Consider the following 72,089-nt stretch of genomic DNA (forward strand, 5'->3'; position numbering starts at 1 on the left):
GTTTAATTTTGTAGTGTTCCGTGGTCTGGTGGTGTCTTGGGTACCGACAGGACCATGTTGCTACTGGCTCTCTCCATATTCGCTTCGAGTATACAAGTACTGCAAAAATGACATATAACAATGAGAAAAAATAAGATCTAACACCTAATCCAATCATATAAGGATGAGAAAATATAAATAAGATCAAGAACCTCACCTAAGCATATAACGCTTAATCTGAAGATCAAGCTTATCTTCTATTGTTTCTCGTTTTATTTAATAATATTATTATTTTATTTTTCAAGATTTTTTAGGTCACTGGAAACAGAAAATAGTGAAACTAGAGAACATAGGAAACCCAAAAAAGGGGGAAAAAGGGGTTGCCAAAAAACATTTTTGGCAATCCATAGAGCGTGGGTCGCATCACCTCGCACTGCGTGAGTCACGTCGACTCGCACTGCGTGAGCCAATGCAGCTCATGCTGGCTGTTGTGCGAGTCGTTATGACTTGCACACTAACAATGGGCACTGGATCCAATTTTTGCGAGTTTTTCTAGTGCTTTTTTTACTTCCAAACTTTACTTTTTTATTGGAAAATTGAAGTATGGTTTTAATTATCTAAATAGTAGAATGTACAGCTCGAGACCCCCATGGTGAGTGCGAAACTGTTTATGCACAAATTTTGTTGGGTCTCTGATTTGAGATCGAATCAAATTCTTATAAAACGAATTAAATTTGTAGAACATTAGAGAGAGTGGAGCTCACTCAAATTCAATCACACACTTAGAAACAAAGATATAACAAAAAAAATAAAATATAAAAATAATGAAATTAAAGTAAACCAAGAAAAAGGAAGATAACATACCTGAGAAACATATATTTCAGACTTGTATTAGGACCGTGAGATGATTTACACCTTTTGATGCATTCCCTTCCTTTCTTGAAACATGGCTTTGAAGGTCTGAGATTTTGGAGATCTTGTTCCTCGGATTTTGATTTCAGAGAAATTTGGGCTTAGTGTCTAGCCTAAGGTTTTTAAAGGATTTTCCCTAATTGTCCAAAGGTTTTCCCTAATCGTCCAGAGGCTTTTGGGCTTTTTCTATTTTTCTAGGGAACGTTTTGATGAATTTCCTAATTTTCCTAATTTTCTATGGATTTCTAGGCGTTTTCCTAATTTTCTAGGTATTTTCCTTACTTTAGGGGAATTTATGGGAATTTAAGTGAATTTTCATGTTTTTCAAATGATGTTTTTGGTATTTATGAGGAGTTATTTGTAGACCTAGCATAGGGGTATGGTTGAAATTTATGAATCTAATGTTTTAGTCCCAATCCAATTGGGATAAGGGCAAATTAATCATTTTTTGGGCTTATCCCATACTAAAATTTCCTCAAGGGAGCTTATAGAAGCTCTAACCCGATTCTGGATCCATTAGGCCAGTGCGAGTCACAATAACTTGTGCGGCCCATGCGCAAGTAGTGGATACTTGTGCAATACAAGTCACCGTGGCTCGTGCCACAGACCAATTTTTTAGTTTATCGAACAATTTTATTCAGGCTATAATGTTTTAACTGTAAGTTGGATTCAGACGATTATTGGACCATTGGAAAGCTGGTGACCTCCTCTATAATTTAGAACTAAATTTGGTCAAATTTGAGTTACTTTTTTGGGATCTATGGCTTAACGTTTTTAGGAGGGTGATTGGTGTTCGGGCCAGTTTTCTACGTTCATCAAGCTCATGGGTATCTAAGATGATAATATTGGGGTATCAAGAATAGGTTTTGTGTGACTTCCAAACGACTCTAAGAGCTCTAGTTTCACTATAGTTTACTAGGGTTATTGTTTTCTTTAGGACTAAGATTTGAGGTTTATAGGAATTCCCTTTTCCATAATTTTTGGGGGTTATCTACACTCCGATAGACCACAATGTAGATTTGAGCTTGTGGCAAAATACTTGGTGGTATTTATAGATTAAAATTCTTTTATACAATCTTTATTTACATTATGATCGATTTTACAATATTGATGATGATGTTTATTTGATCCTAAGTTCTTAAAGCCATATCTATCAAGGTAAAAACTAAGTTTAGGAAAAATCAAATTAAAATCCAATGTTTAATAGCATTGGGTGGTGGACCAGTCAGATTTTAGCAGTTTGACAAACTAAATGATGTTGAGCAAGTTTTTAATACATATTATATTGCTAAACTATTATATTTATTTTTTGTTCCATTTTTTTTAAATCTGGTCCAACTAATTCGACATGTGGTTGGGAGCGAGAATTCAGTGTCCATGACTGGGATGGATAATTAATTGTTGATAGTGCTTAGTGGATATGTGAAATTACTTCTACTCTGAAAACAAATGAATGATGTGAGCGAGAATTTAGTGCTGTTAGGCTGCTTTATTCAATTGTACCTCTTTGAAAAAAGAAGATTGCCATCCTAAATAGCCAAACAAGAAGACTAAAATGGCGAATTACGTTTTTACCAGAGGCTTCAAGGCACAGGTGGTGGTTGTACTGTGAGAAGAGGTCAAGAAAGGAAGGCAGGGAGTGATGAAGGTAATGGTTGAATATATGTTTATCCACTGTGGAAAGAGGATATGCTTTGAAAAATTTGCCTTTCATGTGAAGTTGACAGCCACTACTAAGTAGTAACCACCTATAAACACCCCTCCTCACTCACTCTACAAACAAGCTTCCATTTCTTTCTTGAGTGAGAAGGGCAGTGTATCCTACCGACTGACTGAGAGAGAAGAAGGTGGCAGCAAAGGCATTCCTCTTTATCACCCAATCGCTCCTTGTAGCCACCGTACTTGTTTATACAGCCGACTGCAAAGAGCAGATCGACGCGAAAGAACAGATTCAAGGTATCATGTCTTACCCTAATCACTTACTGCTACAATTTCTGCTCCTGCAACAACTACCAATGTGGAAATCAGAATTACTATTTGCTGGGACATCTATTATTCTCTTACCCCTACCACTTCGCTACTATTTTCTGAATCGCCTACTACTACTACTACAAAATTGTTTCATGTCGCCTCATTTTGAAACACATGACCAGTTCCAATTGACGCTATGTTGATGTTGATGATAGATTTGAGCTGAAAAGCTCAAGAAGTTGAGGTGATATGCAACCTATTGTTTTGAGTGTTGGACATGCATCATGTTTTACCAGTGTTTTAAAAATCTCCTAGCAGCCTTTTTACCAGTACTAGTAAAAGTGCTAGACCACCGAGCGAGTTTCCTTATTTTATGTTATCTTATGTATAAAAACTTTGGAAAATGGCAAGCCTAACAATCAGTTTCGAGCAGGCTAGAAGCTAGTGGGTGATCAGTTCAACCCATCTCTCATGGTTCAAAATAGTATGCTGCCCCGTGTCATTAGTAATTAATTACTAGGTCGGTAGTTGTGATAATGGTAATTTAGTTTTGTACCTGTTGTTGTTTTGCTGTATAAGGCAGAGCAAGCTCATGGGGGTGGACGCAAATACGGTTGCTGCAAGAAGAGCCCACACGGCTGCACGAACTAGAAGTAGTACTGGAGCCCGAAGCTTAGGGGGCCCACGGGCACTGCAAGCACGGGTGCTGCTACATGTATCACCATGAGTGCAGGCGCTGCTGCTCCCCCCCTAATGAGGCCAAGTTCGCCATTGACGATCACGATGTTGCAAACACACAGGCAGAACAAGGCCACGGACACTGCAAACATGGATGCTGCCACATGGATCACGGCCACTGCAAGAGCTGCTGCTCCCACGCTAATGAGGCCGTCGTCATCGAAGAACCCTAAGAAAATATCACCACCTTTATTAAATAAATCAGGAGGTCTACCTATCTATGTATGATTTAAGGTCTTAAAGAATGGTATTTGAGAATAAAAGAACCAGAAAAGGGAGTCTTAAGTGAGCCCATCGTTGCTGAATGCAACCGTGTGTCTGTCTCTACTAGTTGTAACGAAGGAAACAATCACGTTATGTGGCCTTAGTTCCATGGTGCTATTAACTATACTGTCTGTTGTCTTAACCACCTTTCTCTTTCACTTTCTCTCTCTCACATGGACCTTACGACGCAACTACATCAGTCTTAACCTTGTTTTCTTTGTGGAGCGAACGAAGCTACTAATGGAACATAAGAAAAAAAATTTATTTGATTTTTGTGGTATAGACTTTTGGAACAAGGTGGTCACAATTAATCCTGACCATTAAATGTGAAGTTTGGTGGCCGCATTTATTATATTGACCAAACTCAAGGTTCAAAAGAAGTTTTATCAAACACCCAAGCTTTTAGATTTCACATCGGATGGTTTTATGTAATTGTGACATTCTTTTACCAAAGGTGAATGGTATCGTCGTATACAATCCTTTTTTTAAATGTCTCCTTTTTTATTTTTTTTAAATGTTTTAAAATATAGATCAAAAGTTTCAATAAACCTTCGTTTGTATATACTTTTACTTTTGTAGTCATTGCATAGTTTCTAGTACTTTATTTATTTATTTGTGCTTTTCTTTCACTTATTTTAAACAAATTAGTTACCTTTTTTCTAGACTACTTTTAACCTATACAGGACTCAACCTACTGCATTAGGACTCCAGCGAGTTATTTCCCTTGGAGCAAGGCTGAGTCCAAGGCCCAAGGCATTTTGAAAACATTGGGTTCAAGTATCGATGTCGGTGGGAGGAATCACCAACCAAGATGGCTCCCAAGGATAACATGTAACGCAATGATTTAATGCAATAGTTGTATAGTAATATAATGCAACAATCTTCAAAATCATGTGAGGGCCATTTTTTTGATCCAAAATTTAAAATATGCACTCTTTTCATTCTAATGAACAATCACCAAAAAAAGACAAATTGAAAATGCAACCTCAAAAGTATTTTTTAGCCCAATTAACATAGGCCGTCCATTTTGATAAAATGCTCATATCTAAGCCTTTGAAGGAGTTTTCTTTTTAGATAGCTTTATTAACACTAAAAGAACAACATTAAAAAAGAAAAAAATAAATTTGATTTTGTAAATGCTAAGATCTTGAAATTCACCAAATGAATGGTCTAGATTCGTTATTTTAGATGACTAATTTTAACCAAATCTAGGGTTCAAATCTAACTTTTTTGCTTTTTTTTTTTTGGGGATTGATTATTGAGATGAAGAGAGTATGTATGCAAAATTTTGGGTCATACAAATACTACAAACATGATTTTCTGAAAGTGTGGTTCCATTATACTATGATACAATTGTTGCATTAGATCACCGCCGTAATATGTATTTATGTATAATGAATTAACAATTCACCAATTCTGATAAAAGAACCAAAATAGTCGAATGCTACTCCAATTCACAATTTTTTAAAATTTGAATCGACGCCAAAGCGTTGCACTTCCAATTTCCAATTTGGGGATTTAAAGGGAACATAAGGAAAACAAAACAATGAGGAAAATGTTTATATAGAGTCAAGGATCTAAAAATCAAATTAGAGCCCACCTCCAAACTTTTACTAGAAGAGGTTGTTGTGTTGCCCAAATATCATCAAATTGATTATCTCGACATCAAGATGCATGGACGTGGGAAAACAAATGGATTTCAAGTATTGAAAATAGTGCATCTTGTAACGGATTTTCAGACTGTCAATTTTCAAGATTTTCAAATTTTCATAAATTTGCTGGATCTACACTATTTCTGAAGCTACAACTTTTATCACTAAATATGGAAACATATTCTAAGGCTCTCACTATGATTTCCAGTATTGAAACCACATTAAACGACACTATTTAAAGGTGCTCTTCACTCTGATTGTTTAGAGCCTCGACCCTTTAGAGACTGCACGTAAATAATAATGATATCCTTTTTAGTTTCGACATAGTTACTGGGGATGGTTTAACCCATCATACTCATCAGGCGGCAGTTTGGATTGACTTGAACAATTGATGAATCCTTGATTTTTCTTCGGCAAGATCATGAGGTTCAAGTGTTTGAAATTCAAGACAAGCAACAATTAGATTAACAGCGTCAAAGGATAAACACATGAAGTAAACAACGTTATGAAGATAAAGATTACGCCCTACAAATTATGTGATTCAAATGAAAGGATAACTTCAAGATGAAGATGGAGGGTGAAGATTCAAAGATGGGAAATACATGGTTATCTTTTGAAAAACCATAACTTAACAACGTAAAAGGGGGATCTCTCGATTGAAGAGGGGTCGCACATTTTTTATAGACACAGTTTAGTAGATATAAGTGTTATTGCAGGGTTTTTTTTGCCTCAATAAGAATTAAGAGTGGAAAATAGAGTGAGATATTCAAGACACAAAGAAAGAGATAATCATTTCCTACGATTCACTTGGGCTTGTTATGTTTGGAAGACTAGATTTGAAGGATAATATCCCTGTATACACCCACAAGTATATGAGCCGATATACTCTTGATGTTATCTTTTCCGTCTTGATATGTTTGCATACTTTTTCCCTTATAAACAAATATATAGGTTTCAAGGCCAAAATTAATGATGTTCGGCTTATTTTTCTTTTTTTTAGTAGATGTAAATTCTATCAGGGGATTAAACTTCTGGAACTATTCAATGCCCAGTATAATATAAGGCATGTGTTTTTTATATAGAATGTACAGGCGAATTTGACCTCGAATGTGATGCCCTTTGGTTTTCTATTTGTAGTCTAATGTTTGTTTGTACATTCCCTTTTAAGCATTCACATTTGGGACGTCCAAATCTCTTGCGATTCCACTGGGGAGCACTTGACCTTTCATCTATGGTTGAATCTAGGAAGTCAATTCTCTCTCTAGGATATGGCCTGAATCACGATCTTTTCCACAGTTACTCTCATGTATTTTTTATTCACCCTAACGAGCAAACCCTTGCGTTAATCACAGGTCATCAGCAATAACAATGGCTTTAATAGTGATATCTCTCCAGGTAGGAACCATGGTGGTTCCGTGTGCTATGAAGACAATAATCGCAGGACAAGATTCCAAGCCACGAACTTCAAAGGCTAGGACAATGCGAATATCCCGGCCTCAGGTGGACTTGGTCCCAAGCAGCAGACCCTTGTGGGTAATCTTGACTTACCCCAACAAGGGTCGAGAAACAAAAACTGATAATGATGCTGTCATGACCTCGCCCCCTAACCCCTGCCGGAGGGCGACGAAGCATGTGATTGTGACCCGAGGTCGCAGACATCACTCAGGTGGGAGTGGCTCAAAGCATGAAAACACGGAATCAAGAGCAAACCATGAAAGAAAATTAGAATAAACCCATACAACAGACAAATATCCATCCAAAAGAACAACGATTAAGTATCAAAAGTCCTTACAATTCATTCAAGGCACTGTTGGCTTAAGATACACAAAATAGGGTATATATCATGTTGCTGAAACCACCAAAACATATTGTGAAAGTCTTTAGAAGACGGCTTTTCGAGCTTCTTAATTTGGGGCTTCAACTCCCAAACTGCCACCCACCTCAACACATATGCCACCACACTTCACACTATCGTTATGAAATTAGGACGAAATGAGCTAAAAGCTCAGTAAGAAGATCTACACCGCTGCATTTCTACCAGTATAATAGTGACATTAATATGCTATGTACATGTATTCACAAGGCATCAAGTGAAGTCTCTTAACAAGCTTTTCAATACTCAAATTGTAACATGATAAAAGCAATTCAATAAACAATACATAAACCATAATCACCTCGCTTAAAGTAGAACAGTAAGGACAACAGATCATAGCTACAAAACTAGTAAGGCTCTACTCCCAAAGTAGAAGTCCCATCGCACAGGTTAAGCCAATTTTGTTGCTTGGAACCTCTACCCTCATTCAAGAGGGAGGACAATGACAAGTGGATGTCCCACTTCATATGCCCTCACACACACACGCACATACACACATCCCAACGTGCTTTGGGGTTTTTGATAGGCAGTGACCTTGCAAGACATGACCCTCTCCTTTTGCCCTTCTTGCGAGAGAGCGTTACACCACCATTGGGTGACCCAATGTATAGTGCCCATATAAATCTGGGGGGCTGCGACCCACCCAATTACTCACATCCTAACTCTCGTCCTATCATGGAGAGTCAGGGGAAGATCGCAGCTGCCAGCAACATCATTCACACAGTAGGTGATCAGTCACATACCAGATAAACAGCATGGTACCATGATTCACATAGTAGGTATCCATTCACATATCACATAGATAGCATGATAGCATGATAGCATGATACCATCATTCAAATAGTAGGTATCCATTCACATATCACATAGATAGCATGATACCATAATTCCCACAGTAGGTATGCATTCATATATCACATAGATAGCATGATACCATCATTCACACAGTAGGTATCCATTCACATATCACATTTAACACTATCACAATGACAGTATCATTATTTCAATCAAACCTTACCGCTTAAATTCCTGCCATCAAGGACAATGACATGTGCTTACCATTAAGGTTGTAACCTTTGAACCAATTAGAGTTTGAAGATGGTTTCAAAGAAAATTATGTGTTAAACACACCTATCCTTCAAATGGGATTGGTTTGAAGATAATTGGACCCCGTTTGACATCTTAAAGGTTCAAAGAGGTGAGGGTTAACTAGCGACACCCTGCTGTGTACAGTGGACAGCAACGTAGCGTGCTTCATATCACTATAACTTTCAAACCGTGAGGCAACATGTGATGGTTTCAAATACAAAGTTTATGGCAAGATGTATCTTTCTAAGAAATAAAATTTAAAAGTATTTCGATTCCATTTGATGGTTCAAAGATTTGTAATAAGCAAGGTGATAGTTTTGAATTTAGTCAACACTGCCCCCAGTGACATACCCTCATAAAATGAAGTATAACTTTCAAACTAAAATGAATTTCAAAATAGTTTCTTCATGCAAATTTTAGCCCATTCAAAAATATTTCAAATGGCGGTGGCTTTACTGAAAATAAACTTCGTTTAGTTAAGTGACCATAGCAGGCTGTTCCAAAACCTCGAAGTAAATCTAGAATCTCTGTCGGACACAGTACTAATAGGCACCTCATGCAGTCTTAGTATTTATCCATGGTGTAAGTAGTATGGACGGACAAGAAATGAGCAGCTTTAGTGAATCAGTCTATAATAACACAAATACTATCATGTCCCAAACTTGATCTCCGCAGGCCATACACGAAACCCATAATTAGATGCTCCCACTTCCCTTCTGGCTCAGATAAGGGCTGTAACTTTCCAGCAGGTTTTCGATGTTCACCCTTCACGTGCTGACAAGTCAAGCACTTGGAAACAAATTATACTACTTCTCTCTTCATGTTATTTCACCAAAAGACTCTTTTTAGATCTTGATACATTTTCGTGCTGCCTGGATGCACTGTATAACAAGGGTGATGCCTCCTCTAAAATAACCTTTTTTATTTTTCCATTGTCATGGATGAAAAATCGACCTTTAAACCTTAACGTATCATCACTGCTCAGAATAAAATCCTCCTTACCTTTCGATCTTATTTCCTCAAAAAATTTCATGAATCAAGGATTTTCCTTTTGCATTACTCGGATTTGCTGAAAGAGATGGGTTTCTATTCTTATACATAATATTATTCCTTTTCCATTATCAAGGGGCAGAGTTGGGTGCCATTCTACTACATCTTCTAGCAACTTCATCTCTCGGACCGTCATGTGAGCCATTGACACCACAGGCTTCCTACCCTAAGCATTTGCCACGACATTGGTCTTACCCTGGTCATAATTGATGTTACAATCATAATCATTAAGCAAGTACATCCATCTTCTTTGTCTCATATTCAATTCTTTATGAGAAAACAAGTACCTGAGGTTCTTATGGTCGGTGAACACCTTTAATTGAGTTCCATACAAATAATGTCTCCAAATTTTTAAGGCAAAAACCACAGCTGCCAACTCCAAATCGTGAGTGGGATAGTTCTGTTCATATGGATTTAACTGCCTGGAGGCATATGTTATAACCTTTCCCCTTTGCATCAATACACACCCAAGCCCTCAATACACACCCAAGCCCTTTGTGTGAGGCATCTGTAAAAACCCTAAATCTTTATTCCCCTCATGCAAGGTCAATATCGAGGCTGTCGTTCATCTCTTTTTAGCTCCTGAAAACTTCTCTCACAATTATCAGACAACACAAACTTGACTTCCTTTTGGGTTACCTCGAGAATCCCTCTATAAAATGCCTATAATATTCCTCAATTCCTATGAAACTACGGACTTCAGATACATTCATTGGTCTTTCCCATTTAAGCAAAGCCTCAATCTTACAAGGATCAACAGCCACCCCGTCTTTGGAAACAATGTGCCCTAGAAAAGCTACACTTGGAATCCAAAACTCAGCCTTACTCAGCTTGACATACAACTTCTCAGTTCTTAGTGTCTGGAGGACCACTTTTAAATGTCGTTCATGTTATTCTTGATTCCTATAATACACCAAAATATCATCCATAAAGACCACCACAAATTCGTCCTTATAGGGTCTAAAAACTCTGTTCATCAGATCCATAAAGATAGCCAGGGCGTTTGTTTACCTAAAAGGCATGACTAAGAACTCGTAGTGGCCATAACGAGTCGTAAACATAGTCTTGGAGATATCATCTTTCTTAACACCCAATTAAATGGTGCCCATTTTAGAAAATACTTTTGCAGTTGATCAAATAAATCATCAATTCTAGGTAATGGGTATTTATTCTTTATTGTAATCTGATTCAACTGTCTATAGTCAATACATAGCCTCAAAGACCCATCTTTCTTTTTCACAATAAAACCGGTGTGCCCCATGGTGACACACTGGGTCGGCCCTTATCCAACAATTTCTGTAATTGCTTCTTCAATTCATTTAGCTTAGCTAGGGCATCCTATATGGCGCTTTAGAAATTAGAGTAGTACCAGGGGCCACCTCTATTTCAAATTCAATCTCTCTAACCAGGGGCAGAGAAATTAACTCTTCAGGGAAGACCCATGGGTATTGTCTCATCACCGGTAGCTCTTCTAATTTGGATTGGACATTCCCGTTTTCTACTGCATAGGCCAAGTATCCCACACATCGTTTGGCCAACAAGTGAGAGGCCTGAAGGGCTGAGATGATGTGTAAAGGAGAAACATCCTTAATGCCCATAAATGTAGTTCAGGTTGACCCAGGCATCTAAAAGTTACAATCTTATCAAAACAGTTCACTATAGCATGGTGGGTAAGCAACCAATCAATATTCAAAGTATTGAATATCTAAACGTATCAAATCTATAGGCAACAAATGCCCTTCAATCACAATCCCACATTGTTTATTCATTATATTAGTTTCTATTGATTCTCCCATAGGTGTACATACTACCAGAGTCCAATCAAGTTGTACAGGTTTAACATTCAAGTGGCATGCAAAGTGTGGTGAAACAGATGAATGGGATGATCCAGGATGAATTAAAACTTTTGCTTTGATTCCACATACAGAAGGCGTACCTCAAATCACAAAGGTTAACACCTTAGCCTCTTGGTTGGTCAGGGCCAACACCCGCCCTTGAGCCCTCGGTCGGTCCTCTGGTCTCCTGACGGAACAGTCTTTCATTTGATGGCCCAAATTGTTGCACCGAAAGCAAGTCCTGGTCTTTCTAAAGCATTCAGCCGCCGCATGATTTCCCAATCCATAGTGAGGGCAGAATAGGCATTGATTGCCCCTCACATCACTTGGAACAATCCTCGAGATTCTAACACTACCTTGATTGTTTCTCCCATTCAACTCTCTCCTTGGAGGGGGTCATACCTTCTTCTTAAAAAGTATTGAGAAAACTATTTCTATCATGGAAACTCAAGATAGTTTCCAACTCCTATCCTCAAAGATGGTTGAATAATATAAAAAAAAAAATTTCAACTATCCGCATATTGGTCTTGTCCAAATAGCTGTTAAACCTTTAACCATGACGGGGTTGAACAACTTTGTTTTGCTTTGCTTAAGGGATAACAGACATAGAAGGTTCACTGATTCTTTATTGGGAATCATCGAATCAACTCTTTATAATGGTTCTAGATATTTTAATTGCTTTCCAAACTTTTCAGTGGCCTTATCTGATACTGATATATGAAAACTTTGAATCTAAAAACTCAAGGTTTTGATATGGATCTTGGATCTTGGATCTCAAAACTTGGCTTTTGTTTATAGAATATGTTATAAAGTTATGAACACTCTATGTCCTGACGCTAGGCAAATGGATACTAAGGGTCAGATCATTTTCTTTCAGACTAATATGGATAAATCTAATTTGGTTATACAAAAATCTGTATCGTGGAAATAGATTAAATTATTAGAAAGATGGTCCATTGAGTCTGAAACTCAGACTAAGACTCCTAAAAATAGAGAACCTGAACAAATAATTGAATATCAGGATGGAGAGATAAAATACAATTTCCTTATCTAGAAAAACTAGGCTAAGTGTTTCCAATCTCTATTCCTCAATCTGATTACGAGAAAGCCCATAATGAGAAAATAGTCCTTGAAGAACTTAGAAATGCTTCAAATCAAGTCCAACATCCAATATATAAAGTTGACACTTCTAGTTCTTCCCAAACTAAACCAAAAGAGCCAACTCTATCTGAATTTGACTTTGAGATTCTTACAATCCAAAATCTAGACGAGTTTTTCATTGATAAAGAATGGATTAAAAAAGATTTCCTCTCTGACGAAAATAGATAAATAAGGGAATAATTTTTCCAATAATTTAAAGAAGAATTAAGGGATGTTTTTCATAAAAAAATTAATAAATTTATGATGCAACATGGAAGAAATGTGAAATTCTTCAAATGACTTAAGTACATCCTTAGAAAAGAGTTTAAAATAAATATGGCTCAAAAGTCCTTTCAAACCTTTCACACAATCAAAGGTGAAACAATAGAATCTATCCATCCCCCTGAAATAAGTTTACAATTAAGAGGAGAAAAACTTAAAATAAAAGCTTCCTTTTTAAGTTCGGGCCGAAAGAATCTGAAAATCAAATGGCTAAATTAAAAAAAATACTACACATTATAGAACAGAATAATTATACAAATCTCTTCTTACAAATTATAGGAAAACAAACCACTAGAATTGAAAGTGTCTTGACTAATTTGAAATCTATACGGCAAGAAAATAAAGAACAGAAGGTTAAGGAGGCAGTCTTATTTAAGCCACCACCAAGTATAGATACATTAAAATTTAGCCTGCAAGAAATCAAGAAAAAAGAAGATAATAAAGAATTGGTTGATGAGTTAGTCAAGAGACTTGCAAAACTAAATATTGATGATTAGGGGAAATTAGTGATCGTTGAACTATAAGTCCTCCAAAACGATCAAAATTATACAAACCAAGAAATATCTGAAATAGAAAATGCTTTTAAGTAGATCTCAACATAATAGATTATGGGAGAAAGACTAGGTCAGTCGTCCAAACTAGAATGTATGATCCTAGATCCACTCCTCTTGATCTCCAAATAGAAGAAGATCTTATTACTACTTCTGTGTCCTATTCAAGAAGGTCAATTGTAGATTAGAATATAGATGGCATGTCTAAAAATCAGATCCTTGACCTTATGAAACACATGACAATGTATGCCATCCCTTGTAAAGCAAGTTGGAATAAAGATCATGAAATTGCCAAAGCTATCATATGCAGCTTTACATAATGGCTTAGAGGATGGTAAGATTTTCATATGGATGAAACTGCAAAAGAACAAATCCTAAATGCTACTAAGCAATAGCTTATTAAAACAGAAATCAGACCTGGATAAGTCCAAGAAAATATAGTTGACGAAGGAGATGCAGTTAATACACTGATCTACACTATCACCCTTCACTTCGTTGGAAGTATGGCCCTCTTATCTGCTAGATCTGCTTTCAAACTTACGTTGTCCAACTATCTCTCACTTTAAATGATATAAAGATGTTTTTTACTCTAGATTATTATCTAGGGAAGATGGTAAGGCTGATCATTGAAAGGAAAAATTTATAGCGGGACTTCCCCATCTTTTTGCCGAAAAGGTTAAAACACGACTGAAAAATAAACACGGTGGAATTATTCCCTACCCCCTTTATGCCCATGGAGAATTATCAACAGAAATTTGCGCTAAAGGTCTTGCTTTATACACAGATCTGAAACTTTGAAGACAATTAGAAAAACAGAGAATGACAGCGAAGAAAGAACTAGGAGACTTTTGTGAACAATTTGGTTATAATACTTCACCCACTTCTAATCCCACTCACAAAGAAAAATATAAGACTTTACGAAAATCAAGATCAAAACATTCGCATGAATGAAAAAATACTTTTCCTAAATTTTCTTTATAAGATCACTCTTTCAAGAAAAGGGCAAAAAGAAAGATACCAGTTTGCTATAACTGCGGAAAGTTAGGTCATTATAAGAATAAATGCAGAGTTAAAAAGAAAATCAATGCACTCGAAATCGACCCAGATATCAAAAACCAATTATTTGATATTCTATTAATAAAAAGAGATGATTCTGATAGTTCTTCTAACTCTGATGAAGAAATGATAATTGGAGAAATAAATGATGATGATTTGATCCTCACTAGCTCTGACTCTAGTTCTTCTAACTCAATAACTCAGTTTTACACATAACAGAGTCAGAATACTCACTACCAATGGAGGACCCATTGTGTAGCAGTCAGATATCAGTATTCATATAACAAAATCAGAAAGTCCACTACTAATGGAGAACCCATTGCGTAGCATTCATGATGTTAACACTGTATTTATATAGCAGAATCAGACAGTATCAGTGTCACATATTGGTCGTGTTAATATCACATAATAGCAGCATCAGTATTACAAAATGATAGTATCAATATCACGGAATGACAATCGCAGTCTCACAGAATGCCAGTATCACCATCACATTTTAATAATATCAAATTCATAGAATAAAAGTGTCCATATCACAGAATAACAATATCAGATTCACAAAATAACGGTGTCCATATCACAGAATAGTAGTATCAGATTCACATAATCACGGTGTCCATATCACAAAAAGAATGTTACAGCTGCAATTTCAAGCCGTGACGTCTGATCATAAATAGGGTCATAACTTTTGATTCGTTTGGAATTTGAAGATGGTTCTAAAACCAATTTTACGCTAGACACACTTATCTTTCAAATCGAGGTGGTTTGAAAATAGTTGAACCTCCTTTAACTCCTCAAAAGTTCAAAAGAATGGAGATATTTTATCTGAAATCTGCTGTGCAGTGAAGGCAGTGACATGTCTTTAAAATTTACTTCATAACTCACAATAAAAAAGAAATTCAGAAAAGTGCTCAACATATGAATTTAGTCTTACTCTTGAAACATTTAAATGGCAATATTTTAAAAGAAAATGGACCCCTTTTTGTTAGTCAAAATCCATGGCAACAAAGGAATAAATTATGAGTTTTATAAAGGTTGTCTACAGTGACATATTATTACAATTTATCATATAACCCTCATATTACTGAGAATTTCAAAAAGTGCTAAACATGTGATCTCAAGCTTACTCAAAAGTATTTCAAATGGAAGTATTTTGGAAGAAAACAGACATCATTTGGATGGTCAAAACCCTTAACATATGTTTTTACCAAAATTGTCCATAGTGATCTACTGACATGTTTCAAAGTATAACTTTATATAAATAAAGAATCAGAGCACAATGTGTCATAAACATTAAAGTAGACTTAGAAATCTTTCAAATAGTGGTGATTTGCATCATTTGGACTTCAATTGCTTAGTCAAACTCTCAATACAACAAAAGTAATATTCCTGAAAATTATTTACAGTTTGCTAACAGTGACATACATACACAAATCCAAGCATGGCTTCCAAACTATTAAGAATCTCGGCCAAACTAAAACATCAAACGTAAAATAGACTCAAAGATATTTCCAATGGTGGTGATTTTAGGAAATTCAGATATCATTTACATAGTCAAAATCTCGTTACAAAGACATACAGATTCCTTGGAAAATGACAGTACAGCCATGGCATGCATCAAAGAACACTCCAATACTTCTAATCTATAATACATAACAACATGACCTTTTCTATCATAAACTAGACTCACATAAGTATCATTCCACAGAATTTTTGGGCCTACAAGAGTGATAACAATGACCAACTTGTGATACAAAAAGGGCCAATTTTCTGGAAAGCATAGTACAAAGCATACAAGTAATCGTATTCTCTTCTCACAATTTCTATACTCTCATGCCAAAACTCATGCTTCATTTATGCTCACAACCTGTATACATATTCATCCTTCACACTAAGAACACATAATAACATAATTTACTTACCTTGTGCTCCAATGGTGGTCCCAAATCCTCCACACAACTCACTCTTCAATCCTCTCAACTGTGGACACAAAGGGCTGGAATCTCTAGGGGTTCAAAGGGGGGGAAAAAAATGTAGGGTAGAGAGAGAGAGAGCTGGGAGAGATGGGTGATATATGGGTAAGGAGAACGGGGAGGTGAGGTGGCAGCAAGCCACCTCCAAGGGTCATATGGAGGGCAGCAAGTGGCACAAGAAGGAAGAGAAAAAGAAGAGGGAAAAGAAAAAGGGAAAAGGCAGGAAAAGAGGTAGTCCCTCTTGGACTATCATTTCCCAATAGTCCTAGTGGTCTAGTCACAACACTCATAGTGATACATGCACGACACCGGCATCTCTTTGTGCACAGTTTTGGCTCCCCTCTTCTTGCACGACGTTGGGCTCTGGGCTCTCTTAGCGCACAATGCTACCTCTGTTCCACGCACGATGTTACTTCTCTTTACCCTCTTCGTTAGTCCAGTTCGCGTGCAGCGTTACCTCTTGCATGCGTGACGACGCACAGATGGTGCTGCCCCAAGTTCACTCGTGGCGATGCCTCAGACGGTGTTGCCTCTTACTCTCACGGCGATGCTCCCTTACGCATGCGGTGTTAATCCTTAAATTCACGCACGACGTTATTCATCTTCACGCACGGCGATACTCAGTTTCATGCGCGGCGTTAGTCTCTTTTACGCATGACGCTAGCTCTGTTTCACTCGTGGCGATAGCCTTACGCACGCGGCACTAGCCTACTTCCTTAGCGCTAGGCATAAGCATCCTTCACTCATCCCCATTGTCGTAAGTGTCTTAAAACCAGGAAAAGTGGGGCCCTTACAAACCTGGTCCCACCAGTACCCAAGATACCGTCAGACCACAGGAACACTTTAGCAATAAGCTTAACTTTTGAAAAAGTTTCAGAATGGCCCCAAATTGCATGAGAGGGTTTTTTTTATATATCTTAAAGACACCCATAAAGTTTTGTCGCGTTCTCACAAGTTTTTATATGATCAGGATGAAACTTGGTTTTCAAATCCTGTTCCTTTCATGCTAAAAATGGACCCTATAATTGTAGCCCTATTTTCTGGGTGTCAAAACCATATAAGACTACCGCCATTGGATTCAGAACATCGAAACCCCCAAGTATCAAATTTTCACTCAATCAGACCCTCCGAAATCATTATGGGCCTAACTTACCATAAAAGTGTGTGTTTTACATTATTGCGGTGTAGCATCGGTGAACCAGTTTCCATAAATGGAAATTGTGTTTTGTCCTTTCGGAATGATTTCAAATGCTCATAAATCGCTCGTTTTGAGTCCAATTAAGCTCAAATTCGGACACAAGCTTGATCTCGACAACCCGCTCGTTTTGACATGTGGCACGCATCATGGAGTGTCCCAAAGCAAGAGAATTTATAGAGAGAAGATGGAGTCGGAATATGAAAAATTATATTTTATAAAGAAGAATCACAAAGTTTATGGGCTTGGCCGGATTTTGGGTTCTTCTTTTCAAGACGATCAAAGGCTATCAAAATCAATTCTATGACAATTAATCACCCAAATTACCACCGTAAGCTTCTAAAAAAGCTCCCGAGGCCTAGCAATTGCAAGAGGCCCCTCATGGAGGGAGAGTTTTGTCATTTGTTGAAAAGTGCTATGGGTATTTTAGTCATTTAATCTAAAAAGGGATTAATATTTTAATTCATAAAATGTGTATTTTTTGACAATTTTGGATGTTTTTTGGCATTCCACCCTGTTTTAGTGGTTGCTCTATATAAAGAATCCAAGTCATTTGTAATTCTCTTTCTTAGACTTTTGAATACGTGAGCATTTAGAGTGAAATTCTTGAAGTCTTAGCTTGTTCTTTTACTTTGATTTCAAGTTCAAGATTCAAGATGAAAGGAGAGAGAAACATTTTTAGAGATAGAAAATACCCATAGAACCCTACACTTCATAGAACCCTACACTTCATAGAACCCCAAAGTTCTAACTCGTCTAAGATTCTCAACTCCCAATCCCATAATCCCTAGAGCTACTGGCTTCCATACACCTTAGAATCCTTAGCTTCTAATGTTACTCCATACACCCTACACCCCACCTTGGCTTACCTACACCATAGCCCACACCAAACACTATAGTATATCATATACCCTAGCCTATCCTAGACCTTAACTATCTTACACCTTGCCGTATACCATACACATTAGCTCCAATACACCACACCTCAACATAACATACTTAAACTGTAAACCTAAGCTTTAGGCCCTAGTCTTGACCCGACCTCTCTCTTACATGTGCATGCAAAGGGCCCAATGAAGGGGCACCTAGGCTCAAGTCTTCTCTAGGTCCACTCTCTCTCCTCTCTCTATCTCTCTCCCTCTCTCTTCTTACTCCCTTTCTCTTCTTGTCCTCATTCTCTCTCCTCTCTTTTTTTCTCTCTCTTCCCTCCCTTTCTCTCTCCTCTTTCTTTCTCTCTCTCCCTCCCCCTCTCTCTTTCTCTCTCTCTGACCCAAGGCAGGTTCGAGCCCTCTCAACCTCTTTCTTTCTCTCTCTCTCTCTCTCTCTCTCTCTCTCTCTTCGTTCACTCTCTTTCTTTCTCATCCAAGAAGTCACGGACCCCCTCACCTAGGACGGGCCCAACTTCTCTTCCTCTCTTTCTCTGTTTCTTTTTGCTCTCTTCTCCTGCTCTCTCTCGTTCTCTCTCCATCCTCCCATAACCCTCTTATCTCCCCTATCCGCCCTATCTTCTCGTCTCTTCCATCCACCCCTAATCCTCTCATCTCTCCTATCTGTCATGCCCTCTCGTCTCTCATATCTCTCATAACCCTCTCATCTCCCATATTCGCCCTATCTTATCGTCTCCTCCATCCACCCCTAATCCTCTCATCTCCTCTATCCCGTCTCCCCTCTTATCTCCCCTATCTGCCCTATCTTTTGGTCTCCCCTATCAGCCCTATCTTCTCGTCTCCTCCATCCGCCCCTAATCCTCTCATCTCCCCTATCCTCCCTACGCTCTTGTCTCTCCTATCAGCCCTACCCTCTCATCTCGCCTATCCGCCCTATCCTCATGCACTCTTATCCACTCTACCCTCACACGCCCTTATCTACCCTATCCACCCTACCCTCTCATCGCCCCTATCCACCCCAAGCTCTATACAATTGTCACACCTCAAGTTTACTAATATTCCTGAGGTGTGACAGATTATTATTATACTATATATAGAAAGAATTTAGAAATTTTTTCTATATATTGCATTAAAACTGATATTTCTTTAAAATTTTCAAATTTGTACAAAGTCTACTCACAACTTATATTAACATGAAAGTCTAGATATATATATCCTTTTGATAAGATAAAAGTTACAATGGTGAATTTAAACAAAACCTACAAAGGTAAATTTAACCATGACTACAAACTTCTTCCAAGCTATTCGTGCTGTACATACGAATAATAAGGTTGCAACTATTCTGAAAAAGAATTCACAACAGTTTAATGAGTTTGACTACTCAGTAAGTGACCATCATAATCCATAAAAACTCATGGTTTGAAAAATGTAATATTTTCTAATATGAGGAAAGCATGCATGAAGGATAGTTTCAAATTCAGGAACACACAATTTAACATAATTCAGAAAATTTTAATGTATATTGAAACAGTATAAGGAAATATATGTAAATCCATAACCAAAATACAGAATTCAAAAGATTGTAAAAAGTACCCTACTGACGTCCCAGGTAGCTCACCTATATACCCCACCAGCGTCTTGGATGGGTCCACTTAATCCCTGCAGGTCCACTCATACCTCACTAGTGTACCAGATGAGTCTACTTAATCTCTACTGGTGTACCGGATAGGTTCACTTATACCTCACCGGCATACCAGATGAGTCCACTTAATCTCTACCATCGTACCAGATAGGTCCACTGATACCTCAACAGCGTACCGAATGAGTCAACTTGTATACTTAAAGTATCTCTGAAACTCTTAAACATCAGGAAACAATAATGTCATATATTCAAAATATCCTTGAAATCTTTAACATGAATTCACTTGGAGCAATTTATAGCAAGCACTTTCACTGATATTTCTATAGTAATCAGTCAAACAATTTGGGTAGTAATTTCATAAATGTAGTAGTTCTGAGAGTCATATTTGAAATATAACATGATAAACAGTTTCTTTATAAGAACTTTTATGGAATCCAGAGTTAAATACTGAATTTTTAACTATCTAATATCCTTAACAATAAATGGAAATATCACATGTTTACTGAAATACAAACAATCATTTTACAGGAATACGTAAAACTTATAGTGTCTAATATCCACAAATGAAAATATTGCAGAAATACAAATTTTATTTACAAGAAAATAGGGTCACTTGCACATAGCACTTACAATATTTAAACTTCAGATTGATAGATGGAAATACAAAAATAGCAGTTTTTAAATAACTAATATTATAGGAAAATGAGTTCAATATAAAAATGATGGACGAAATATCACAATTTTATCAATAGTGGACTATTTTTCAAAAGAATGAGGTCACTTACTTTTATATGTCACGAGATGGGTATATGGCTATTGTTGTCAGAGTACGACCGAGATTACTGGCGTTCAGTTAAAAGTATGAGACAAGAGACGGAATAATCTTATATGGGGAGGAGTATGAACATATGTTCATAAGCAAGAGAGAGAAATATTATAGAATTATTAAAATAATAATATCATTAAAATGAGAATATTATCATAATATAATTATGAGATAATAATACATGAGAACGATAAGATTATCATAGTATAAAATATCATTATGAGAGATGAGAGTATTATCATAATACCATTGTGACAGAATAGTATCCATGAGAATATGTTGAGGGGGAGAGAGAACTAAATTGAAATGAGAGAGAATGAGAAAATTATGAGTATCATTATGAGAGGATGAGAATGAGAGTATTATTAAAATCATAATATCATTATGATAGGATGATGATGAGAAAATTATTAAAATCATTATATCATTATGAGAGTATGATAATGATACTATTATTAATATTATAGTATCATCATGAGAGTATGATGAGCGAGAGAGAATAATTGAAATGAAAATAATTAAAATTATAATATATCATGAGAGTATGATGAAATGAGAATAATTAAAATTATAATATCATCATGAGAGAATGATGAGGGAGAGAGAGAATAATTAAAATGAGAATAATTAAATTTATAATATCATCATGAGAGGATAATGGGAGAGAGAATAATTGAAATGAGAATAATTAAAATTATAATATCATAATCAGAGTATGATGGGAGATATAAAATAATTGAAATGAGAGAGGGAAGAGAACTTATGTAGAAGAGAGAGAATTTCCCATTTGAGAGGAGAGAGGGTCACCAATTGATGGTTTAGTTTATGGGCCAATGTGATATTTATAGGTATAGGATTCAATCTATATTTAACACATGGCATCCATGTGTCATTTTTCTGATTTAAATAAGAGTTACCTTATGCCATTATGGGACACTTCATTCTAATCATTGCCACCTTATGCTATCATGAGACATCTCATTCTAATGATTGCCACCTCATTTTATATTTTTCTTTAATTTATAAATCTTTTGATACAAAAACGTGTAAATGAGAATGATGGTCCTATGGTGTTTTATAATCCAACGGACCATCATTTATTATTTTATATAGATTTATTTATTTATTTATTAGTATTTTATTATTATTATGATTATTATAATCACTATTATCGTTATTATTATGATTATTATTATTATTATTATTATTATTATTATTATTATTATATATATATATATATATATATATATATATATATATATATATATATATATATATATATATATATGTATATTCAAAGTTTTAGGGTCATTACAACAATACTCTATCTCCTCCATATTCTCATACTAGCCTCATCCGTTCTCCATTCTCTTACCTCCTCTACTTGCTCATCTCCCCTTAGAGTCTGGACCCGCACCATAGGCGGGTCCATCATCCTTTGACTCCATTCATCCCACTTTCTCTCACCTTAAACACTCATTTCTCCCTCTAAATCATACTTCAATTTCTTATCCACTTTACTTTGCTCCTTATTTCATCATTCTTTTCTTTCTTTCTTTACTTGCTATTTCTTTTACTTCTTGAGCACTCGATTTGGGGTCGTCTTGATATAGTGCCTTAGGATTCTAACTCTTGGATTGCTACTCTAACCATCAGCTTATACAATGAAGTCACATAAGAGACATTGATTCTCTTACACTCGGTTACTCCGGTTGGGGTCATCCTGAGTTTCTTTCTTTAGAGTTATGTTCCTTTCACTACTCTAACCACCGAGCCACACAGTCTTCGAGTTATGAGAGGCTTTCATCTCTCTCTCTTTCTTTAACTTTCTTTTCACCCTTGATCACTTTGAAGGGGCTCTTTGGTTTAGTGACAAAGTTATAAGCTCAGTCCTATAACTTCACTTTTCAAACCCTTCGGGTACCAAGGCTTCAAGCTTGGTACTTTTCCATATCTCCAGTAATACCTCTTAGGTGAGGTTACGCCCAGAGGCTGCCCAATTTTCTTTGGGTCATCTCTTCACTTCTTTTTACTTTGTCTTATTCATCTTCTTCTTCTCTCTACTTGTAAACCAAGGTTTCATTCACCCATTCTTATTCTCTTCTCTCTTTCCTCTCTTTCTTACTTCTTGAATCACTCTACCCCCAAAACTAGAACCATTCACCCATAAAGCCCATTAAAGAGGAGTATATTATATTTGAATTTCATTAGCAGTTTTCAAGTGAGAGTTCAGGTGAGGTGTTGAGTTTAGAGAGGGAGACCGAAATCAAACCACTTTGCTGGACAGCCGGAGGGCTTTCATTCATTGATCTAAGAGGGAAATAACATGGGCTTATCCCACGAATTCAAACCGCGGTGAGGTCGGTGCTCGATTCTGCTTCTTCATCGCTTTAAAATCCTCTCATAGTTGGACATACCTATCCACACGTGGCACACGAGTCGAATACGAGCTCGTGAGGCTGGGCGGTTGTTCAAGAGAGGATCAATCACACCCGAGTCCCTGAGGGAGCCCGGGTGAGGTAGATCCAGGCCTGACCACTAATGTCTATAGAACCGTCAAAATAATATTAAAAGTTTAAGTTCATTTAGAACTTCCTTGAAAGAAACATAGGTTATTAAAGATGCACCATTTTTATAAAAAAACATTTGTTGTATTAAGGCATTTGATATAGATAAATGTCAGAAAGTTTTTTAGCAGTAAGCATTCGACTTGAATTCTCAACTTCAGGGAAATTTTATGTCATCTTCTTTTAATACAAGAGACGTAGCAGCTCATTAAATAGGACTATAAAATGCATACTTTTTATTATCTATTGTTCTGGAAAAGTGTCTATGTGTCTGGTGAATTGATTGATGCTTGTAAATTAATTTTCTCAAAATTTGTTATCATGTTTTATATTTAATGATGGTTGTGGATAATATGAGGCCATGAGAAACTAGATTTGTGAATGGTATAAGTCATATGACTATGACATATCTCTTATAGGTGCAAATTCTGAGGTCAACAACCTCAACCTCAGTAGATGGGGTGTTGCTAAGGCCTCTTTGTGTGCGGAGTTCTCTTTGTTTGTCTGTCACGTTGGCTTGTTTTGATCCTTTGTCGTGTTTTTGTTCTCTTAATGTTTGTGTGTGATAGAGAGAGAGTCATTTCCATATTATTTTTGGGTAATTGAGCATCTTCTTGTTTGGAGACAAGAATATTAAAGATATTTCTTTGTCTTTAGGTATGCCTAGGATATCAGCATTTGTAGGATTTTTTGAGATTTGTTCCCTTAAGAACGGAGAATGTGTAAATGTCTCAGCAGTATCAGGAGCAGTCGGCCAACTTGTTGGCCAATTCGCTAAATCAATAGGCTGCTATGCTGTTGGTAGTACTAATTCCAAAGAAAAGGTAAGCTGCTATTAAGTTTTATCTTCTCTACCATTTAAGAAAGGCATAATTTTACTGTTAATCTTAAATGGGAGTGAGAATTAACTTACACAAGACCTGTGGCCTTCCTAGGTTGATCTATTGAAGTACAAGTTTGGGTTTGATGAAGCTTTCAATTATAAAAAGGAGCATGACTTGGCTGTTGCATTGAAAAGGTACGCCAACTTTTTCACAATTGACCTCATATTATATAATGCGCAAAGCCCTGTCTTTAGGCATGAAATGTAAACCATTCTAAGTTAGCAACCTAGGCTTATCAATTGACTAGGTTATTTTGTAGATGCATTTCTAATTATTTAGTTGTGTCTAAACAATTTTGAATACTCTTTCCCCTCACTACGTCACTTTTGGGGCAGTGTGTGTTTCTCATTTTCCAATGGCAAATGAAACATTATCTCATTGCATGGGAGTGATTTGTGTGGGTTTCCAATGGCAAATGAAACATTATCTCATTGTATGGGAGTGATTTGTATGGGTCAGTCACATTTATTATGTCAATAGCAGTTCTTCTATACAGTTAAATCTACATCAGCCCCAATGTTACCTTGACTCAATCGTCCGAATCTAATGCATGTCAAAGTGTCCAGTGCTTCTTCCTGAAAAGTAAATATAGCTAGACATGTCCACATGGATATTATTTTATAATAACTAATAAAATTTTAATGTATATATACATATTTATCACACTTGGATGTGGTTGGTGTGGCAACCGTCTACACAAACTTGGCATAGGACATCTTGAGTGCAAACTCCACCCTTGTGATCTATACATTTCTTTTTAAGATCCCTGTTTCTGACTGGAAATGTCAATACGGTGCCCAAGTATTGACATTTGTTGGCATGTGATACTTCAACAAGAATGAAGTGTATGGGGAACATAGCCTATACAACATGAAATGTATGGGGAACATAGCCTATACAAATCAACTCGGCCAATGTACTCGTCCATTGGTTAGGCAGGTTACTAGAGCGAGTCCGAATAACTCGCCTGAGCCCATCTCGAGTTAAAAAAATAAAAATAATGACATATATAATAATATATAATATATAACCTTTCCATTTTTACGTCAAACATAAAATGCTGTATTAGGTTTGGTACTCTTTGTATTCCCCTTGCACTCAGTCTTAGGTTTGATCCTTCTCATTGAACTTTTTCAATCGACCTTTATTTTTGAGTCTCCTCATTGAACTTTTTCAATCTACCTTTATATTTGAGTTTTATAAAAAAATAAATGAATGTTGTGTTTGTTTTGGGGGTGGGGGGTGGAACACCAATCACAATGGAAGCAAGCGGGTGCGCTACTAAGAAGCCATTTTTTCGCTTGTGGCTTAATAGGGACATGTTAATACATATAAACAATACTTGCAAGGTGCACAACTTAAGCAAAATTTGCCTTACCCATATGGCGAGGCTTAGTGGATCGGCTGACTCCTGGAACACTGATTTTGCCATTGCCAAATGACAAAATACCCCAAAATGATCCTGATTAGAGTTGTATTTATTGGAAAAGTAGGGATTCATATTTTATAAAACCACTCTCTTAATACCATGTAATCTCTAAAATGGCTGCAACCTTCTAATGAGTAGCACCATGCCATTCAAAGTCTCCCTGACTATAGAGTAAGTTTTGGAAAAGTTTTCTGCATAAATAACAATTTGTATGACTGAAGTGCTAAAGAGAATAAAACATACATTGCATTAACGCTTTTTTTTTTTGTTTGAATGATTATGTATATATTGCATTAACTTCAAGTACCATTTTAAATTTGATGGTAAGATACTAAAAAAAATACCTACCTAAGCCTTGAAATGGCACCCCAAAATCACTAGGACAGAGGATGGATTTTTGCCATTGGAGCTTTTATGTGTCCATGCTGAAAATGGCTTCCTTTATTTCCTCTCTCAATGTGAGGCCTTTCCGACCCCCTAAGCCAAACTACTTATGAAAAAGAAGAAGAAAATGAAGTGCTTGACAAAATTAAAAAGTAAACTCATCCACAAAAGGCTCCAACCCTAAAAAAGCCAATACAATTTTTTTCTGAAACTCAACTACTATCCTTTCCCTGTCTGTATCAAGGTAGAATGATGAGCTTTACTTTTTATTGATAAGCATCATATTTGAAACTATAACCTTGAGAATTAGATATCGGCCCTGATGAGAATCAAATAATCTCTCTCTCTCTCTCTCTCTCTCTCTGCACTAGAAGCAAAAAAAAAATCAAATCCCATTGACAAGTACTTTCCTGAAGGCGTCGACATCTACTTTGAGAATTTCGGTGGAGCCATGCTTGATGATGTGCTTTTAAACATGAGCGACCATGACTGAATCTCGTTTTGTGGATTGATCTCTCGATACAACAAAGACAAGCCAGAAAGTGTACGCAACCTCGTTTTCCTTGTATCGAAGCAAATTGAAATGAAAGGGTTCTTGGTATTTGATCATTGGCACCTGTACCCACAATTCCTACAGACCATTATTAAGCGCATCAAGGAAGGGAAGATAGTTTATGTTGAAGATATTGTAGAAGGTTTCAAGAACGCTCCCTCGGCTCTCATTGGACTCTTCACTGGCCTGAATGTCGGCAAACAAGTAGTCATCATTGGTCGTGAATAATGCATGTGGTTACTGTTATTACATAGCAAAAAGACAGTGGATACCATGTGTTCATGTAAAGGCTTGGTACATTGATATTGTCCATGCGTAGGTTGCGTTACCATGTGTTAAAGGCCTAGTATATGGGCTTCTATGTGTTCTGGCTTAGAGGTCAGGCCATGTTTTTTGTTTTTGAGTTAAAGTTTGAATTTGGCCTAAAAGTTGGTATAATTCCAAATTTTCTTCACATGGACTTCGTTTAGACCAATCAGTCTTATGTCTATGAATTGTTTTTAAACTAGGACTTGAAATTTTCCTAAATTTTCATTTTCTAATTTGGAGGTAATACTTTGATTGTGGCTTTCTACCCAATTTCAGGCTATAATCCAATGTTGCCATATTGCCATCAAGATCAAAATTTCAGTCTTCTATTGTGTTATTTTTCTTCACTTTGAGATCTTTTCTATCAATAAATTGTTTCAGGAAGGACAATATAACCATGATTTGCTGAATGGTTATTGGTGTTATAGTAAAATGTATTAAACTCAAATTATAGCATATCATATAGATGCTTAGCACTTGTTTAGAGTTGAAAGGAGTATTCTATGCTCGCTCATTTGACTCAAATGCACATGCAATGTCATGATGAAGTCTATTACTGCAATATCAAGCTCTCTCAAATATGTTTCTTCAACAAAGCAGTACAAATTACTTGCTAACTCTCTTTTTGCAACCATTAGTGCTCCATTTGAATTTTCAAATATCTATTTTTACTTGTAAATTTGAAACCTTGCTCAACAATTTTTCCCAAAGACAAGATACTCCTTTTGAGACTTGTAACATGTTTGATACTCAGAATTGTGCATGTGACTCTATTGAACATCTTGATTGTTACATCTCCAACTCCCACTATTTTACATAAGTCATTATTTCCTATATAAACAATACCTCTATCACATTGTTGATACTTATAGAACGAGTCCCTAAGTAGAGTCATGTGAAATGATACACCTGAATCAAGTAGCCAATACTGCAAAATTTTCTCTCCATCCACAGACAAAACTTCTCTATCTTCAGAAAATTCAGTTTCTTCTACTAGATTTTTTTAAGACTGACTTGAACTAGGCTTCTCATTAGAGCCAGATTAGGGGCTTTTTGGTTTCCTTTTTGTGTCTTACAATTTTTCTTCACATGGCCTAATTTTTCACAGCTCCAACACTTCACTTTCTTGCGGCCACTTGATTTGGATTTTGATTTATCTCTTTCTATAGTTCTTTTAATTGATCTTCTCATGCTACAAACATATTCTCAGAGGAGCCTTGATCAGATTTTCACCTAGACTCCTTTGTTAGAAGTGTTGAAACAATGAAATCAAATTCAAGCAATTTCGCACTAGTGAAATTGATAATCAATTCATCCTATGATTCTGGCATAAAACAAAATAATATAGCAACTTTATCTTCATCATCAATTTTTCTATCTAGTGACATCAACTTGCTAATTAGGCATAAAGCTCACTTAAGTGCCATTGCAAAGATGCACCACAGCTCATCTTGAGTTTTAAAAAATTTTGACGAAGAAAAATTTTATTAGGAAAAAACTTACCTTCATAAGTATTTTTCAGCCTGTCCTATAAATCTTTCACAATAGTTTCTGATGAGACATTGAATAAAATAGACTCATCAGGTGCCAAAAAAATATGTCATTGCCAAATCATTCTTCTCATCAAATTCCTCATCATCCATCTTTGTAAGTTTATTTTTTCTGCCATTTAAAGCCACTATACAATCATCTTTCACCAACATCGCATGCATATTTAATTTTCAAGTTGAGAACTTTGAAATTTTGGAATTTCATAGTTGATTGAACTTCCTCCAGCCATCTTCAAAGATCTGCGATTTGCCACAACCTCGTGTCCAGTAAGGATATTAAACTCTAAGGCTCTAATACCAATTATAAAGGATAAAAACTAAGGTTTGGGAAGATAATAGACATTATATGGCATAGAAAATTAAAAGAGAGATGCTAAGATTTATATGGTTCGGCAAATTGCATACATCCATAGGGCATGAAAGTTTTCTTCCACTAATAAAAAAACACCATGCAAGCATGTAGAATATAAAGGTTTTTCATGATCTCTTTCAAGCCCTTAAACATAGTCCTTTTCTCTCTAAAACACCCATCCATCCAACGAGACAAAAAAAAACTAACCCTTTATCTCTATTTTTTTTTTCTTGCATCTATTTTCTTTCTCTACAAACGTTTATTTTCAGAAAGAGGAACCCAAAGACCATCCACGTGGCCATATTGCTAATCCATTTCTTTTAGGAATGAGATCGTTTTTATCTCTCTACAAGCACAGGTAGATATCTCATAAAAATAGAGTTTCCAAAAATATATTAACCAACATCTTAAAAAATTGGTTCTCTTATATATTAGAAAGTTTATACTTTTTCAAAACAAATAGACTACGTTTCCTAAACGAAAGAAATAGACTATCTTTAAGGAATCATATTTAAGCTCTTTTTTTCTATTTTCTCTGAGCTTTTTAGACATTTGCCAAGATCAAGAGGATGTGTGGGTAGAAAATCATTATTATCATTCGAGTATTGTCCCAACTATTTGTAACCGGTTTCTATCAAGGGTCATACCCTCAATGTATAGGGAATGCCCTACCATAGCATATAATGTTAGATCAAGATTCATGGTGGGGAGGTGGCAAAAAGTTTTTTGTTAGCTGCCAACCTATTAATACTAGCTTCCTTTCTCATCTACACTTGGTACCAACAATGGTGGAGTTACGTGTGTATAAAAAATATCCTAAAAACGTTACACTTAACAACAAAAAAAGGAGATTGACAAATATTAGATTAAGATCAAATTTGATATGTTCATATTTATGACCATTATTTGCCTATAAAAGATATAAAAATACAATAATTTAAAATAAATAAAACTACCAAATTACCCATGAAGATTGTTGGGGTATTTTGTTGTTCCCTAGGAGACATGACAATGGTGTAATCCATAGTCATACCAAGAAGACTAGAAGGGTCCAAAGCTAAAAACCCTTCACAGTTCTTGTGACCTTGAGGCTCTGAATGTCCAAAGCTATTTCCCCATTTTCACATTTAGGTCAGCAAGTTCTCATCTTATTTTCCATTTTCCTTTTCTTCATGGATCCCATTGACTCGTTTGGAAAAGGAATCAAGTAAAAACTCATTCCATCCTCTCTCTCTCCCTCTCAAAACCCCTTCTTTCAAGGGGAATTTATGTTCATGTTTGTTATAGTTAGTCCTCTACATTTTGCATTTATGCCCATGTTTTTGTTTTTTTTTCTTTTTTTTTGAGATACCCTCAGTAGAGTTTCGAATTGCTTGCTAATTCTTTACAATGATCGGTTTGAAACTAATAGTTTCGTGCTACTTTGATTTCTTATAATGAGTTCTATAGAAATGCTAGTTCCAAACTGCTTTGACTTGTTATAATGAGCATTAAAATAAAAGAAGTATTGGACTAATTATTTATATTGGGCGGTTCAAAACTAATACTTTTAGACTGCAGTAAGCATTTACAAAAACAGAAGTACAGTAGTAGAAGCACTAACCTCGGGTTTGAGGTTAGAACTTCTACCATCTCGTATGGAGAAACACCACCAACGAGTAAGTCCGTTGTGTAGTGCCTCACACATACACACATCCCTAGCGCGCTTTGTGGCTTTTGATAGGCCTTGTAAGACACTACTCGTTACGCCACCTTGGCTAGGATTTTGCACCGTCTGGGGGAGCGACCATTCAAACAACTCTTGCCCCTACTCCCTTTCTATCATAGGGAGTCGGACAGGTCACACTTGCTGGCACAAATCTCATCAGAAGCATGTTTCCATGCCCACATGTCTTATCGAAAGTATGTTACCATGCACACAGATCTTATCAGAAGCATTAAACATTTTCTAAAAGAATGTATAATAAAAACAACAAAATATACATTAAAACAACATGAGGAAGGCAATTATGGAGAACAATTTCACTTTCAGAAATGCACAATTAAACATAATCCAAATGATTGAAATGCATATAAACATTTTAACAAAAATACATAACTCAAGAGATTTCAAAAAGTACCCCACTGACATCCTAAGTAGGTCACCTATATACCCCATTAGCGTCCTGATGGTTTCACTTAATCCCTGCATGTCCAATTATACCTCACCGGTGTACCCGATGAGTCTAAATACCCCACCAGTCTCTTGGATGGGTCCACTTAATCCCTGCAGGTCTAATCATACCTCACCGGGTACCGAATGAGTCCAAATACCGCACCACTATCCTAGATAGGTCCACATAATCCCTACAGGCCCAATCATACTTCATTGGCGTACTAGATGAGTCCACATAATCCCTACTGATATAACCGGATATGTCCATTTGTATACTTAAAGTATCTCTGAAACTCTTTGAATATCATAAAGCAATAATATCATATATTCAAAATACCCTTCAAATCATTAGTATGAATTCATATGAAGCAATTTATATCAATCACTTTTGTTGACATTTCCATAAATAACTAGTCATTTATATGGGTTATAGTAGCAATTCTGAGAGACTTTCTTGGAATCTAAACATGATAAGCAGTCTATTGACAATACAATAAATCTCATGGAAATTCAAAGTTAAATACTGAATTTTCAAATATCTAAAGTCTGGAAATATTATAATTTTTCAAATAATCATGTTACAGGAACACATAAAACTTATAGTGTCTAAGATTTACAAACGAAAATATTACAATTTAATTAAATGCATAAATATAATTTTAAATAACTATTTTACAAGAAAACAAGGCCACTTGCACATAACACTTACAATATCAAAAATCCATACTGTTGGACAAAAATAATACTGATAGACAAAAATATTAATTTTTAAATAACTGTTTTACAAGAAAATGAGATCACTTACGCATAAAACTTATAATATAAAAATGATGGACGAAATGTTATAATTTTGTTAAAAGCAGACTATTTTTCAGGAGAATGAGGTCACTTACTCTCAGGCATCATTTACTGGTAGTTTTAGAAAGAGAAAATTGTGCTAATGAATATATGGGGTGGCAATGTTTTCTTGTTAAGAGGGCTTGGTGCAGGAGATATGGAGGATATCTGAATAAGATTATATGAGCTATAGCCATGAAGCAGTGGAAGTGTGGTGGGCCCATAAACGATAAATATAAAGTTTAGAGGACTAAATTTTTTTTAAAGGGAGGAGAATGTGACGACCCAAAATTTTTAAACTAGAAAATAATAATAATAATAATAATAATAATAATAACAATAACAATAACAATAACAATAACAATAACAATAACAATAACATTAATAATAATAATTTTAAAAGATACCATTAATATATTGTTAATTTTATATTGTTAATATAAATATTTATTAACAATAAATAATGTTATATTATTGTTAAATAAGTTAATCTTAAAAAATGGTCACACTCTTATCAATATACCATCGAATGATAATTGATGATTTATTTTTATAAAGTAGACCTTTGGTCCACCATCTTTTTTTCTTACTTTTAATGTGACATTAAAGCAAACTCCTTTCATTTAAATTTGACACCTCTTTTATGAGGTGTTAGGTGTACTCTCTCTCTCACCCTTTTTAAGAAAACAAAACGTCTCTCTCTCACTCAAAGAAGGTGTACTCCATTTCTCTCTTGAGCTGAAAGCTCAATTCCATGCCCTTTTGATTCTTTCTCTCTCTAGCAATAGAATCAAACCCACACAGTGACTCCAATCCATCAGCCACTGTTGAAGAGCAAGAAGAGCAACTGGCCTAGAACACCCCTTCTCTCTCTTCCCCAAAACCCAACTCCAAATCCTCAATCTCAGCTACTTCTCTCTCTACCCCGCTTTCCAGACACCCCATCTCTCTTCTGACCCATCGAGCCCAGTTGATGGTCATAAATGCTCCATTGTTTAGTTTCGGAATGACTTTCGAGTCCATGACGATGAAGCTCTCAACTCTGCAAATGAAGAGTCGCTCTCGCTCCTCCCCGTTTACATTTTCGATCCTCGAGACTATGGCAAATCGTTGTTGGATTTCGATAAAACATGCCCATATAGAGCCACCTTTCTCCCGAAGTGTGTATCTAATTTGAGAGAGAATTTGAAGAAAAGAGGGTCAGATTGGGAAACCATATAGTGTTTTGATGGAGTTGGTAAAGGCTACTGATGGGGCTTATGCTCACATAGAGGTTTTGCATGATGAGGTGAAAGGGGAAGAGAGAGTGGAGAAGGTGATGAGGGAGAACTGGGTCGAGAATAAGTTTTTTTTTTTGGGAAGCACTTTGTACCATATTGAGGATTTGCCATTGGACTCAAAGATATGCCTTCGAATTATGGTGGCGTTAGAGAGAGAGTAAAGAGTTTAGCAGTGAGAAAGACAATAGAGGCATTGGATTTGGTTTGTTGAGTTTTCTGATCGTGGGTTTAATTGATTATGAGTTACTGGAAAAGTCAATTGATTCAATTTTTTAGATTGATTCAGCTTGTTTGTGCTCAAATGGAGCAATTTATTGAGAGAGGATCAAATCAATCTACCAGTAAACTTATGCCAACCATCTTAAGTTCATGCTCCATTACTAAATTGAGGAAAGTTAGGATCGGATGAATTGGCTGCTTCTATTCATTGGATGATTGCTTCTTGGTAGTAGGAAAATACAGAATGGATAAGAAATTCTTGGGTAGATTTATGGATATATCAGCATCATGAAAGTAAGTGACCTCATTCACCTGAAAAATAGTCCGCTTTTAAATACATTATTATTTCTGTCTTAGACTCTTTAAATTATTAGAAATAAAATTACTATTTCTATCTATTGTTAGGAATTTTAAACACTGTAAATTTTTAGAAATAAAATTATTAGTTTTGTCTATTGTTAGGAACTTTATGCACTGTAAATTATTGAAAATAAAATTGATTTTTTTTTTATATTATTATGAATTTTAGACACTGTAAATTTTATGTGTAAGTGATCTTATTTTCCTATAAAACAGTTATTTGAAAATTGATATTTCTGCTTTTAGTAAAATTGTGATATTCTATTTATTGTTATAAATTTTAGATATCGTAAGTTTTATGTGTAAATGGCTTCATTTTTCTGAAAAAAAATCATTATTTGAAGAAAACTGATATTTCTATAATATTTCGAGATATTTATGCATTTAACTGTAATATTTTTGAAACTGTAAATTTTACGTATTTCTGTATTTAATTGTAATATTTGTAACATAATTCTTAATACTGTAAATGTTATATGCAAGTGTTATGCACAAGAGTTATGCGTAAGTGTTACGTGCAAGTGTTATTGTTATGCACAAGTGTTCTGCGCAAGTATTATGTGCAAGTGTTATGTGCAATGTGCAAATGTTCTATGTAAGTATTGTGTGCAAATATTATGTACAAGTGATAGCTATAACTCTCTTCAAAGGAATTTATGGTAATAATTTCAAGAATATTTTGAAAATACAACATTATTGTTGCCTGATATCTATTATATTGCTATATGGCCTGCAATTGACATAATAAATTCTTTTGATTTTATATGCATGATAGTATAACATAGTAATATCCCTTGTGACTACATGAATAGCATAAAAATGTTGATGTTTCTTGATATTACATATGAGACATGCTTCTGATAAGATATGTGTGAATGACAACATGCTTCTGATAAGATATGTATGCATGATAACATGCTTTTGATAAGATATGAGTGCATGGAGATATGCCTCTGTTAAGATTTGATGAAATATTTGTGCCAGCAAGTGTGACCTCCCCGACTCCTGAATAATAAGAATGGAGTAGGGGCATGAGTTGTTTGGGTGGTCACTCCCCCATTCATAGTGATTAACACCCTGACGGTGCAAGCTCCTAGCTAAGGTGGCATAGGGAGTAGTGTCTTGCAAGATCATCGCCTATTAAAAGCTCTAAAGCGCATTTGAGAACTGTATGTGTGTGAGGCACTATGCAACAGACTTACCCGTTGATGGTGTTTCTCCCTGGGGGATGGTAGAAGTTCTAACCTCGGACTCAAGGTTAGTGCTTCTACTGCAGGACTTCTGCTGTTGTGAATGCTTACTGTAGGATTTATGTGACTGTGAATGCTTGTTTAATTATATTTGATACTTAATGCTGATCTTGATATGAATCATGTGCATATGGTTTATGTATCATATTTATTTGCTTTGTCTAAAAAGGAATACAGGATATGTGTAAGATCAGAAACGAATTTGTCTAATAGCACATATTAGAATGCATGAAATCAATGCGTCGAAATTCTACTTAATATGCATTCATTTAAAAAATATCTACGTTTGTCAATTATGATTATTTTTAAGGATAATGATGGTCACTTACTGAGTAACCAAACTCATCAAACTATGGTAAATTCTTTTCAGAGTAATTTCAATTTCATAAGTTCGAATGCAACAGAACCATCTCTAAAGATATTTGTAGTCATAATTGACTTTTCTTTGGAACTTTTGATCAAAGGCACCATTGTAATTTTTGTGAATGCTTACTGCAGGATTTCTGTTTTTGTGATTAGTGCTTCTACTGTAGATCTTCTGTTTTTGTGAATGCTTACTGCATGACTTCTGTTTTTGTGAATGCTAACTACAGGACTTTTGTTGTTGTGAATGCTTATTGCAGAACTTCTGTTTTTGTGAATGCTTACTGCAGAACTCTGTTTTTGTGAATGCTTACTGCAGAACTCTGTTGTTGTGAATGCTTATCGCAGAACTTTTGTTGTTGTGAATGCTTATTGCAGGACTTTTGTTTCCTTATAATGAGTGATTCAAACCTAATAATTTTGAATAAAGATGTTATGAAAAATGAAAAAATACAAATAAAAGAATATAAAATATCGAGTATACTAATTATAAGGAATACTGACATAAATATTTCTCTTATATGTGGGAGAAATCAATATGTCAATTGGATATATAACATAGAATTCTCATAAAACAAAGAGGCCAAGAGAACCCATAAAAGTACTAAGAGATATAAGTTTACTGCAAAAATTATATTAGGGGAGTGATTTTATGTTATCATGTCATTGTAATATAATGAAACTTTGCCTCTGGATAATCATATTTGTGGCATTTGTATGACCCCATATTTTGCAAAGGCATTCTTTGCATCCCAACAATCAATTCCAAAAATATTGGCACGTAGGATGATATTAGCATGAATAATTATATCCAATCCATCAACCCTTTTGGCAAAATATTTCAAACACAAGTATTTCCATAACACCTCAATTTGGCACTCTAGATCAAGAATTTGCTTGCATGCATGGAGAAGTATAGTCTTGGGCATTAACATGCTACAATCAAATGTTAGGTAATGGAAGGAATATTGATTTCTGAAATGACCCATGGTTATCAAAACATTCATTACCAGAGATTTATAGAATAGATTATATTGTGGGTTCTAGATCTTCGAACATTCTGTCAGATTTTCTAGATGATGCTCCTATCAGGTGGATTCTTCCTTTATCTTTTGCAGGTCATCTCTCTGAGGAGATACTCTCTTATACCCTGCCTATTCGTCTACTTGAGGACCAACTTGTTTGGATTCACGTCGCAGATAGCCTTTTCTCAGTTAAAAGAGCTTGGGATTATATCAGAAGAGTTGAACCTATTAAAGCCGTCTTCAAAGTCTTATGGTCGAGGCCATCTCTCCCTAGGGCAAAGTGGTTTGCCTGGTTATCCTTGTATTCCAGGTTACCAACCTCTTTACTATTTCAAATGTGGGGTCTTAGTTTTGGTCTTCATTTGGCCCTTTTGTTCCTAGGAGGAGGTGTTCTCAGATCATATCATGGTGCAATGCTCATATTCAAAACTCATATGGAGATCCATGTTAAGTAGATTCGGAAAGTGTTTCCCCCTCGAGCATACCATAATGACCCTAATGGCCAAATGACCTTAAATTTCCATTCTGATCCACAGGTATGCAATTCTTTTAGAATTGTGTATTTTCTATTACTATTTGGTGCATTTGGATGGAACGGAATTCTCGGGTACATAGTGGAGGTAATACGCCTAGGGAACTTCTCTTAAGGCGCATTTTTCATTTGGTTGGATCATTGGCAAAAGTTAAACATTGGGCCTTTCATTCTTCTTAATTTAATATAGCTTCCAACCTTAAGCTACATTGGAATTTAGCACCTCCCCGAGTACATATTTAAGTGGCGTGGCCACCTCCTCCTTTAGGATATTTCAAACTTAACATCGATTGGGCTTCTAGGCAGAATCCAGGTAGTGCTGGTTGTGGGGGCATTATCAAGAGTGATGCAGGTGGTTTTATTGCAGCCTTTGCAGCCCCTCTGGGTACCAATTCGAATAACACAGTTGAATTCTATGCATTTGTGGGGGGTATTTCTTTGGCGATGGAACTGAATAGCGTACCTCTTGTCATTGAGACTGACTCTAAACTCCTTGTTGACTCCTTGAATTGGCATTAAAGGCCTCTATGAATGAAGCAACTATGTGGTGTGCTCGCCCTCCTGATTTTGTAATGCCTTATATTTTATCTGACGTTGCTAGTATTCCCTTGCCAAGAGTTGTATAAGATGTGTTTATGTAAAACCTCTTTTGTTTTTTAATAAAAAAGGTAGGGGCCCGATATCCCCACGGATTTACCCAAAAAAAATTCCAAAAAATAAAAGTTAATTTGCACTTTAGATGCCACCAAAATGAGCTCGCTCCAACAATGAATCTTGACCATTCATTTGGTAAATCTAAAGATCTGGGTCTTTGTGAACTCAAACTCAATTTTTTTTTCTTTTTTAATGTTGTTCATCTAATGATAATAAAGCCATTTAGAAAATTCGAAAAAGGAAAAAAAAATCATTCTAAGCTTTATCTCAAGCGGGTAAAAAAAATACTTTTTAAAATGTATTTTTAAATTTTATTTTTTGTGTTTATTCATCAAAATGAAAGAGCATAAGCTTTGAAGCTTGTCGTATTACGCGACTATAAAACTGTTACATGAAATCACCTGGAGATAGAGGCCAATATCATAACAACTAGGGCGCTTTGAAAATTTGGACCTTTAACCAACCAAACTGAGAAATTCCTTTTTTTGTGTACAGTGCGTTTCAAGGTTCGACTTATGAGTGAGAAGTAAAATGAGGTCCAAAATTATAAAAATTTTGAACTTCAACATAAAATAAATTTTTATCGGGACAAATTCGTGTGTCTCACGAATGAAATATGTATGAACCCTATTCTGAGCCAGTAGATCTGAATGGACGACTATGATAACTTCAGACAAGCCTAAATATTGTTTATTTTAATTTTTCTAGAAACTTGGTTTGTATAAAGTTTGTCGAACCCTCACCTTAATTGGGCTAGGGCTGACAACCGGGGCTTGGCCGGGGCCAACCTTGATGAGCAGATCTTTACTAGGTTCGGAACCCTGCGGCCCTAGCATGGCCTGGCCCTAGCCCCGTGTCTAGGCTCGGCCCGGGCCATGCCAAATACAATTCAAGAAAAAGAGAAAAGAGTAAGGAAAAAAGGGTCAGGCCAAGCTGAATCGAATCTGGTGGCCCTGGCCCAACCCTAGCCCAACTCTAGCCTAGTAATTAGCTGGGGGGTACGTTGCATAGATAGTATACTTGATGGAGGTTTTTGTAATTTTCTCTATAAATTATCTCATTTTCCGCTCAACAAAATATTTTAAGGAAATTTATTAAAACACTCACAAGAGTTGAATTATTTATTATTTTATATTTATGCAGCTACCCTCAGAATTATCATGTGTCTGTTGTTAAGGATTTTAAAATTAAACTAAAAAAATATATTATATTGTTAATATGCATTTGAAAAAAGAAAATGTTTCGATTGGGCTGCTGCCCTATGAAAAGACTCACCTCAAAATTTACCGAAAATTATATTCTTAGCATTGGACAATTTTCAAGCTGATTAGCTAGCCGCTAATCATTATGGTTGTTAAAAATATTTAAGATTTCAAATGGTAAAAATAGTGTATATTGTAACATTTTATCTAAATCGTCCATTTCACTCTAAAAATAAGTATTAAGAGGTCTTGTAGGTCTACACTATTTTTTAGATTCAAAATTTATAATGGATATTGGACATTGATTTTAGGGCAATCATTAAGATTTTTAATGCCTACAGTGCTTTTAGGGCCATCATTAAGATTTTTAATGCCCGCTGTGCTTTTAAGATAGGATTCGGGGTGATGCTTTACTTTGTTTTTAGAAACGGCAGCATTTTCTCCATGATTGGCGACTTTAATATGTGAACAGGTAGGAACACGCTCCTCGTACCAAATGGACGGAGAGAGGTTCTAGAAAGAAAAATGAGAGGTTATAAATGAGTGAGAGTTCTAGAGAGAGAATGAGATGTTATAAATAGAGAGAGGGTTGAAAAGCTCGACTTATATCGAGAGAGAGAGAAGGCTCAGAGAAACTGGGTATTGTTCCTTGGAGAGAGATTTAGAGAGAGGAAACTCAGAGAAACTGGGTATTGCTTTTAGAGAGAGAAACACCAACCCCATACAGTTGTTTTGTCATTGTTTTTTTGACAGAGAAATCGGAATCACAAGGGCTGTTTTTTCTTTTCATACTCAGAGGAAATGGCACTAGAAGAGGAGGTAAGTAACAGGCAGATCATATTCAAGGACTATGTGACTGGTTTTCCTGAAGAGGAAGACATGGAAATGGTGTCAAGTTCCATTAAACTCAAAGTACCAGAAGGCTCAGAGGCTGTTTTAGTAAAGAACCTGTACCTCTCTTGTGACCCTTACATGAGGCTTAAAATGATAAAACCAGAAAACTCAACCTATTTCGCTGGATATGAACCCGGCTCGGTAAGTGCCCTTCTCCTCAATATCTTCCTCTGCTTTCATGGATTACTGTGAAATTTCTCTTCTTATTTTTTACTGCATGTGTCCATCTCCTTAAAAATTTCCTCCTTTTTTCATGGATTAAATTACAACTGTTTATATACAGAGCGTCTCCTAAAATCCTTATAAGAAAAGTACTTTGGGCATCAGAAATCTTCATGATTACTCTAAAATCAATATTTAACACCAACAATAAAATTTAAGACTAAAAAAATGATACACTTTTTACGGATATATGAACACTTATTTTTAGGTTGAAAGAGATGATTTAGATGATTTGTTGCAATATACATTATTTTAGAACTTGAAATCCTTATTTTTTTTTTATACAATCATAATGTTCAGGCTGAGATGATAGATTAAAGGGTTTTCAATAATTGAATTGTAATTTTTGATGAGTTATGAGGTGAGGCTTAAGTTATTTTGATATGGATGTAGCCCTATCAAAGCATATATATATATATATATATATATATGGGATAATCCTAACTTCACAACCCTTCAAATTATAAGGATTAAATATGTAATGGATTCATTAATTTTGCAGTCTTTTTCTTTTATTTAAAAAATTACTTTTTGTGATATCTTAATCATTAAGTAAGGTTAACTTTGTAAATATTACTACAAATCAAGGGATATTTTTGTCATCTCTATAAATGGTAAACTCGAAATTTTTACAAAAAGACAAAAGCACTTTAATAATACACCAACTTTCAAAATACTATTGTACTTTTGTAAAAATTTCAAATTTTTTATTGTTTAATAGTTAAATTACCTATTATTTTCAGCGTTACTACAATTTTACCAAAACTTTTCCATTATTACTAGTCTTACCTATTTTATATTTGTTATTACAACATTTTGTCAACATTTTAAAAAATGACTAAATTACCCTTTTCGGATTTTCAAGTTCCCAATTTTTGTTTCATGAACTAAAAGTATGATTGAAGTGTTGGATATTTAAATTTTGAATTTTTTAAAAATTTTTTATGATTTTCAAAATTCAAAATTACAAAATAAAAAATAAGGCAAATTGAGCTCAAGAAATATGGAAATTTAGGACTTTGAAGGGCAGAATGTTTTTTTTTTTAATTTAAAATCCTAAAGATTCGAAAATAGGGCAATTTCGAACCTTGAAGTTTCAAATTATTATTTTTAATTTAGATCATAAAGATAAAAAATAGGACAATTTTGGAAAAAAAATTTGGGGCTCCTAAGAACACGTATAATCTAATATCTAAAATTTTGAATGTAATAATTGAAAATTTTGGTTAAAATAGTAACGATGTTTAAAATAATGGATATATATAGGAAATCCTAATGGCCTAGATTGAATCTAGGCCGATCACAACTACATTTTGTAATGTAATTGTAATATTTTTTTTACATATCCAAATTATATGAAATTTGAGAAATCCACTCTTCTCATCAAGGTGCACCTAATAAAAATATTTTAAAAATAATTCACAAAACAATGATCAAAATACCCCTGAGTATTTTGGTTAATTTGTTTTGCGAATTATTTTTTAAATATTTTTATTAGGTGCACCTTGATGAGAAGAGTGGATGCCCCAAATTTTATATTATTTTGATTTATATAAAAATTACTAAAATTATATTGCGAAATGTACTCATGACCGTCAGATCAGCCCAGATTGTTGGGTTTATACTATTCCATCAGCTGGTGGGCTAATCTTAGTTTATATATATATATATATATAGGGAGAATATAAGTTAGCTCGCTAGCTAACCGTTACAATTTATGTCCATTGGCTTATATTGAATATGGACCGATCTAATGGTCATGATTACATTTTGTATTTGAATTTTTTTTTTTTTTGCAAATTTAAATCGCTTGACATTTGTAGATTCTATTATTTAAAATATAAGAAACTAATAAAAATATCAAAAAAATAATTTGCCTAAAATATATTGACCAAAATACCCTTGAAACTTTCAGAGGTATCTGAAATTTAGAGTGTCTATTCTTGTCATCGCTTCTAAAATATTTCTGGGGTATTTTGATGAATTCACTTCTATGAATTATTTTTTCTATATTGTTATTAGATTCTACTATTTTTAAAGAATTGACGCTCTAAATTTCAAATGATTTGGATTTTAAAAAAAAATTGAAATTCAAATACAAAATGCAATCGTGACAATTGGATCAACCCAGATTCAATCTGGGCCATTGGGCTTATTTCCATTCGCCCATGGGCTGACAGTAGTTTTTTTTGCTCTATATATATATATATATATCTAAGAAAAAGTTTATATAAGGTTGCAACCTTAAAATGTAGAAGTAAAGTTGCACCTAAAAATATATATTAGAAAATGTTGTTTTAATGTTGAAAAACCTCCTAATTGTTCATCTTGACATTGAGATATATGAATATGAAAAAAAAAAAGATTTTGAGTCCCAGAGATAGTGCATATTGCAACACATTATCTTGACCGTCCATTTCAAGATTTTCATATGTTTGTGGATCTACTTGATTTTAACCATTTTTGGAGTTTAAAATTTTATAATTAGAGATGAAAATAGATTTTAAGATAATCCTAAGAACATTTTACATCAAAATTACGTATTATGATAAATTTTGGAGGTGCATATTAATTGGATTGTTTAAGCTTGGAACCTTATATAAGCCACACCCATATATATATATATATATATATATATATATATATATATATATATATAGGAAACATCTTTCTAATGCCTATAGGCAAAAATGAATAGTGATTTCACCTACCTTCATCACTGTCCAAAGTTCATCGCACGGTCACGATTGTTCAGTAGTTCTTTATTTTTCATTGTTTTTCTATAAATCGGAATGATCTCAACTTTTGAAGCATATGTACATATTAGTGAGATGCACCAAATAAAAATATAAAAAAGTAATTCGAGAAAACAAATTGATCAAAATACCCCTAAAACTTTTCGAGGGTATTTTTGTTAATGAATTTCATGTAAAATATTTATTTGATAGTGTTTATAGATTTTCCTATTTGTGATGAACACACGGTCCAAATTTCAGGTCATTTTGATTTGTAGAAAAAAAATGAAAAATGAAACACTACCAAACAATCTTGATCGTACGATGAACTTTGTACGGTGAGACACACCTAATAAAAATATAAAAAAATACTACAATTCATTTTTTTTTTGAATTTTCCTTTTTATTTTTTTAATAAAAATCCAAATCATGTGAAATTTTCAGCGTCTATTCTTAAAAAATAATATAATCATGTGAAATTTTTAGCGTCTATTTTACTATTACTATTACTATTTTACTATGACTATTACTATTATTATTATTATTATTATTAGGTGCGCCTTGATGAGTAGACTGTATGTCTCAAGTGATTTGAATCTGTAGAAAAAAATGAAAATTCAAATACGAAATAAAATCGTGATTGTAAGATCGGCCCGATTCAATCTGGGCCATTGATTGATACTGTAGCAGTCAGCCCATCGGCTGACAACATCTATTCCCATATATATATATATATACTATTCGCGACTCTTAAAATTAAAAAGGTTAATGTTAGAATGAATTGTGAAGGGTGGATTTACTAAATAAGAAATGTTTTTTCTAAAACAATTTATTTGTGATATTTTGTTTACCAAGAGAGGGTGTTTGTGTATATATCACTAAGAGATAATGGTTACTTTTGTTATTTTCATGAGGGGTTACGTTGAAATTCTTACTAAAGGACAATGATACTCTAGAAATAAAGTTTGAGAACACTAACTTCCAAAATACCATTGTACTTTTGTAAAACATTTCAATTTGTCCTTATTTGATGATTAAGATACCCATTAAAATAAATTTTTAAACAAAATATAATGACTTTTTCAATAAATACACCCATTACAACTTATTTTAATATTAACTAGTCAAAACTGGCATTTCACCAGTCAAACTAGTTCGATTGTTCGTTTTGCAAATTCTGTTGGTCCATCCAGTTTGGCAAGTTGAGCTTAAATTTTATTTTTTCATATTTATTGTCAAATTTTTACATAATCTTTTTCTTTCTTTCCATTATTATTATTATTTTATGTGGATTGTATGGAAACTTTTTGTTGCCAAAATAAACAGTGGTAAAAAAGAAACTATAGCTTGCTTTATTTTGTTTGAAAGATAAAATGTCAAGTTTATCAAAATCTTACTTTTATTGTATTTACTCTCTCTTTCTCTCTCTATATATATATATATATATATATGCTTTGCCCTTGCTATTAATTATAAAAAATGCAACGCTTAATTAAATAAAATGTAATGCTTAACTATTTGCTAATTTTTAATTTAAGAATTAGTAAAATAAAATGCAACATTTAATTAAGTAAAGTGCAATGTTTAATTATTAACTAATGTTAATCATGGTAATTTATTAATTTTTAAAATGCAATGTTTTGTTATCAAAAAATTATTTTTTTACAATATCTTTTAGAAATAATTTCTTATTTTTACTAGTTTCTCATTGGTTAACTTGCATTTTTCTATTTCTAAATGAATATTTAAGATTTTAATAAATTTTATAATTTTTTATATTGAAAACAAGGTTCAAGCAGTTTGACCCCTTGTTCGAGTGGTTTTGCTTGGACCAGTCCCATTATTGATTAGAGCACCAGTCCCATCATGATAACTTTGCCATAACCATCATGACTATGGCAATTTTGTGGTTGTGGAGTTTTCACTATACAATACTACAATGGATTGGTTGGACAATGATATCTTTGGCATTGTGTGTTTCGATGACTCATGTGCTCGATTGATGTGGCTGAACTTCAATTACTGATTTTGTTGCTCCTCATTTTCTCTTGGTTCTGAATGATCCTTGTTACGCTAAGTAGTTGGAGGTTGTCTTTAGGGAACCAGAATGCTATTTATGTCATCTCTTGAAGTTTTTGTATTCTAAAATTGATTTTTGACGGTTGCTATGAAGTTAACTCTCGATGATCTTAATAACCTCCATGGGATTAAGAACCTTATATTGTAATGCTATCCAAATTGAATTGGCCAATGAATTAGTGAGAGATCTGGTCTAGTCAAAACCGTTTTGGTTGCCGTCAGATTGGTTGGGCCATATTTTCAAAAATAAAAGAAAGTTATAAATATTAGTTTAGAAACATGAGATATATTAAAAAATTGTCAACTTTGTTTAACTTGTCTGACTAGTCAAAACTGGCAGGTTCGACTTGCTAAATCTGGTTAGACTATGGTTTTTACTGATTCTCGACCAAATTTGATTTTCACTTTAGATCAAACCAACTAGGGCACCAATCAGTCATACCCAACGGCCCGATTGGTCAGATCTAACAGACTAATTAACAGTCTAATTAGTCAGACCCGACAATCTACTCCTGCCTTGATAATTATGTCACGTAGTTCCTTTTTCTCATATTTCTTTTTAAACTTTTTATTTGTATATGGATAGTTAAGTGGTAGGAGTTGAACTAGGGACAGTGTTGCATTGTAAAAATCTTCACCAATCAAGCCTAAGTACGAATCACAGAGAGCCTAATGAGTTCTTAAGTGTATCGGACTATTTGAAGTCTCAATCATGTCCATAGAGAGGCAAATGAGGTGATTTTCATGGCCCATTTTATAATCCATCTTATTTTTTTTAATTCAATACTTGTCATATAGGAAAATGTTAAGTGGCATTTCAAACTATAACCTGGTAGTAACAGTTCCTTTTTTCTCCCCCTTGTTGACACTTTTGTGTGTGGCTTACCTATGGAATATTTTCACTCTTCTCGCTATATTTGAACCAGATATAATTCTTGTTTTCCCAAGAAAAGTGTTAAGTTTCTACCTCTAATAAATCTCATGGAAGGAAAAACTGGTCTTACAAACTTTTCTCGAAAACAACAAAGAAATATGACTAGAATTCTACACAATGTCAGAAAGTTTTCTCCAAAATTTCATCCAAAATAATGTTTTTAATTTGAAAAATATTGATGCAACTACATATCACAGTTAACTGCTTTGAACATGATGTACTCTATGACATATAATTGTCCCAATTGAATTTTTGTTGAGTGTTGTAGCCTTCTCTCAGAGACGATGGGAGAAATGGAGACTTCTGTGGATATAAGGATTATTTTCAAATTGTCATTTGTTTTGCATATAGTTTGTACATACAGATGTGATCATCTTAGTTAGTCTGATGTGGCGTGGGGTCTTTTGTTAATTCGGCATATTTTGATAGGCTACTGAATTTATGGTGAACATAATGTTGAAGTTTTTCTATCTTTTAAGGAGTTTTATGCCTAAAGAAAAGAAATATGTTTTAGGATTTGGGATAATGGAAGTTGTAATTTGCACTTTCTTTTGTATTTTCATTGGATTTGTTTAGAGTCTTGATACTGAATAGTTTAGACTTGAATGATGATAAACCAATATATTTCACCATAACCAATAGCTTTACTACATAAAGGTACCAAATTTGGATAATTTATACATTTAAAAAGTCCCTAGTACTCTCAATCTGTCCATCCTCTGGTTGTTAACTATCTTATATGAACTAGAAATTAACTGGATTTCTTAAGAGTCTTTAGGCACCATTGTTTGGTTTTCCTCCCTCAAGTTCTAGTATTTAGTAGGCTATTATCAATAGAAGATGGTGAAATCATTATCCAATTTTATTTAATTTTGTAATTTATCTTATCTAACACATTTGAATTTATTCTTTCAAAGGTCATAACTAGCTATGAAGTATCTAAAGTCCTGGATTCCGGGGATCCTGATTTTAAGGAAGGTCACTTGGTTTGGGGAACGACTGGATGGGAAGAATTTAGCTTGATAACAATGACTGAAACGCTTAGAAAAATCACTTATACTGATGTACCTTTTTCTACTATACTGGGATTTTAGGTATTTGTCTTTTGCCCTTTCCATCTTCCTTTTGTTTGTGAGATCATTTGAATAGAGCTATCTTAGTTGATATTATCTTGCTAATCTTAATTAACAACTTGTTCTATAGCCATTAACATTTTCATCATGAACTCCTCACATCCCTTTCACCTTATAATGGACACAATTGAGACTTTTATTTCTAACTTTTCATATTTTCTTATGTGTCCATTGTACCAATTGTATTTCTATATTTTCACATAAACATTTCATATTCTTCTTACATATCTATATATCTTTGCTTTTCTTGTGACTGTGCTAAGGAAAAAAAAAAATTTCTTTTTCTTTTTGTGTGTCATATTGTTTGACACTAAATGCTGAAACTTGTCGTATTAACTATTAGTGGAACAATTGTGTAAAAGTTTGGTACACAAGGCTAATGTGTATAGAACTGTCAGAATAGTTTTAAAAGTTTAAATTTAACTTCCTCGAATGAATTATACGGTATTGAAGATGTGCTATTTTGTAAAAACGGTAGCAGTTGTAAGGTATTTGATATAGATATGTGTCACCAAGTTTTTTAGCAGTAAGCATTCAACTTGAGTTCTTTCTTTGGATACAAGAGATGTAGTGGCTCATTAAATAGGACTTAAAAACTCACATTTTTTATTATCTATTATTCGAGAATAGTGTCTATGTGTCTGGTGAATTGATTGATGCTCGTAAATTAGTTGTCTCTCAAAATTTGTTTTCATGTTTTGCTGATGGTTTTTGCATTTAATGATGGTTGTGGATCATATGAGGCCACAAGAAACTAAATTTGTGAATAGTATAAGTCACAATTACTACATCTCGTTTATCATCTCTTGGCATTTTGTTTCGACATGACTCTTAGAGGTGCAAATTTTGAGACCGACAACCTTAACCTCACTAGATAGGGTGTTACTAAGGCCTCTTTGTGTGTAGAATCTTCTTTGCTTGTCTTCCACTTTAGCTTGTTTTGATGCTTTGTCATGTTTTTGTTCTCTTAATATGTGTGCATGTGTCTCTGAGCGAGAGAGAGAGAGAGAGAGAGAGAGAGAGAGAGAGAGAGAGAGAGAGATTCTTTTACTTACTATTTTTGGGTAATTTAGCATCTTCTTGTTTGGAGACAAGAATATTAAAGATATTTTGTTGTTGTATATTGTCTTTAGGTATGCCTGGGCTATCAGCATATGTAGGACTTTTTTAGATTTGTTCCCCTAAGAAAGGAGTACATATATATGTCTGAGCAGCGTTAGGAGCAGTTGGACAACTTGTTGGCCAATTTGCTAAATCAATAGGCTGCTATGTTGTTGGCAGTACTGGCTCCAAAGAAAAGGTAAGATGTTATTAAGTTTATGCTCTCTACCATTAAAGCGAGCCATAATTTTACTGTTAATCTTAAATGAGAGTGAGAAGTTGTGAACTTACATGAAACCTATGGCCCTTCTAGGTTGATCTATTGAAGTTCAAGTTTGGGTTTGATGAAGCTTTCAATTGTAAAGGAGAGCATGACTTTGCCGCTGCATTGAAAAGCTACGCATACTTTTCCACAATTAACCTCATATTATATAGGGGATTGTTTACAAAGAGGCCATTTATCTTTTGTACTTAGAGATCGCAATCATTATTGTCCCTTAAATTTCAAAATAGGTCGTTGTAAGAGTATCATGGAATAGACACAAAGTTCCAAATAAAATTTCTCGTATTTCATGACTTACTCCAAGCCATCCAATTTGACATCTAATGAGTGGGAACGATTGTGACGTTCATATACGAAAGATAAATGGTTTCTTTGTAGATAATCCCATTATATAAAGGGCACAAGGCCCTGACGTCATGCATGAAATGTAAACCATTCTAAGTTAGGAACATAGGCTTTTCAGTTGATTGGGTTACTTTCTAGATGCATTTGTAATTATTTAGTTGCATCTCAACAATTTTGAATATTTTTTCCCCTCACTTTCTTGGGCCATTACTTCTGGGGCAGTGCATGTTTATCTTATCATTTACCAAAGGCGAATGAAACATTATCTCAATTGTATGGGGGTGATTCATATTGGTTCACTCACATTTATTGTGTCGATAGAAGTTCTTTTATACAATTAAAACTACATCAGCCCCAATGTTACTTAGTTACTGAGTCGGGCATCCAAATCTGATGAGTGTCAAAATGTCTAGTGTTTCTGCCAAAAAGTGAATGCAGCAAGACATGTTCCTATGGATATTGTCTTATAATAAGATAATAAACTTTTAATGTATATGCACATATTTGTCATCACACTTGGATGTGGTTGGTGTGGCAACAGTCTACGCAAACTTGGCATAGGACATCTTGAGTGCAAACTCCACCCTTGTGATCTATACACTTCTTTTTAGCACCCCTGTTTCTGGTTGAAAATGTCAATATGGTGCCAAAGTATTGACATTTGTTGCATGTGATACTTCAGCAAGAATGAAGTGCATGGGGAGCATAGCCTATACAAATCAACTTGGCCAATGTACCCACCCATTGGCTAGCTGGGTTACTAGGGTGTTCGAGTAACTCGCCCTTCTCCATCCCGAGTTAAAAAAATACAAATGATGACAAAGAAAATAATATATATAACCTCTTCCATTTCTTACATCAAACATCAAATGCTGTGTTGGATAGGTTTACTACCCTTTGTATTCCCCTTTGCACTAGGTCTTAGGTTTGATTCTTCCCATCGAACTTTTTCAAACTACCATTTTTTTTGGGTTTTATAGAAAATAAATCCCCATGGAACTTTTTCAAACTACCATTTTTTTTGGGTTTTATAAAAAATAAATGAAAGCTGTGTTTGTTTAAGGTTGGGAAGGGGGGGGGGGGGGGGGGGGGTCGAGTACTAATCACAATGGAAGCTAACAGTCATGCTACTGAGAAGCCTCTTGTTCGCTTTCAGCTTAAGAAGCCTCTTGTTCGCTTTCAGTTTAAGAAGCCTCTTGTTCACTTTCGGCTTAATATGGACATATTAATATATATATATATATATATAAACAATACTTGTAAGGTGTAGAACTCACTCATGCAAAACCCGCCTTGCCCATAGGGTTTTGTATGCTAAAGATCAATACAATTTGTATGACTTAAGTGAAAAGTTTTCTATACAATTTGCTTTAACTCCCAATACCATTTTAAAGTTGATAGTAAAATACTAAAAAATATACCTACTGAGAAGCCTCTTATTCGCTTTCAGCTTAAGAAGCCTCTTGTTCACTTTCGGCTTAATATGGACATATTAGTATATATAAACAATACGTGTAAGGTGTACAACTCACTCATGCATAACCTGCCTTGCCCATAGGGCAAGGCTGAGTGGATCGGCTGACTCCCGATGCACTTAATACCATGTGATCTTTACAATAGCTGCAATCTTCTAATGAGTAAGCACCCATGCCATTCAAAGTCTCCCTCGATAGAGCAAGTTTTAGAAAAGTTTTCTACACAATTTGTATGATTGAAGTGCTAAAGAATCAATAAAATATACATTGCATTAACGCCTTTTTTTTTAAAACGGTTTTGTATATTGCTTTAACTCCCAATACCATTTTAAAGTTGATGTTAAAATACTAAAAAATATGGCGTTGAGATAGCACCCCAAAATCACTAGGAGAGAGGATGGATTTTTTCCATTTGGAGCTTTGTCTGTGTCCAACCTGAAAATAGTTTCCTTTATTTCCTCTCTCAATGTAAGGCCTTTCCAACCACCTAAGCCAACCTACTTATGCAAAAATAAAAGAAAATAAAGTACTTGACAAAATAAAAATGGAAACTCATCCACAAAAGACTCCAAACCTTAGAAAGCCAATACTTTTTTCGAAACTTAAGTACCTGTCTGTCTCAAGGGAGAATGATGAGCTTTTCTTTTATTAGTAAGCATCGGATTTGAATCTACAACTTATGAATTAGGACTAAGCCACCGGCCTTGATGACAATCAAATAAAATCTCTCTCTCTCTCTCTCTCTCCCCCTACTAGAAGCAAAAAAGATCAAATCCGATTGTCAATCTCTCTATCAGGTACTTCCCTGAAGGCATAGACATCTACTTTGAGAACGTTGGTGGAGCCATGCTTGATGCTGTACTTTTAAACATGAGAGACTTCGGCCGAATCTCGGTTTGTGGAATGATCTCTCAATACAACAAAGACAAGACAGAAGGTGTACATAACCTCTTTTGCCTTGTATCAAAGCACATTGAAATGAAAGGGTTCAGGTATTTGATTATTGGCACTTGTACCCTCAATTCCTAGAGGCCACTATTAAGTACATCAAGGAAGGGAAGATAGTTTATGTCGAAGACATTGTAGAAAGTCTTGAGAATGCTCCCTCGACTCTCATTGGACTCTTCACTGGCAAGAATGTCGGCAAACAAGTCGTCGTTTCTCACGAATAATGCTTGTGTTTACTATTGTTACATAGCAAAAAGATAGTGTCGGTATTATATCTCCTCATGGAAAGGCTTGTTACATAGATATTGTGCATGTGTAGTTTGGGTTAAGGCTTGTATGTGAGTCCTATGTTGGTTTTGTCCATGTGTTCAAGGCCTAGTAAATGGGCTTCTATGTGTTGATCTGTCGTAGTGGTCAGGCCATGTTTTTTTTTTGAGTTAAAGTTTGAATTTTGGCCTAAAGTTGGTATAATTTCAATTTTCTTTACATAAAGTTTGTTTTAGAGCAGTTAGTCATATGTGCCTGAATTATTTCTAACGTAGGACTTGAAATTTTCTAAAATTTTCATTTTCTAATTTGGAGGTAATACTTCGATTGTGGCTTTCTAGCCAATTTCAATCTAAAATCCATCATTGCCATTTTTCCAATCCATAACAATAAAGTTCAATATTTCATCCTCCTATTGTGTTATTTTTCTTCACTTTGAGATCTTTTCTATCAATAAATTGTTTGAGGGAGAACTTTTCTATCAATAAATTGTTTGAGGGATCACAACATAACCATCATTTGCTGACATTTAATGATTGATGGAGTGCCATTAAAATACATTAAAGGCAAATTATAGCATATCATATAGATGCTTAGTACTTGTTTAGTTTGAAAGGGAAATTCCATGCTCTCTCATTTGGCTAAAATGCATATGTCATGTCATGACGAAGTCCACCTCTTCAATATCAGGTTTTTCTAAAAAAATTTCTTCAACTAGCCTGTACAAATTCCTTGTTAACTTTCCTTTTCTATTTGAATTTTTAAATATCTATTTTTATCTGTAAATTTGAAATTTTGCTCAACAAATTTTCCCAAAAGACACAAGAATTTTTCTAAGACTTGTAACATATCTGAGACTCAGGATTGTGCATGTGACTCTATTGAACATTTGATTCTCACATCTCTAACTCTTACTGTTTTACTTGAGTCATTATTTTCCATATGCATAATACCTTCATTATATTGTTTGTACTTATAGAACCAATCTCTATGTGGAGTCATGTGAAATGATACATCTGAATCAAGTAGTTGATATTGCAAAACTTCTTCTCTATCTACAGACATAACTTTTCCATATATAAAAAACTCATTTTCTTCTATTGGATTTTCTAGAGACTGATTTGAATTAAGCTTCTCATTAGAACAAGATTTAGGGCTTCCTGAATTCCTTTTAGTACCTTACAATCTTTCTTCACATAGCTTAACTTTACATAGTTCCAACACTTCACTTTCTTACGGCCTCTTGATTTGGATCTTGATTGAACTCTTCCTGTAGTTCTTTCCATTGATCCTCTCGTGCTACAAACACATTCTCAGATGAATCTTGATCAGATTTTCATCGAGACTCCTCTTTCAAAAGTGTTAAAACAACAAAATCAAATTTAAGAGATTTCATACTACTGAGATTCATAATCAGTCAATCCTATGATTCGAGCGTGGAACAAAGTAATATAGATACTTTATCTTATTCATCAATTTTTCTATCTAGTTACATCAACTTACTAATCAGGACATTAAACTCATTTAAGTGTCTTTGCAAAGATCCATCATCACTCATTTTGAGATTGTAAAGATTGCAACAAAGAAAAATTTTAATAGGAAGATATTTACCTTCGTAAGTATTTTTTAGTGTGTCCCATAAATCTTTCGCGGTGCTTTTTTAAGATACATTGAATAAAACATACTTATCAAATACCAAAAAGATATATGTCCTGGTCAATTCATTATTCTCATCAAATTCCTCATCATCCATCTTTATAAGTTTATTTTCTTTGCCTTTTAAAGCCACTACTACACAACCATCTTTCACCAATATTACATCCAACAATAACTTCCAAGTTGAGAATTTTGAATTGTCAATTGTGAAATTTCATATCAACCATCTTCAAAGCTCTGCAATTTGTTACAAAACCACATGCCCAACAAGGATTTTAAGCCCTTAGGCTTTGATACCAATTGTAGAGGATTAAAACCAAGGTTGGCGAAAAATAATAGACAGAAAAATTGCACATTAAAATAAAAGAAGAGAGACATTGAGATTTACATGGTTCAGCAAATTACGTACGTTCACAAGACATGAAAGTTCTCTTCCATTATTCAGAAAAAACATCATGCAAGTATGGAGAATACAAGAGTTTTTCAAGCTCTCTCTCAAGCCCTAAAACATGGTATTTTTCTCTTATAACAATCACCCAATGACTAAGAAAAACTAACATTTTATCTGTAATTTTTTCTTGCATTTATTTTCTTTTTCTACAAAAGCTTCATTTAATAAAAAGGAATCCAAAGGCCATCCAGTGAACCATATTCCTAAACCATTTCTTTTGGGAATTATATCATTTATCTTTCTCCACATGCTAACGTAGATATCCAAAATAGAGTTTCCAAAAATATAGTAACCAATATCTTAATAAATTGGTTTTCTAATATAATAGAAAAGAGATGCACAAGTCCAAGGAAACATGGACTTCACGCACTTAACAAATTCACATCTATGGTTAAGATTAATTGTGACCTTCATACACCAAATATAAATTGTTTTAGTATATATTCTTCCAAAACAAATAACCTATCTTTAAGAAATCATCTTTAGACTCTTTTTTTTTCTTTTTCGTTTTTACTGAGTTGTTTTAGACATTTGTAAAGCTTAAGAGGAAATGTGAGTAAAAAATCATTATCATCATTCGAGCTTTATCCAAACTATTTGTACCGATTTTTATCAAGGACAATACCCTCAGTATATAGGGAATGCCCTACCATAACATATAATGTTAGATCAATATTCTTGGTAGGGATCTGGCAAAAGTTTTTGCTAGCTGCCAACCTAACAATACTAGCTTTCTTTCTCATTCAGGCTTGAAACCAACAATAGTGGAGTTGTGCGGGTATAAAAAATAGCCTAAAAAGTTACACCTCACAATTAAAAAGGGAGATTGGCAAATATTAGATTTGGATCAAATTTGATTTGTTTATACTTATCACCATCATGTGCCTATCATGTGCCTATAAAAGATCTAAAAAAAATTTAGAATAAATAAAACTACCAAATTACCCATGAAGATTATAGGGGTACCCTGTTGTCCCCTATGAGACACACATTACAATATTGTAAAGCATCGTCGTACCGAAAGTACTAAAACGGTCCAAGGCTAACGAACCTTCACATTTCTTGTGACCTTGAGGTTTTTGAATGTTCAAAGTTATTTCTCCATGTTTACACCTGGGTCAGCAAGTTCTCATCTCATTCACCATTTTCTCTCTCTTCATGGATTCGATTGAGTCTTTTGGAAAGGAATCGAAACAAAAACTCTTTCCATCCTCTCTTTCCCTCTCAAAACACTCTCTTTCGAGGGGAATTTATGTTACTATGTGTTATAGTCAGTCATCTACATTTTAAGTTTTTTTTGCTCACTTTCTCTTTTTTGTGTTTTTTTATTTATTTTTTCTGAGATACCCCCCGTAGAGTTTCGAATTGCTCAATAATTCTTTGCGATGACCTATTTGAAACTAATAGTTCCATGCTACTTTGATTTCTTATAAGCGGTATAAAAATGCTAGTTCCAAACTGTTTTGATTTGTTACCATGGGCACTCAAAACAAATAGTTTTGGATTGCCTTGATTCCTCATGATAAGTGTATAGGCTTTCTGCAATAATTATATTAGGGGAGCGATTTTATGTCACCGTGTCACTGTAGCATAACGAAACCACATTTCTAAAAAAGCATATTTGTGGCATTGGTATCACCTCATATTTTGCATAGCCATTCTTTCATACCAACAACCATTTCTAAAAATAAAATTTCATTTTCACCTTAGATATTGTCAAAATAAATCAGCTCTAATAGTGAATTTTGACCTTCCATTTGGTAAATCTTAACATCTAGGCCTTTATGAATTCAAAATTATTATTTTTATTTTTTAAAATTGTTCATCTAGTGATATTAAAGCCATCTACAAAATGTTTGAAAAAGTAAAAAGAAAAAAAAAAAAAATCATTTTAGTCCTTATATTAAGTGGGTCAAAAAAAACTTTTTAAGGCATTAAAATTTTATTTTTGTGATTGTTTATCAAAATGAAAAGAGTTACTATTTAAAAATAAACAAATGGTGCTAGTATGGTTTTTGAAGCTTTTTGTATTACACCACTATAAAACTGCTACAAAAAATCACTATGAGATAGAGGCCAATGTCATGATAACTAGGGTGCTTTGAAAATTTGGACCTTTGACAAGGAGTGGCCATGGATTGGGTATGCGTCTGGTTCGGCTGGATCCGAACCCAGACTCAAATGTATTCCGGTCTAGGTTTTGGACTCGGATTTGGGTCTAGATTTTTTACCCGGACCTGACTCGTTGGGTTCAAAAGTTGGACCCATATCTGCACCCGTCGGGTCCTGGGTCTATCCCGTCGGGTCCCAAGTCTGGTCGAGTCCATTGCCACCCTCATTATGAGCTTCTTTTTTTGTAGCCTACAATGGTGATTTGTACCATGGGCACTCAAAGCGGAATAGAAATGCTAGTTCTAAACTGTTTTGATTTGTTACCATGCGCACTCCAAACAAACAGTTTTGGATTGCCTTGATTCCTTATAATTAGTGTATAGGCTTTTTGCAATAATTATATTAGGGGAGCAATTTTATATCACCATGTCATTGTACCCACATTTCTAAAAAATCATATTTGTGGCATTCGTATGACCTCATATTTTGCATAGGTAGTATTATTTCATCCCAACCAATTCTAAAAATAAAATTCAATTTTCACCTTAGATATTGTCAAAAAAAACTCACTCTAACCATGAATCTTGACCATCCATTTGGTAAATCTTAACATCTAGGTCTTTATGAACTCAAAATTATTTTTTTTATTTTTTAGAATTGCTCATCTAGTGATATTAGAGCTATCTATAGAATGTTCAGAAAAGTAAAAAGAAAAACAAAAATCATTCTAGTCCTTATAAAAATGAAAAGAGTTCCTATTTAAAAATAAACAAATGGTGCTAGCATGGTTTTTGAAGCTTTTTTGTATTACACCACTATAAAACTGTTACATAAAATCACTATGAGATAGAGGCCAATGTCATGATAACTAGGGCATTTTGAAAATTTGGACCTTTGACTAGGAGTGGCAATGGATCGGGTATGGGTCAGGCTCGGTTGGATCCGGACCCAGACCCGAATGTATTCGGATCCAGGTTTTGGACCCGAACTCGGGTCCAGGTTTTTGACCCAGACCCGAGCCGTTGGGTCAAAAAAGTTGGACCCATGTCGATACCCGTCGGGTCCCGGGTCTATCTCGTCGGGTCCCAAGTCTGGTCAAGTCCATTGCCACCCTCACTATGAGCTTCTATTTTTGCAGCCTACAATAGTGAACAATAGAGAACTAATTTTTGAGGAATGGGTGATTGGAGAGAGAGAAAGAGACTCGAGATTCACAGAGAGAGCTGTGTCTCCAAGAAATGGTGAGAGAGAGAATTAGAGAGAGGGAGGATGGCGATGGGGTTTGGCCATTTGAGGAACTAGAGAACACAAAAAGTATTGAAATGATTTTAAGGTTGGGGCTTTGGCGTTAGGGTAAACTAAAAATTTGAGCCTGAGTACCTGCCGGGTCAGGTATAGCAAGACCCCTACCCAGACCCAGGACTATCCAGGTATCCTTTATTGGATCCATACTTAGACTCGTGTCGGGTATACCTCGTGGGTATGGGTCGGTTCCGGGTCCATTGCCACCCCTACTTTTGACCAACCAAACTAAGAAATTCATTTCAAGATCCAACTTTGGAGTGAGAAGTAAAACGAGGTTCTAAGTTATATGAAATTTTGAACTTCACCATAAAATTAATTTTTATGGGGAGAAATTTACATATAGTGTTTCATGATGAATATGAACGCCATTCTTAGCCATCTGATCTAATTGGATGATTAGGATAACTTCATACTATTATTATGCCTAAATACTATTTGTTTTAGTTTTTCCAGAAACTTTATTTTTACATTACGTTTGTCGATCCTCACCTTATTGGGGCTAGGGCTAGGGCAGGACAGCCTAGCTCGGGCCTAATCGACCCTAGCCTTCTCTAGACTTCAGAAGAGCCAGACAATTCAAGAAGAAGAGAAAGAGATTAAGGAAGCCGAACTGGGCCGCCCTAGCCCTTACCCTTGGGTTGTGGTGGCCCAGCCCTAGCCTGGCCCTCCGGCCACATCTTGTAGCCAAGTCTCTTGGATTTTAGGTCCAGGTCGAGCCAAGCCGACTGGCCTATTGCGACCCTAAATTGGAGCACACACCTAGCAAAAATTAAAAATGTTTCTAATTAAAATATACCATAAAGTGAGTCCTTGAGCATCTAGTCATGATTGGTGGCTCGAAGCATTTTATTTTATAAATTATTTATATTGATTTTGGGGTACATGCCTGAGATGTACCTAATAAATAAATAAATAAATAAATATATATATATATATATATATATATATATATATATATATATATATATATATATATATATATATATATATATATATATATATATATATATATATATATATATATATATATATATATATATATATATATATATATATAATATGGGATTAGCCCACTAGCTCATAAGAACATACGAGCCCAACGTTCCAGATTGATTTCGAGCCGATCTTACGATCACGGATGTCTGGTAATGTTTGAATTTTAGTTTTTTTCTACAAAATCCAAATCACTTGAAATTTTAGGGGTCTTCATAAAATATAGGAGAATCTTCAAAAAATATCAAACAAATATTTTACGTGAAATAAATTAATCAAAATACCCCCGAAAATCTTTCGGAGGCATTTTGGCCATTTTATTTTCACGGATAATTTTTTTATATATTTTTATTGGGTGCGCCTTCATAAGAAGAATACAGACATAAAATTTCAAGTAATTTGAATCTGTAGAAAAAAAACTAAAATTTAAGCACTACCAAACATCCATGATCGTCAGATCAGCTCAGATTCAATCTGGGCCGTTGGTCTCATATATTCATATGAGCTAGTGCGCTAATCCCATATTTTTCCATATATAGATATATATAAGATATACCATAATATCTCTAGAATTTGAAGGGGTATTGCAGTCATTATTTTAGGAAAATTGTTTCATACAGGCTGGGCTGCATTTTTACAATATGCAATTCAGAAGTATAAAGCATCCATCTTAAAGAAGGATGCAAATAGGTGGTCCATCTAAAAACAAGTGTAAATAACGGTCCAAATGTTTGTAATATAATATTTATTTCTAGTTTTCAAATTTTTTTTTTTTTTTTGTATTCATGATTTCCATGTTAAATATTATATATTCATTAAAAATTAGGATCAAATTATATTTAAAAAATATATTAATGCCAAGCCCGCATTTCTACAATATGCAGGCTGGCCTCTTATAAATTGTATCCTTATCTTAAGGAAAAGTATATAATGAGACCATTTATCTTTTGTACAAAGTAGTTATAATTAATCTTAACTATTGGATGTGAAATTAGGTGGCTGGCTGCATTTGACGAAGCTCAAAGTTCAAAAGAAATCTTCTCGAACTTTGTGACACTCCTAAGCTATCAAATTTCACATAGAATGGTTGTACATAATTGTGACCACTTTTTATAAAAGGTAAATGGTCTCATTGTATACAACCCCTTATTTTAGTTAGAAACATTTTTTATTTTTGCTAGGTATGTGCCCCAATTTAGGGTCGTAATAGGCCAGTCGGCCTAGCTTGACTTGACCCTAAAAAACAAGCGACTTGACAATAAGATATAGCCGGAGGGCTTGGCTAGGGCCGGGAGACCACACAACCTGAGGGTAAGGTTGGGCCAGGGCGACCCGATTCAAGTGGGCTTGACCCTTTCTTCCTTACTCTTTTTCTCTTCTTTTTGAATCGTCTGGTCCTTCTCAAGTCTAGACAAGGCTAGGGTTGGGCCAGGCGCCCAAGCCCCAATAAGATGAGGGTTAGCCAAACTTTATGTAAAAATAAATTTTTAGAAAAAATAAGATAAACAATATTTAGATACAATAAATGACTGAAGTTATCATAGTTGTTCATTCAGATCAGATGGCTGAGAATGGGGTTCATATTCGTCGTGACATACTATATGTAAATTCTTCACAATAAAAATTAATTTCATGGTGAAGTTCAAATTTTTTAGATTTTAGAACCACATTTTACTTCTCACTCCAAAATTGGACCTTGAAACGAATTTCTTGGTTTGGTTGTTCAAAGATCCAAATTTTCAAAAAAAACGCCCAAAGTTATCATGACATTGGCCTCTTATCTTATAGGATTTTATGTAACAGTTTTGTAGTGATGTAATACAACAGGCTTCAAAAACCATGTCAGGGCTATTTGTTTGAGTATAATTTTTAAATAGAAACTCTTTTTATTTTGATAAACAATCACAAAAATAAAATTTAAAACTATACCCTAAAAAATATTTTTTTGACCCACTTATGGCTTGGAATGCTTTTTTTTTTCTTTTTTTCTTTTTTTGAAATTTCTAGATGGCTTTAATATCACTAGATGAACAATTTTAATAAATAAAAAAATTAATTTTGATTTCATATATACCTAGATGTTAAGATTTACCAAATGGATGGTCAATTCATTGTTGGAGCGGGCTCATTTTGAATATATCTAAAGTACAAATTGAATTTTATTTTTTGGAATTGATTGTTGGGATAAAAGAATGCCTATGCAAAATATGAGGTCATACAAATACCACAAATATGATTTTCTAGTGTTTCATTATACTACAATGATATGGAGACATAAAATCGCTCCCCTAATATAATTATTGCAGAAAACCTATATCTCGCAAGACTTTTATGGCTTCTCTCGGCATCTAATGTTAGTGTGTTCTCAATAGAACATTAATTTATGAGAATTCTATTGTCAATTTCCAGTTAACATATTGATTTCTGCCACACATCAAAGGAATATTTGTGCTATTTCCATTTTCCATATTGATTTATCCCACACATAAAAGGAATATTTATGCCCTTATAATTAGTATCTTTAATTATTTTATATTATATTATTTATTTTTTTTCATTTTTTTCATAATATCCTTATTCAGAATTATTAGATCTGACTCACTCATTATAAGGAATCAAGGTAGTCCAAAATTGTTTGTTATGAGTGCTCATTGTAACAAATCAAAACAGTTTGGAACTAGCATTTCTATATCCCTCATTATAAGAAATAAAAGTAGCATGGAATTATTAGTTTCAAACTAATTTAGCGAACAATTCAAAACTCCACTAGGGATATCTCAAAAGCAAAAAAAAAAAAAAGAACGAAAGAAAGAAAGAAAGAAAGAAGGGGAACATGAGCATAAATGTAAAATATAGAGGAGTAATTACAACAAATATTGACATAAATTCCCCTTGAAAGAAAGTGCTTTTGAGACGGAGGGAGGGTGGAAAGAGTCTTTGCTTGATTCCTTTCAAAAAGAGTCAATGGAATCCATGGAGAGAGAGAAAATGGTGAATGAGAAGAGAACTTGCTGACCCATATGTAAAAATGGGAAAATAACTTTGGACATTCAAAGCCTAAAGGTCACAAAAAATGTGAAGGTTCTATAGCCTTGGACCCTTCTAGTACTTTCGGTATGACAATGCATTACCCCATTATCATGTATATCTCCTAGGGGGACAACAGAATATCCCTACAATCTTCATGGGTAATTTTGATAATTTTATTTATTTTAAATTATTTGTATTTTTATATCTTTTATAAGCATGTGATGACTATTTTTTTTCAATCTCTCTTTTTTAACATTTTCAAGCTATTTTTTTACACACACAACTCCACCATTGTTGGTCCCAAGCCTAGATGAGAAAGAAAGCTAGTGTTATTAAGTTGGCAGTTCGCGGAAAATTTTTGCCACAGTTGGGATAAGGCTCGAATGATAATAGTGATTTTTTCCCGACATATCCTCTTGCGCCAGGCAAATATCTAGAAAAACTCAAACAAGAAAAGAAAGTCTAAAGACGATCCCTCTAAAAGGTAGCCTAAAATATAAATTAAAACTATTTATATTTGGTGCATGATGGTCACAATTAATGTTGACCATAGATGTGAATTTGTTAAATCCGTGAAGTCCATGTTTTTTTGGACTCACGCATCTCTTTCCTATATCTACGTGAGCATGTGGAGAGAGATAAACAATCTCATTCCTAAAACAAAGGGATTAGGAATATAGGTTATGTCGATGGTCTTGGGGTTCCTCTTTATTAAAAGAAGCTTTTGTAGAGAGAAAATAGTTGCAAGAAAAAAAATAGAGATAATGGGTTAGTTTTCTTTACTCTTTGGGTACATATTCCAAAAAGAAAAACATTGTATTTTAGGGTTTGAGAAAGAGAGCTTGAAAAACTCTTATATTCTTTATGCTGGCATGATAGTTTTTTTAGTAATGCAAGAGAACGTTGCTGCCATGTGGACGTACACAATTTGTCGAACTGCGTAAATCTTAGAGTCTCTTTTTTTAATTTTTTGTACATTTTTTCTTTCTATTATTTTTCCAAACCTTGGTTTTTATCTTTTACAATTGGTATCAGAGCCTTAGGTTTAAAATTCTTATTGGGCACAAGTTTTGTGGTAAATCGTAGATCTTTGAAGATGGCTAGAGGAGTTCAACCACATATGAAATTCCTGACGGTTCAAATTTCTCAACTTGGAAATTACAGATGCATGCAATATTGGTGAAAGATGGTTGTATAGTGGCTTTAAAAGGCAGGGAAAATAAAGTAAAGATGGACGATGAGGAATTTAATGAGAATAAAATTAGCTAGGGCATATATTTTTTTGGTACTTGATGAGTCTATTTTATTGAATGTCTCATCAGAAACTATTGCGAAAGATTTATGGGACAATCTGAAAAATACTTATGAAGATAAGTCCCTCCTTAATAAAATTTGATTTTGTCGAAATATTTACAATCTCAAGATGAGTGATGATGTATCTTTGCAAGGGCACTTAAATGACTTTAATGCCTTGATTAGCAAGTTGATGTCACTAGATGGAAAAATTGTTGAAGAAGATAAAACAATTATGTTACATTGTTTTATGCCACAATCATGAGATGGATTGATTATGAATCTCAATAGTGTGAAATCTCTTTAATTTGATTTCGTTGTTTCAGCACTTCTGACAAATGAATTTAGGTAAAAATCTAGTCAAGATTCATTTGAGAATGTGTTTGTAGTACGAGAAGATTAATAGAAAGAACTACATGAAGAGATCAATCAAGATCCAAATCAAGGGGCAGTAAGAAAGTGAAGTGTTGGAGCTGTGAAAAAATAGGCCATATGAAGAAAGATTGTAAAGCACCAAAAGGAAACAAGGAAGCCCCTAAATATGGTTCTATTGAAAAGCCTAGTTCAATCTCAAGAAAATCTGGTAGAAGAAATTGGGTCTTCTTAATATGGAGAAGTTTTATCTACGGATAGGGAGGAAATTTTGCAGGATCAGCTACTTGATCTAGGTGACATGATTCCACATAAGGATTGATTCTATATGGGAAATAATGACTCATGTGAAATAGTAAGAGCTAGGGATATGTGAGAATCAAGATGTTCAATGGAGTCACATGCACAATCCTGAGTGTCAAGACATTATACAAGTCTCAGAAGAAGTCTCTTGTCTTCGAAAAAAATTTGTTGAACAAGAAGTTTCAAGTTTTAGGTAAAAATAGATATCTAAAAAATTCAAATGGAGCACTATTGGCTGCAAAAAGAGAGTTAGCAAATAATTTGTACAGATTTGTTGGAGAAATAATTTTGTGAAAGCCTGATATTGCATAGATGAACTTTATCATGACATGGCATGCGCATTTAGATTAAATTAGAGAGTGAGGAATACCCCTCTTTCCACTCAAATAAGTACTAAGCATTTATATGATATGCTACAATTTGAGTTTAATACATTTTACGAGCAATCCAATCATTAAATGTCAGAAAATAATGGTTATGTTGTCATTTCTCAAATAATTTATTGATAAAAAATAACACAAAGTGAAGAAAAATAACACAATAGGAGGATGAAATTTTGACCTTTATTTCTATGGATGCCAAAAGGGAAACTTTGTATTTTAAACTGAAATTGGCTAGAAAGCCACAATCAAAGAAATTTTGAAATTATACCAACTTTAGGCCCATATTAAAACTTTAGGCTCAAAAAAAAAAAAACATGGCCTAATCTCTAAGACAGTACAACAAATAGAAGCTCATGTACTAGGCCTTCAACACATGGACAAAACCAACAGAAAGGGCTCAATACAAGTCTTAACCCAAACTACACATGCACAATATCAGTGTAGCAAGCCTTTACATAAAGAGCAATAATACCAATATTATCTTTTTGCCATGTAACAATAGTAACCACATGCATTATTCACGAGAAATGTGGACTACTTCTTTGCCGACATTCTTGCCAGTGAAGAGTCCAATGAGAGCCGAGGGAGCATTCTCGAGACCTTCTATAATGTTTTCAACATAAAGTATCTCCCCCTCCTTGATGGCCTCGATAGTCTCCTCTAGGAAATCAGTGTACAAGTGTCAATGATGAAATACCTTGAACCCTTTCATTGTAAAGCGCTTCGATACAAGGCAAAAGAGGTTTTATACGCCTTCTGGCTCATCTTTGTCGTATTGTGAGATCATTCCACAAACCGAGATTCGGCCGTAGTGTTTCATATTTAAAAGCATAGCATCAAGTATGGCTCCACCAACATTGTCAAAATATATGTCTATGCCTTCAGGGAAGTACTTGACAGAGAGATTGACAATCACATTTAATCTTTTCTACTTCTATTGGGGAGAGAGAGAGATAGAGAGAGAGACTTTATTTGATTCTCATCAAAACCAATGGCTTAGTCCTAGTTCTTATGGTTGTTGATTCAAATCCAAAGCTTACCAATAAAGGACAAGCTCATCATTCTCCTCAAGGCAGACAAGGAAAGGACTGTAGTTGAGTTTCAGAAAAATGTTGTATTAGCTTTCTGAGGTTTGGAGCCTTTTGTGGATGAGTTTATTTTTTAATTTTGTTAAGTACTTCATTTTCTTTTATTTTTTCATAAGTAGTTTGGCTGAGGTGGTTGGAAAGGCCTTACATTGAAAGAGAAAATAAATGAAGTCATTTACAACTTGGACATAGACAAAACTCTAATGGAAAAAATCCATCGTCTCTCCTAATGATTTGGGGGTGCTATCTCAAGGCTTTAGGTAGGTATTGTTTTTTAGTATTTCACCATCAAATTTAAAATAGTATTGAGAGTTAATGCAATATACATAACCATTAAAAAAAAAAAAAAATACATTAATACAATGTACAGTTTATTGACTCTTTAGCACTTCGGTCATACAGATTGTTGTGTATGCAGAAAACTTTTCCAAAACTTGCTCTATTGAGGGAGTCTTTGAATGGCATGGGTGCTACTCATTAGAAGAGTGTAGTTTGTACGAATTGCATGATATTCAATGTACCGAGAATTTGGGGAAGGTGAGTTTGGCTTGACTGAGTTGTACACCTTGCAAGTATTGTTTATATATATATATATTAACATGTCCATATTAAGCCCAAAGCAAACAAATGGCTTCTTAGTAGCACACCAGGGTAAGCTACTTGGACTCAGGCAAGCTAGTTGGACTCACCCTAATAACACAGCTAGCCAATGGGCGAGTACATTGGACGAGTTGATTTGTATATGCTATGTTACCCATACACTTCATTCTTGCTAAAGTATCACATGCCAACAAATGTCGGTACTTGGGAGCACCATATTGACAATTCAGCCAGATATAGGGATGTTAAAAAGAAGTGTATTGATCAAAGAGGTGGAGTTTGCACTCAAGATGTCCTGTGCAAGTTTGTCTGAACTGTTGCCATACCAACCACATCCAAGTGCCATAAATATGTGTATACATTAAAAGCTTTTATCTTACCATAAAAAAATATCCATATGGACTTGTCTTGCGGTATTCACTTTTTAGGAAGAAGCACTAGACACTTTTAACACTCATTAGATTCGGAGGATTAAGTCAGTATCTAAGTAGTATTGGGGCTGATGTAGTTTTAATTGTATAGAAGAACTAACATTTACACCATAAATGTGAGTGAACCCACACCAATCACCTCCATACAATTGAGATAATGTTTCATTTGCCATTGGCAGATGATAACATGCACTGCTCCAAAAGTGATGGCCCAAGAAAGTGAGGGGAAAGAATATTCAAAATTGTAAGATGCAACTAAATAATTAGATATGCATATAGAATGTAACGCAGTCAACCAATAAGCCTACGTTATTAATTTAGAATGGTTTACATTTCATGCCTGAAGACACGGCTTTACCCATCATATAATGGGAGTGTCTACAAAGAGACCACTTATCTTTTATGCATGGAGGTCACAATTATCGCCACTTATTATATGTCAAATTGGATGACTTGGAGTGAGTCTCAAAATCCAAGATTTTTTTTACTTTTTATTTTTGGAAACTTTGTGTATATTCAATGACACTATTACAACTGCCCATTTTGAAATTTAAGGGACAAGAATGATTGACCTCCATGTACAAAAGATAAATGGTCTCTTTGTAGACAATCCCTTATATATTATGAGGCCAATTGTGAAAAGGTCGTGTACCTTTTTAATGCAGCAGCCAAGTCATGCTCTTCTTTATAATTGAAAGCTCCATCAAACCTAAACTTGGACGTCAATAGATCAACGTAGAAGGGCCATAGGTTTCATGTACGTTCACTAATTCTCAATCCCATTTAAGATTAACAGTAAAATTATGCCTCGTTTTAATGGTAAAGAAGATAACACTTAAAGGGAAAATTACAAAAACCCCCAAGAACACACTTTCTATGCAACTTACCCCCAACCTAACTTTTCTCTCACTTTTTTTCCTAAAACAAACTTTCTATGCAAATATCCCCCAAGAGAAAAAGTTCACTTTTTTTAGACGGAAATACGCTTCCTGTACACAAAAATCATTTTGAACAAATTTGATGTTGACTTTTGGACCCCAATAGCATATTGCCACAGTGCACCATCACATTGTCGGAGTGCACAAGTGTCAGACCACCCTTTACAACTGCCGGACCGCCCTTTGCAACTGTCGAACTGCCCTTTGCAATTGCCGGACCACGCTTTTCAATTGTCGGGCCGCACTTAACATAGTATCGGAGCCCTACTGCCGGACTGCACTTTACACAGTGCAGGAACCTTTCTACTGGACCGAACTTTACATAGTGCCGGAGTACTACTGCCAGACCGCATTTACAAGGTGCCAGAGCCCCCTAATTTGGTGGGATAGAGCAGAGAGAAATGTGGGTAAGGTAAAAGTAATGGAGTAGTTTAGACATTTTGTTTTGTTTCGGGGGTTTTTGCATAGAAAATATATTTTGGAGAAAACAGTAAGAAAAAAGTTAGGTTGGGGATAAGTTGCATAGAAAGTGTAGTTTTGGGGTTTTTTTGTAATTTTTCCAAACTTAAAAGCAACTTACTTTTTCTTCGGAACCAACACTACCAACAACATAACAGTTTATTTATTTAGAAAATTGGCCAACAAGTTGGCCAGCTGCTCTTGATGCTACTGAGACAAATACACATGCTTCTTTCATAGGAGGATCGAACAGATGAGGCCTCACATATGCTGACAACTTAGGCATACCTAAGGATAATATACAACTATGTTAATATTCTTGTTTCCAAAAAAGAAGATGCCCAATTACCCAAAATAGTAAAGAAAAGACTCTCTCTCTTTCACGCGCACACACATATATATATTAAAAGAACAAAATCATGACAAAGGATCAAAACAAGCCAAAGTGATAGACAAACAACAAAGATTCCTCACACAAAGAGGCCTTAGCAACATTCCATCTAGTGACTCCATCTAGTGAGGTTGAGGTTGTCAGCCTCAAAATTTGCACCGTTAAGAGTTATGTCAAAATGAAATGCTAAGAGATGATGAACGAGACATAATAACTGTGACTTATACTATTTACAAATCTAGTTTCTCATGGCCTCATATGTTCCACAACCATCATTAAATGCAAAAACCATCATTAAATGAAAAACATGGAAACAAATTTTGTGAGACAACTAATTTACAAGCATTAATCAATTCACTACACAAACACAATTCTAGATTAATATATAATAAAAAAGTGCGAGATTTTAAGTCCTATTGAATGGGCTGTGCATCTCTTGTATCCAAAGAAGGTGAGATAAAATTTCACTAGAAAACTTGATGACATGTATCTATGTCAAATGGCTTACAACTACAAGGGTTTTTCATAAAATAGCACATCTTCAACGCCTTATAATTCATTCAAGGAAGTTGAATTTAAACTTTTAATACTATTATGGCGGTTCTATATACATTATCCTTGTATACCAAACTTTTACTCAATTGTTCGACTAATAGTGAAATACAACAAGTTTCAACATTTAGTGAGAAACACGATGACACACAAAAAGAAATAGAAATTTTTCATTAGCAGTTATAAGAAAAGCAAATATATATAGAGATATAAGAAGAATATGAAACATTTATGTGAAAATATAGAAATACACTAGGTAAATGGATACACATGAAAATGAAAAGTTAGAATTAAAAGTCTCAATTATGTCCAGTATAAGGTGAATGGGATGTGGGGAGTTCTTGATGAAAAAGTTAATGGCTATACAACAAGTTGTTAATTAAGATTAGCAAGAAAATATCAACTAAGATAGCTAAATTCAAATGATTTCATAGACAAAAAGAAGATGGAAAGGGAAAATACCTAAAATGCAGTGTAGTAGGAAAGAGATACATCAATGTAAGTGATTTTTTAAGCGTTTCAGTCATTATTATCAAGTTGAATTCTTCCATGTAATCGTTCCCCAAACCAAGTCACCTTCCTTAAAATCTGGGTGCCCGAAGTCTAGGACTTCAGATACTCAATAACCAATTATGACCTTTAAAAGAATACATTCTAAATATGTCAAATAAGATGAATTGCAAAAGTAAATAAAATCCAATAATGATTTCACCATCTTCTATTGATAGCCTACAAAAATAATAGAACTTGAGAGAAAAAAACCAAACAGATTGCATAAAGACTATTAAGAGATCTAGTTTATTTGATACAGTTCACAACCAGAGGACGGTAGATTGAGAGTACTAGGGACTTTTCACATGCATAAATTGGCAAAATTTGTTACCTTTATGCAGTAGAGCTAATAGTTATGGCGAAATATATCGGTTCATTTTCATTGAGGTCTAAATTATTCAGTCTCAATACTCTAAACAAATCCAAGGAAAATATAAAAGAAAGTGCAAAATTACATCTTCCATTTTCCCATATCCTAAAATCTGTTTCTTTTCATTAGGCATAAAACTTCTTAAAATATAGAAAAACTTCAATATTATGTTTACCATAAATTGAGTAACCTATCAAAATATGTTGAATGAACAAAAGATGCCACCCCACATCAGACTGACTAAGATCAACACTAGTTGGGGCCTGATCTTCCCTTATGGGGTCCTTGTGCGAGTGCGTGGTGTCGCACGTGCGGGGGAAGAAGATCCTCTCTCAAACAACCGCGGAGGGTCCACGCGCGTTGCACGTCTGGCGGGTGCGCGTACGCAAGCTCTAACAAGTACGGATAAGAACCAACAATGAGAGATATTTTTCACGACAGGGGTACATTCAGACGCTTGCCTCACCGCATGGGGTTTAGGGGATACATCCAGGCGGTTTGCCATCTTAGAACAATTATAAAGCCCTCCGGCTGTCTGCCAACGCGGTTTAGAGGGGGACTCTCTACAGGCTTTACAAAAGGTCCCTCTTCTCTCTCGTGCTTGCAATTGCGATGGGGGTTCGATTATCCCTCTCAGTAGTGATCCACTTACAGGCAACTGACTGGAAAAAAGGATGGAGTACGGATGAAAGGTGGTGTAGATTTTCCTCTCCACGCGAGTGCTGGACGTCTGAGCACTCGAGGGGGCCAAAGAGTTGGATCCCTCTTGGCTACCGGCTTAGGCTGACTTCTCCCGAGTGACTGAGGGAGAGAGTGTACGTGTCTCTCGTCTCAACTCGATTGTACGAGAGGGAGTTAGAGCGGTGGCCTAAGGGTTAGAACTCTTGGGTTCGCTTATGACTGCACGTTTGTCGCGGATTGGGTTACTGCGTGGGGCAGGTAAATCTTGGAGGAGAAGAGAGAGAAGGCTTAGGGTGTAGCCTGGCTTAGGAAAGAAAGAATGGGACTACGCATTCAAGGGTATTTTCTCTCTCTAAAATTTTGCTCTCTCCTCTCTGTGGGATTAAGGGTTTAAAAGAAAAAGACAAGTGAAAACAAGTGTGATGCCTCCATTTGAGTGATGAATAATCCGTCCTTTTACAATTGACTTAAGCTTGTTTATATAGAGAACTCACCAAATAGGGGTGATTGCTAAAGTTCTAAGCTTAATTGGAATTAAAAGAATTTAAAACAAGATCCTGAAATTAGGTACAATGATCAAAACACCCCTAAAATGTTTTGTGCTAATGACAAAACCATCCCTCTCTGAGGGGCCTCTCGCCATTTCCAGATCTTGGAAGCTTTTTCAGAAACTTGCAGTGATGGTTCAGATGATTTGCCATCATATCTTCAATGTTCTTTCAATCCTGAGCATTTTGATGCCCTTTAGTTGTGTTGAGGTAGCCTTTTCCCACGGGGTGGAAGTCCGGCTAGATTTATGAACTTTGGTCGTCAATGCTATTCGATCTATGATGTTCTAAGTCTTTGCTTTTCTTATAAATGAAAGAGGAGATCGTCACAGTTGTTTTGCACCAAGTTTGGTATGTTTTAGCCTTCATTTGCGACATTTCCAAATTTGGGGAGGCCACCGGAAAAAGAGATTCCGACGACTGAGCGACCTTGCTTTTTCCTGTTATCTTAGGATTTATGCTTATTTGACCTTCGATTGAATGTAAAAATTATACCAGTTTGTGGCTCTTCACGAGATGGTCGCATTGAACTCAGTTTTGCGATGATCCGATGTGTGGATCTCGAGGTGTGCTTCAAAAGGTTCGAGATGTCTTCTTCCTGAAACCCTAATTTCCCTGATTTCGTTCTCACATTCTTTCTAGAAAAATTTTGACTCTGGTTCTCACCATGGTCCATGGCCTATGTCAAAATGACGGGGATGCCTTGATCTAGAGTATGTCCAAATTTGAGCTTTTTTCATTCCGGACGAAGGTTCTGTGGACCTTTGAAGTCCATCCCGATATGTGAAGTTGCAACCTCCATTATTGGGAACTGGTTTAGTGAAGTCGCACCGCAATACTGTAAAACCTACTTGTTTTGAGGCAATTTGGGCGTAGGAACCTTTTGGGTGGTCCAATTGAGCCCAAATTTGGTCCTTGGAGGTTTATTAATGTTTTGAATGCAACAACGATGGTCTGATATTGTTTTGAAGCCACTAGTAATGGGCTATAGTTGTAAAGTCTTTTCTCGACATGATAGTGCCCTTTCCAAGTTGCCCAGTTCGAGGCTTATTTCATAGTACAACTTTGGTTTGTCAGTGTCTTGAGTACCAGTAGGACTGAATTGTCATTGGATCTCTTCTTATTCATATGAGGGACATAAGTACGTCAAAAATGATATACAACAACTTGACTCGATGGATGTTGCGCTTTGAGAGAAGAGAGAAGTGAAACATTTAGAATGAAAATTTTCCATCAAAGTTCATCTTTCGAATATTTACTAGGACACGTTTATTACCTCTTAATGGATATTTTTCTTCTTGATCACCGGCATCAGCGAGATCCTTGAGGAGTAGACCTTTTTGAGCTTTTCCTTGAGGGGTGATCAAAGTGGTCTCTAGCAGTCTGGAGCCTCGCTTAGGGGCATTTTCCCAATTCTGCCGGAGTCCGTTTTCTAGGAGGGTGTGTTGATAGGCTGCCTCATGGAGGGCTTACTATTCCATGTCAACAGCATCTCTTGATGTCTTGGCTAGTGGGTTCCCTTGGCAGGCGTTGATCCCAATCTAGCTGACAAAAATAAAATTTGTTTTGGCCTTGAGGCCAGTGGTGCTTTGTTTTAGGATTGGGGCAGGAGAGTTTGGGACTGACGCTGGGGTTAGTGAGTTGTTTTGAAGTTGGGCCATGGATTTTGGAACTGGCATTGGGGCCGGAGAGTTTGGGACTGGTGTTGGGGCCAGTGAGTTGTTTTGGAGCTGGCACTGGGGCCAGTGATTTGAATTCAGCATTGGGGCCGGAGATATTTTCTAGCTGGAGTCGGAGATTTTTTTTCGTGCTAGGGCCGGGGAGTTTGGGACTGGCATTGGGGCCAGTGATTTGAAGTCAGCGCTGGGCCCAGAGATTTGTTTTGGTGTTGGGGCCGGAGAGTTTGGGACTGGCACTGGGGCCAGTGAATTGTTTTTTATGCTGGGGACAGAGAGTTTGGGACTAGCACTGGGGCCAGTGAGTTGTTTTTGGCATTGGGCCATGGATTTTGGGACTGGTATTGGGGTCAATGATTTGAAGTTGGTGCTGGGGCTGTGGATTTTTTGACTGGCACTAGGGCTAGTGATTTGAAGTTGGCGCTGAGGCCGGGGATTTTGGGACTGGTGCTAGGGCTAGTGATTTGAAGTCGGTATTGGGGCCAGAGATTTGTTTTTGACACTAGGTCGGAGGTTTTTATATATTAGCGGTGGGGCCAAGGAGTGTGATGTTGGCGTTGGGCCCAAAGGTTTTGAGATGCTGGCGCTGCGGCCAAAAAGTGTGATGTCAGAGTTCTTGAGATGTTGGCACTGGGGCCAGAGAGTGTGATGTGTGTTTGGTTCAAGCGC

At 35.1% G+C, this 72,089-nt stretch overlaps 2 long non-coding RNA genes and 2 pseudogenes across 4 annotated transcripts; all 4 read left to right on the plus strand.

The window, feature by feature from the left end:
* The first annotated feature begins 2,676 nt into the window (after window positions 1-2,676).
* LOC148781678 (uncharacterized) lies at window positions 2,677-4,006 on the plus strand. Of its 2 annotated transcripts, none has more exons than XR_016056806.1 (2): window positions 2,677-2,847; window positions 3,442-4,006. It is a non-coding gene; the product is annotated as an uncharacterized LOC148781678 (long non-coding RNA). The 2 variants fall into 2 exon arrangements; XR_016056805.1 differs by having other exon boundaries at window positions 3,446-4,006.
* A 20,135-nt stretch (window positions 4,007-24,141) lies between these two features.
* LOC105421099 (2-alkenal reductase (NADP(+)-dependent)-like) lies at window positions 24,142-26,960 on the plus strand (annotated as a pseudogene).
* Window positions 26,961-32,606: 5,646 nt separating this feature from the next.
* On the plus strand, window positions 32,607-37,686 carry LOC148781679 (uncharacterized). The gene is made up of 3 exons (XR_016058566.1): window positions 32,607-33,728; window positions 34,779-35,051; window positions 36,526-37,686. It is a non-coding gene; the product is annotated as an uncharacterized LOC148781679 (long non-coding RNA).
* Window positions 37,687-39,433: 1,747 nt separating this feature from the next.
* Window positions 39,434-51,249, plus strand: LOC18440094 (2-alkenal reductase (NADP(+)-dependent)-like; annotated as a pseudogene). Its single transcript, XR_016058565.1, has 5 exons — window positions 39,434-39,855; window positions 46,602-46,778; window positions 47,951-48,117; window positions 48,232-48,312; window positions 50,817-51,249. The product of XR_016058565.1 is annotated as a 2-alkenal reductase (NADP(+)-dependent)-like (transcript).
* The last annotated feature ends 20,840 nt before the right edge of the window (window positions 51,250-72,089 follow it).

The sequence above is a fragment of the Amborella trichopoda genome, chromosome 6 (genome assembly GCF_054954075.1).
Source record: "Amborella trichopoda isolate Santa Cruz 75 chromosome 6, AtrichopodaSantaCruz75HAP2 v2.0, whole genome shotgun sequence".
Taxonomy (NCBI): Eukaryota; Viridiplantae; Streptophyta; class Magnoliopsida; order Amborellales; family Amborellaceae; genus Amborella; species Amborella trichopoda.